The following is a 72,089-nucleotide window of genomic DNA, read 5'->3' as shown; positions in this document are numbered from 1 at the left end:
TTGGACTCATGCATCTTTATAATAACCATTCATGCACAACATGCCATGACCTAGTAGTATAAATTAGGTCAAAAATCTTGCATAAACTAGGATCCAACTAAGGTCTAGGACTAATATACTTGATACTTACAATTCTAGTAAGTTGCTTAGCTACAATAGGAAATGCCAATACTATAATTAGAGTAAAGCTTCAAGCTTTGTTATAATTGAAATAGGGTATAAAACTCTAAAAATAAATTAAAACATTCTAATTATACTTCAACATGTTGTTGAATATCAAACAATATTCCAAAAACCCTAAAGAGCCAAAAATCCAAAGTTATAAATTATAAAGCTTAAAAACTTTATAAAATTTGGCTATAAACTTCCTAATATCAAATTTTATTAATCAAATTATGGATTATACCAATGAACTAGAAATATAAATTACAAGTATTAATCATAAATTATTTGTTGAAAACAAGATTTTTAAATAAATCAAATTGCTTAATAAACATTTTATAAAAATGAATGTTTTTATATAAAATATAGGAGGGAAGTTTATAAAGTTTAAAATTTAGGAGAGAGGAGGCCAAAATGCATGCAAAAACCGGCCATCACCTCTCCCCATGCCCTCTCTCTTCCCCAAAACACAATCATTAAGCTTAAACCCTTACTCCACCTCTTCCCTCTTCACTCTCTCACTTCACTCTCTTCTTCCTCTCTCTAAACTCACGAAAATCCTCTCATTTCTCTGCAAAATTTCGATATTGTGAAGCCCTTGAAGTGTTCTTACTTCTCTCAAGGTCAAAACCAAGGTAAACAACAACATCTTCTTCCATAGTTTCATGGTTAAACCTCTTTTTCTTCTTAGTCTTCTCTACTTTTCGGATTCTATGCCTTTCCATGGCTAGAAATCTTTATTCTCCCCTTGTGGTTTGTAGATTCTCACCATAACACAATGCATGTGTTAGAGATGGTGAAAATCCGGGATCAAACCCATGCAAGGAGTGGAAAAGATGCACATATGATCATGTGACATCAAAACCTAATATTTCATGTTCTTCTCCATTTCTTTTGTGTTCATGCATGAACAAAAGCATTTAAACCATTTCTAGTACATCTTGGATGCTCATTCATTCCATGCATGTGTTAGAAATCAGGCCTTACCAAAGACATGCATGATGTTCTTGTTGAAATACCCTAATAATGCACACAAGCAAACATGCAATCTACCAGATTACTTTGTTCGACTTTGAACAGTCATAACTCAGTCATTTCTTAACCAAATCATGATATTCTTTTTGTATTGGTTAGTTCCACGAGTTAACTTTCAAACCCAACTGGTCTCACTGTAAAATATTAAATATCCGATTTTTAGCAGATTTTACAAAAAGGTTGCGCATACAGCTCTTTTTCTGTGATCACTATTTTTATCTTGCTTAAACAATGGCCTTAAACCCAACCATAAATCTGAGGAAAAATACCTTAGCAACTTAACATATCTAGTGAATTATGGTTGAAATTTCGTGGCTTAAAACCTCACTGAATGGGCTACACAAATTCATGAACTTCAGCCACATTTACACTTCATGCATTATTGCATGCAACTTTTCTTAAATTGTTTGAAATCATTACCCTCATTTCTCTTCTGAATACATTTTTTTACATTTTTCCTTTTGAAAGCCCTTGCATGCATGAGATAATCTGGAAAATTTCAAGAGCTTTTGTTATTTCTTTGATTTATTAGAATTATTGCTAAAACCAAGGGCATAAATCATATAAAATACTTACAGAGGTCAATAAATCCTAAATAAATTCATGGATGATCCTTATGGGGAATAATGACCCCTCACCAAATTTCAGCAATTTTTGTTACTGTTTCGTATGATTTCTAATTTTCTTTTATTTAGGACATGATAAATTACAAAACCACTTTATAGGATGTGAAAATTGTATCTAACAATTTTCGCATACCTTACCTGTGATGGGTGACTCCAGAAAATAATTTCAAGATTTTCCATCATGTTTTACTATTTTTCCCAATTTTTGGTAATTATAATGGTCTAAAAATGGGAGAAATAGTTCTGATTATCCAAAATTCATGAAAATTTACCAGGATATAATATTATAGAGTAGGAGGTTACATAAAAATTTTGAATATTTTTCTCTACTGTAAACTATTTTTCTCTTATTTTCTAAAGTTAATTGCACTAAAATACACTTAAATATACATAAATACCCAAAACCAGTTTATACATTATGAAAACCACTTTTGATATTTTCCCAGGATATTTATACTGTAAATGATGTTACAAAAATTTATGGTGATTTATTTTAACTGTTTAATATTATTTCTTTAATTAATGACTATTTAAAGGAATAAAGCAAGGAAAAATAGAAATACCCACTGAAAAATATCTTTTATATTTTTCCCAGCCTATTTATGTATAATAACAATTAAATAAAAAGTTTGGGTAATTTTGGAAACTGTTTTCTATTTATTTCAATTTTTATTGAAATAAATGCTCAAAAATCATAAAATATAATTAAACAGCTTGGAAATCCATTTTTATAATTTTCCCAGCTTAGTATTGTGTAATAACAGTTAAATAAAAAGTTTGAGAATTTTTATCGCTCGAATGCTATTTTCGTGAATTTATGTTGTAATAAGGACTTAAAAATTTGGAAAGTTTATATTCCAAGGTTGTAATTAATCGCCCGATATATAGAATTTCATTACTTCAGAAAAAGTGTAACTAATTGATATAAAATCCAATACTAAAACATAAATTGGAATTTCCCTATATGTAGAGTTTAGTATATTAGCATTAGATATCGACGTGGAAACTCACTAGTGCGTGTGTTTGATGTCGTAGGATCCCGGTAGTAAGACGTTGGTGCATCCCGAAGTACCGCTTGTGTCTACACAAAACATCGTGAGTATTCACGCACTCCCCTATTTTCGGTTTTTATGTTTTGGGGTGGAAAAGCATGTCCAGAAAAACTACTGTTTGCATGTTGTATTTAAATTGAATTGTATCAAACATGATTGCTATTGTATTGCTATGTTTCTTTATGTATGTCTATGCAACACGGAACATGAGAACTTATCGTACTAAGGCCCTTCCCTTATCTCTAACCATTAACTCTTTGAGCCAATGGTCATTATGGATAGCGCTATTAGGAATTGACAACTCCTCACTCGCCCGAATCGCTGGAGTGCATGATACCATATTCATCTATGGAACGATAAGCATAGATCTCGATAGGGCTTCAGTCATAGGTTTGGTTGAGACTCATTGTTTGCTCATACACATACAAACTCGTTTCTCGTTATAGCAATAAACTTGTATTCATTAATAGCAATCAACTTGTTTATCATTGAAGCAATGTACTTGTATTTACGAAAAGCCTTATTGTACGCTCGATTTTTATAAACTTGTGATACTCACCAACTATTTTCATAGTTGACGCTCGTTTTACATGCTTTTTCAAGAAGTAATTAGTAAGTGGATGTAAAGATTCATCATCATAGAGCATGCTGCATCGTGTTGAAGCTATTATGAAGCTATATTTTGAACAATGTTATTTTGAAAAACTTGTATTTTGTTTCTTTTGAAGCTATGGGTTGTAAACTTTTAAATACTGCTATGGTGATGTATCTTTATCTTTTGCATTGAAACCGTTATCGCTGTCATACCTTGCGTTTCCGCTTTAGCGGGGTGTGACAACTAATCAGAATATCAGAGTATCAATCCCAGAAAAGCTCGTAAATGCAGAAACCGAAGAGTGTGTGTGTGACATGCTGCTACCGCGCCGGCTCCTTTCCCCTAGCTGAGGAGGTACGTGAAACCAAAACTGAAACCGTAAGCACAAAGCTTAGTGAGCTCCCCCATAATACCCCATACCATGCAAGCATTTAACAAACAACATGCAATTAGGAGATACGGGCCACGCCCACACTCGTGAAGATACGGGCCCCGCCCACACTTCGCTTTCTGAGAGATACGGGCCCCGCCCACACTTCGCTATCTGGGAGATACGGGACTATCCCACACTCCATTCTCGGAGAGATACGGGCCTCGCCCACACTCAACCGCCAACTCATATCATACAAGTATCGCACAGACAACAAGTGTAAACAATTCTATCATACTGGCATATATCATAATCAACTCAACTAAGAGATACGGGCTCGGCCCACACTCTAATACTAACGTCTCGTTTATACGGGCCGGCCTTGGTGCCTTAGACCTGTTACTACTGGAAGGAAACTCACCTCGAAATAGCTGCTGGTCTGTGTGGGAATTGATCACCTACTACTGCTGCTGCTGCTTCGGAAACTCCCCGGCTGTAATTCCCACAATATACTTAATCATACACTGCTAACTGTCCTTTGGGTAAAAAGACCATTTTTCCCTGGTCTAGCCCTAAGTCAATTCGAAGTCAACTTTTAGTTGACCCGACTCGCCGAGTGGATCTCCACTCGCCGAGTCCCTGTCCAGACAATTGTCCTGGGTCCCTGATTCTACTCGTCGAGTTGGGCTATGACTCGACGAGTTCATCTTCTAAACTGACATTCAACTCCTTTATCCTACTCGCCGAGTTGTATGAACAACTCGTCGAGTTCATCTTCATCCGAAGAACACATATGCTAAGACTCGCCGAGTTGTATGAACAACTCGCCGAGTCTGTTCTTGATCTATGAAGATTGCCTTGGACTCGCCGAGTCAGGGCATTGACTCGCCGAGTCCTAACATGGGTGAGTTCAGCTCCCAACTCACCGAGTCACCCCCCTGTGACTCACGGCTCAACTCGACACATCATGAAGGGACCAAATCGGTGACTCACGACCAGACTCACCGAGTCACCTATACGACTCGCCGAGTCGCTGCCATGCATCCACCAAATACACCGATTTGCTCGATTTCAGTCCATACCATTCATAGATCTGGACTTCTAGGACACAAATCACACGTAAAGTTTCCAACTTTACGTGTGGATATTCACCAATATGGATTTTAGGGCTCAAAATGCCTTAAAAGGGTAGATCTAGGGCTAACAAGCAACATGGGGCCATAAAGCTAACAGATCTGAGCTCCTGGAGCTCAATCTTGCCTAGATCCAGAGGCCAAACATCTTAATACGACATATAAGGCACATACGAGCTTGGGGACTTGACCAAGAAAGACCCAAATGAGGTTTTAAGCATAGAATCATGGGGAAAACGGGTTATACCTCAAAGGAACTGCTGGAAGAACACAATAGTTGCTTGGTTGGCTTTCCTTCTTCTGGATCTACTTCTTTCCTCCTTCAAAACCTTCAAAAACACCCACAAAAGTCTCAAACTCTCAAGGAATGGCTTAGGACGAGGTATACAGGGCTCTAAGGATGAATGGGGGCTGGCTTGGGGCAGTTAAGTCGTTTAAATAGGGTGCCAACCCCTGAAACTTAGGGTTTCATCCAACAGCGGCGACTCGCCGAGTCTAGGATATGGACTCGCCGAGTCGCCAACTTAAAACGTGACCTGGATCGCGTCTCTACTCGGCGAGTCGGACCCATGACTCGCCGAGTCCAAGGCTAAAATGGGAAATGTTCGAATAAGATTTACATACCAGAAACCAGGTGCTACACCATGATATCTCCTCTTAACCTTCTACGAATCAGGGTACTCAAACTATGTTCCATCTTCTCATTCCATCTCACATCATGGCATTCGAACCATGACATCACCTCTTAACCTGCTACTCATCATGGTACTCAAACAATGTTCCATCTTCTCAATCCTGCTACTTAAATCCTCCGGATTAGCCTTCTAGATCCCCGCGGTCATCTCATTACAAATCATACGGTGAATCTCATCATCGCTAACACCGCTGCTCTCTGGTGTGTGGTGTACCAACCACGATGCCTCTGAAACACAACACAAAGATACCAAAGACTCATTCGAATAAACTCGCACTCGACCACCTAAACCTACTTGTTCCTTGGTACCCTAAGGATTCTTACTTGGACTACCCATTGATCCGGTGTGTCCAGTAGTGTAACACCGTGAAACACAACACAAAGATACCAAAGACTCAGATACGCCCGAAGGTACATCCGAATCCCTCAAACCAAGGCTCTGATACCAACTTGTAACACCGTGAAATTCGAAAACAAATTTTCATTTTTAAAACATACTTTTAATCAATAAGTAATACAAAACATGAGGTGTCCACTGTTATTACATCAAAACATTTCCCAAGATCTCATAACATAAACTTCATAAGTGTGTACGAATCATGTCGGCACCTTCCCGCGATCATCACTGGTACCTGAAACACATACACAAACACTGTAAGCATAAATGCTTAGTGAGTTCACTAAAATACCACATACAACACATATGCCTTTCCAGGCCATAACTCCATAGGATCTTCCGATCCAAATGTCTCAGGGGATTTCGATCCCATAACTCTGTTGACCTTCCGATCCATGTCATCCTGACCTTCCGTTCCACATCATCATAATCATATCATAACATATCACATATACAACATGCATCACATATTCATCATACACATAAGACCTTCCGGTCACACATAATTACCCCATCGCGTAGGGCATAGTGAGAAAACACACCTCGAAGATATCGGATAAACGCTCGTTCCGACCTAGCTTCCTCCTACAACATAATACATCTCTAATTATTACTCCCTCGCCTTAGTTTGACTAATACCCTTAAATCAACATAAGCAACTCTGGTCAACAGTCAACCCTTGACCCAACTCGTCGAGTCATGCACCGACACGGTGAGTTCAGACGTGAACTCCAATTCCTTCAATCTGATCTGACTCACCGAGTCACTCACCCAACATGGCTGGTCACCAACTGACATGAGTCACGGATCAACCCGGTCCGACTCGTCGAGTCTACTTATAGACTCGGCGAGTCCGTTCCATACTCAAATAAAAATGACCTTCTGAGGTCATATTTGTTCCTTTAATCCATAGATCTGCCATTCCCAAGCTCAATAACCACGTAAATTCTGAACCTTGACACTCATGAAACGTCCATATGACTCTATTTGATGAAATATATTATAAAATTTCATTCTAGGTTCATTTCCTCCATGGAATAACATAAAGCATGATTGATAAAGCTCTCTGGACCACTAAAGGTCAAGATCCAGAGTCTAACACTCAAAGGGACAACTTATATATCATTACAAGCAAATAAAGGGGGTTGGGAAAACCCTAGATTCATGGTAATTAACAATTACACGAGATTAAGCACATATTGGTACCTCTATCAGCTCCATCTGACCAAAAGATAGTAGATCTAAGCTCCTCAATACTCCTAGCATGCCCTCCTTCCTTCGCTATTGCTAAAACACTCAAGAAATGATGAATTAGCCTTCCTCTTGCTCCACAAACCATCTCTTTGCCCTCTAGGGTTTGTCAGGGGTGAAGTGGCCGCAAAAACAGCCATAAGGGCCCTTAAATAGGGCTCAGGCCCTGAGATTTAGGGTTTCACATAACAACGCGGACTCGTCGAGTCCACCCATCGACTTATCGAGTCCCTTCATTAATCCAGTCAACCAATCACGATCCTACTCGACGAGTCTAGGCATCGACTCGTCGAGTCCTTCCTCATGACTTCAAAAGAAGTAATCAAATTAACATGCCTGGAAATCCGGATGTTACAGAGTGCATCTATGTGACTCATCGAGTCCCCTCGTTTCCTCTTAAATTTCATGCAAATCCAACTTAAGTCATCGAGTTGTCTTATTAACTTGTCGATTTACTCATGTCCAAACTCGTCGGGGGAAAACCCTAGCAGACTCGTCGTGTCAGCTTATCGACTCAGCGAGTCCATTCGGTCTATGTTCTCATTCATACGTTTTATGGCGGATCTACAACCCTAAACTCTAGATGTAGCCCACAAGGATGAGATACCACGTAAAGCCACAATATTTACGTCCATGCAAGGCACTTAGGGCTTTTTTAAATGCCAAAACAAGTTCAATTTGGAGTCTTAAGCACAAAAGCTCTGTTATAGCTTGATAAAGCTGGGACCTTTGGACTCTAGGGACCTCACAAGGTCCAGATCTTAAGTCTCAATCATTTGGTAAGCTCAACACACTCAAAATCTTTAGAAAGGATGAAAATAGCCCTAACACTCCATAATCATGAGATCTAATCAACATAATGAGAAAGGTGGGGACTTTTTACCTTCAACAAAATTTATGGATGAAATAACACGAGATCTAATAGTCGCTTCTCGTTCCTTACTGTGATTCTTCTCTCTTCTCTTCCAAAAGATCACAAAATGCCCAAGATTAACTCTCTTTTCTCTCTTAGCTCACTCTAGACGGTTAGGGTTTCACTCAGTGGAGTAAGATGGTTGGTGAGGTGTAAATGAGGGCTTAAGGTCCTTTAATAGGACCCAACCCTAGAGATTTAGCGTTTCCACTGTAACACCCGTTTATTTATAAGTTAAATAAATAAGTTAATGAACGAATGGTAGCCTAAAATAAATAATTATATATCCAGAGTGTTGGGTTCGAGGAGTTAGTTGCCACATTTTTTAGAAGTTGGGGGTTAAAAGCGTGAGTTTGGGACTCATTTTATAAATATTTATAAAGACAGGGGCTCCGTAGTAATTAATTGAATTTAATTTAAAAGGAAATGAGGTGGAGGGGCTGATTATGTCATAATTAAGATATTGGGGGCTGTTTGATAATTTATGGGACATAAATTGTAAGGGATCTCCATGGATTGGGTTGAAAGTGTAAATTTTGGATCATATATGGAAATAATTTTATAGAGGGGGACTGTTTTTGTCATTATGGCAATAAGATTACATGATAGCGAGTATATAAGCTAAGTATCGGTTACCTAAACCCTAACCCTAACTCTTCTAACAACCGCTACCCTTATACCCCCTTTCCACCTCAAGCGCCACCAGTTATCGTACCGCCACCATCGGACATCGTGAACAGCTAGAAGAGTAACACCGAATTTGGAGCCTTGGACGCGGATGCATGGGTGAGGAACGTCGGATGCCGGTGGTTCGTTCCTTATTGTGCTCCATCGCCGCCATTCTTCTCCCACCTTTTCTCTGACCACCGAAGCCTCACCACAACGCTGTTACATTTTCTGAAGTCGCGCCGCTGTCGTTCTTGTTGAAGACCATCTCGTTGTCGGGCATTATTCTATTGTGGCTAGTGCTATTTCTTGACTGCCTTACACCACCACGAAAAGTGGCTGTGACCGGAGTACATAACAGGTCGATCTCGCGAGCACTTGGTGATTTATGGACGCAAGCTGTTGGGCAGGAATCAAGGAGACTCGCCACCACCGTGAAGTGATGGTTGTTATCGCAAATGCTGCCTATCACAATCGATCTCACACCACTGCTGCCGTTAGGGTGCTGCCGCCGTCGCCACCCACCATAGGTGGGTGTTGGGTTCGTTTTCTGAGCAAAGGTTGCTGGTTGGCGTGTGTGTGCTTGATTGGAAACCACAAGAAATCACCGCCACCACCGTGAGGTGGTGGCTGCCGCCATGAACCAACGTAGATGTGTGTGTTTAGTAGGTGTGTGCATTCCTATTTGAGTTTTAAGCATTGTAAAGTGTATTGCAAAATGTAATAATGAAAGGAAATTAAAAACCACCACCTTAGGGTGGTGGCTGCCGCCACCTGTTTCTGTATCGGTTAGCGGTGTGTCTTGCCTCGTCAAGTGTGATTCGTTTGGGGTGCTTGAAACCCTAATGGGCCTTGTTAGGCTAATGGGCCCAATGTAGCCAAATGGGCTTAGTGAAAACCCTAATGAGTCTAATGGACTCTAATTGACCCAATAAAACCCTAATGGGCTTAATGACATTCTAGTGGGCCTAGTAGGCCCAATAAAGCCCTAATGGACCTAAAAGCCCAACAAATTAATAAAGGAACTAATATTTGATTGGAAAAACCGTAATGCAAATAAAACCCTAATTTGTGGAAATTGATTGGGACACACACGAGAATTAATTATTAAATCTTAAATAATAATTAATAATCATTGGCAAACTAGCGTAAGGCATAATGGACTTAATGAGTTAAGTCCTTAGTGGGTTAAGAAAGAAACATTGAACCTTAATCATCATTTCATGTGAAAACATTAATTTGGGATTATGGGCTTGGACTTGTTGGGACCCACATTTGGGCCATTGGAATGGAATTGTGTGATTAAGCCCAATCACACCATATGACTTATTTAGAAGAATGGACTTAATGGATTAAGTCCTTAAAGGAATAATTCCTTAATGGGTTAAGTAGGAAACTTAACCCTAATCGGCATTTTATGTGAAACCCTAACTTCACTTGGGTTTATTGTTGGGCCTTTTTATTGGGCCTTGATGATTGGATTATTAATGGGCCATCCAAGAATAATTATATGGGCTAAAATAATTTAATGGGCCTAGGGTAAGTCCCATGTAAAGGGTTGGGCCCAATTTGGAAAATTAGGCCATAAATGGGCTATAGCTTGGGCCTTAATGATTATATGATATTGGACCATTAGACTGTTAAAGGTTAGACTGGACTTTTGGTTGGGCCTTAGAATGAGATCATGTATAGGCTTAGGCCCAATTTGGAAAATTAGGCCATGTGTTGGGCTTCGATTCCTAGTCGACTTTGGGCCTATGGATTGGGCCTTGGGCTTGAATAAGCCAAGCTAGGGGTAATGTAGTAATTACCCAAAGAATGTACTTATGGTTATGTATTGGGACCCAATTATTAATTGGTTGTTATTTTGGTGTTGACAGTTCGGGAATCTGTCAGCCAGCAGCTGGGGTCGAGTCTTCGGGACTTCAACAAGTGTGGGATTGTGTCTTCGGGACTTCAGCAGTGTGAGGTGAGTTACCTTCCAATAGCGGTGGGTCTAAGGCCACAATGCCGGCCTACCAATAGGAGATGTATGATAGATGATTGTCTTTATGATATCATCTAGGTTTGCGACTACCTGATATGTTATATGCTAGCATGATATGTTGTATGTGATAGTAGTAGAGTTCGGTTGTTAGGACCGAAGGGTAGTCAGACACCCTAGATACGTCTGGCAGTATGTGATGATATGTTGCATGCTGGCTTGTTATGTTTTATGCGACAGAGGTAGTAGGAAGGGACTAGTCCCCAAGGTTCGATTGTTAGGACCGAAGGGTAGTTCAGACATCCCAGATATGTCTGATAATATGTTTATGTTATGTTATATGTGATAGTAGTAGTAGGGGTGAAATAGTCGTCGAGGTTCGGTTGTTAGGACCGAAGGGTAGTCGGCGCCCCAGAATGGCTCGACATGGGTAGTCAGCACCCCAAAATGGCTTGACGTGGGTAGTCAGCACCCTAGAATGGCTTGACACGGGTAGGTCGGCACCCCAGAAAGGCTGTACCGGGTAGGTGGGGCACCCCAGAAATGCCTGGCAGTATGTATGTTATGTGATTGTGTGGTATATGGTATGATGGGGGAACTCACTAAGCTTTGTGCTTACGGTTTTCAATTTTTGTTTCAGGTACTTCGTGTTTAAAGGAAAGGAGCCGGCTTGATCGCAGCGCATCACACTATGGTTTTCCGCACAAGAGATCTTGGGGATCACACTAAGATATTGTTTTATGATAACATGTTTGATTATTTCTACTTTGGTTTTGACATGACATAATATTACAGATGTTTTATTACACTGTTGGTTTTAAAATGACGTAATTAAAAATGAAATTTTTGGCCTGTATTTTTGGGATGTTACAAGTTGGTATCAGAGCCTTGGTTTGAGGGATTCGCACATACTCTCGAGTGTGTCTGAACTCAAACTAATGGCTTGGTATGAAAATTTTCAAAAGTAAAACCATTTTATAAAAATGAGTTTGAAAAGAATCTGAAAAGAGAAAGGAACTTTGAGAAGAACAAAGTGTGTGATACGTGCAATCAGCCGAGCTCAAGTAAGTTTTCCCCAAGATACCCATACCTGTTATGATATGTTATGTTATGATATGATTATGAGAATTGCATGCTAGCTTAGGGCTAAGGATCTAGGAGGATGCCTTATATGCCTATTGTATGTGCTTGTAGACTAGCATGCTAGTATTGACCAGTCAGTGATAGGATAGCCTGTTTAGGTTATGCCTGATTGTATGAGCCTTTGAATTCATGTACAGATTCTTGATTAGAGGATAGAATGATCTTATTGGAATATGATGGTTAGATTTCCCATTATCTGAATGTTGCTTGCTCTGTGCTTTGTGGGACTCTTAGTAATGTGAGTTAACTGTTAAGTGAATATGCTAGGTCACATGGGACACAGGCTGGATAATCTCAGAGTGCGAGACTTGATCCTATTGCGCAACTCTTGTTTGAGTCCAACCGTTCTAGGGATGCGTCTTTTACTCGAAGGATTATCTGATCTCTGTTGCATGTGGCTATATTGATGAGGTAGCTAGTTGACATTATTGGGAATCTTTCAGTAGCTGAGGACTGGGTGAGTTCGGGAACCTAGGGAAGCCTAGGATATATTTCAGTGAGTTAGTAGTGAGGCTCAGTTAGACTTGGGTGTACATGTTGAGGAAGTGACTCGGAGGATCCGGGAGGATTGCTAAGGAAAGTATGGATAGGTGTGGAAGGTAGTATTGGGCCCGTATTACTGAAAGCACAGGGTCCATACTCGAATCAGTGAGAGTCTCGGAGAATCTAAGAAGCTTCAGGGAAGAGTTTGTGACCAAGTTTGGGGAAAAAGGATGTTCCAGTTGTTGAAGCTTAGCCATTGACAAAGCGAGCTAGTGAGTGTGACAGGGTGTCAGACCCTGAAGGATATGATTTCCAAGAGTTGTAGATGCGAGGCCGATTTGGAGCACCCCGGAAAGAGAGGGTTATGCCATGTGTGTATAGTAGAGGGTCCCGGGAAGAGACCCATGACTTCTGATCATCAGGTGAAAGGCCAATAGGGCCGGAGATGGTGCAACAGGTATGAGAAAGTGCACGAGGGAGTTTCTCACTCCAAGGATTTAGGCTGCTACAGGGTAGCGGGGTTGGTCATGTCAGCAGAAGGGAATCAGTATTTCTCCAGATGTTGCAGGTATTGCTATTAGGTGGATGTTTGGAACACATATCGCTTTGGAATTGTGAGTGAGTTTGGATAAGTCAGATCTCGCGTTGGTTTTCTGCTAGTGTTTGGATTACCAAGGATCATATATGCCATCCTGCATGCCGAAAGGTCCTTGATGAACCCAAAGAGGGACGCATCTTGCGGAGTGGGTTCCGCGCACACTGTTATCATTTTGGAGCTTTGTCAGGATCTATGCAGGAGTATTATTTTAAGGATACTCGATCAGGGTTGGAGTGATTGTTCTCCAATGAAGTTAGCGTTTGGGGATTCTATCATTGTCCAGGTATGGTTGGTAATTTTCTATGGATGAAACTTGGAGTTCAAGGCACTAACATTGCTAGGACAGAGCAGGTGACATGAAAATGGTAGCGTCAGTTGCAGGTATTAGATGCATAAGTGGTTGGTCATCGCATGACCAAGAGAATTGTACTCTTGCGTGGGCTATGTTCGGTTAGAGTTCAGCGGTGCTGCGAGATTGGAAGTGGGAATAAGGATTCGTCAGTCAGAGTAAAGATTAAGGTCTTCACTTGACAGCATGGGAGATGGATTGAGGTGTTAGATTGGACTAGATTTCAAGAGTACTCCTCTAGATTTCAGAGGATGGGCGATCTTAAGGGTTGATTGGTGATGAATCACTATCACTGGTAAGTACAGGTTGACATCAAGGGGATATTAGGAAGCGAGAAGGGTTGGAAATCCTTCAATTCTTGCGTGCAGTGAAGACTTAGTCGAATCTAAGTGGGGGAGAGACTTTTTATAAAGTTATCCAAATGTGGGTTCTGGTTGTGCGGGGTGCAATCTCTTGGGCACCTTGTCAACCAGAAGGATATTCTAGTTGATTCGGACAAGATTGAGGCCGTGATGTAGTGGGAGGTTCCGAGGTCTCCAACTGAGATTCGGAATTCCCTGGGTATAGCGGGTTATTACCAGAGATTTATACTGGACTTCTCCGAGATTGAGGTTCCTTTGACCCGACTGACCAAGAAGCCGGTGACCTTTCGTTGGGGGCCTGAGCAGTAGATAGCCTTCGAGACATCCAGACGGTGGTTGTGCCAGGCACTGATTCTCACCCTGCAAGAGGGCGTAGATGATTTCATGGTTTAGTGTGACATGTTGATCACGGGCATGGGTACGGTACTGATACAGTGGGTCACATGATAGCAGGTTTCGGGAACCATGTCAGAGTTCCTGTTAGGACTCTAGTTTAGTGATGTGTTAGGTCGACTGCATGTCCGACCCGATATGGAAAGTGTTGTAAGACTACCTGGGTAGCCGTAGCATTCACTAGTAGTCAGATGGTATGGAAAGTGTTGTAAGACTACGAGGGTAGTCGTAGCATTCACTAGTAGTCAGATGGTATGGAAAGTGTTGTAAGACTACGGGGGTAGCTGTAGCATTCACTAGTAGTTAGATAGTATGGGAGATGTTGTAAGACTACGGGGGTAGCCGTAGCATTCACTAGCAGTCAGATGGTATGGAAAGTGTTGTAAGACTACGGGGGTAGCTGTAGCATTCACTAGTAGTTAGATAGTATGGAAAGTGTTGTAAGACTGCGGGGGTAGCCGTAGCATTCACTAGCGGTTAGATAATGATAGAGTGTTGTGAGACTGCGGGGGTAGCCACAACATTCACTAGGTTAGTAGATAGTGTGAGCGCGTTGTTAGGACGCAGAAGCAATGGTATTACCCACCAGTTCGGGTGCAGCCATGACGATATGGAAATCCACATATTGGATTTCGGTATTACCCACATGGATTAGATCTGGTTGAGCAAGTGATAAGACTGTAGAAACGCCACTACAGTTATGAGATCAGGGAAGTAATGGACTGCTTAAGGGCGTTTGTGATGTAAGGCTACCGTTGGTTAGGTAGCAATCACTTTTAGTCTTGGATTGGATGATGACAGGATGCGATGCATGGACCCGATCGGTTAGATCAGGAGGTTGTTAGAGCCACAGTGGCATGATAACTAGTCACTACTAGTTTCAGAGAAGGATCACGTTCAGAAGTCGTGCAAGACGATTAAGTAGGAGTCTTTTGGCTCCACAGCCGGGCAGAAACCGGATATTTCAGATGATTGGCAAGAGAATTGAGACCCAAGAGGTCTTAGTAGCTTTTGGGAAGCAATCGTGTGGCAGCATACTGCTTCAGGCAGTTCACTGTTCGGGCAGTTTCAGTGTCTGGGAAGTATTAGTATTTGCGTTTGGGGTTGCAAGTTCGGACGAAATAACAGGTTGTTTGGGGTATGCCAAGTCACTCGCAGCGGAATTAGTTAAGCTTTGGTTGAGTCTAAGTGCTAGGCAAGGATAATTGGGTATGTGACCCTGTTTTACAGTGGGAACCGTGATTGATCAGAAGTTGAGTAGTCAGTTGGGAGATAAACAGATTGGAATCAACGATAATGATTATGTATTAGTGGTCTGTCAGGGAATCAGACTATCTCAAGGCAACAGATTTTAGACGAAGTGGATGTAATCTTGTGGTGAGGAATTCGTTCACCTGTGGATTTTAGGGCTTTATGAGGATGGGTCATGGCTACCCTGCGAAGGCTGGGGCGTGCCCAGGCAGGTGACCATGCTACTAGAGTGGTTGGACGAGTAAGGAATGGTAAGGAATGATTTCGAGGATGAAATCCAATTTAAGTGGGGGAGAGTTGTAACACCCGTTTATTTATAAGTTAAATAAATAAGTTAATGAACGAATGGTAGCATGAAATAAATAAGTATATATGCAGAGTGTTGGGTTCGAGGAGTTAGTTGCCACATTTTTAGAAGTCGGGGGTTAAAAGCGTGAGTTTGGGATTCATTTTATAAATATTTATAAAGACAGGGGCTCCGTAGTAATTAATTGAATTTAATTTAAAAGGAAATGAGGTGGAGGGGCTGATTATGTCATAATTAAGATATTAGGGGCTGTTTGATAATTTATGGGACATAAATTGTAAGGGATCTCCATGGATTGGGTTGAAAGTGTAAATTTTGGAACATAAATGGAAATAATTTTATAGAGGGGGACTGTTTTTGCCATTATGGCAATAAGATTACATGATAGCGGGTATATAAGCAAAGTATCGGTTACCTAAACCCTAACCCTAACTCTTCTAACAGCCGCCACCCTTATACCCCCGTTTCTACTTCAAGCCCCGCCAGTTATCATACCGCCACTATCGGACATCGTGAACAGCTAGAAGAGGAACACCGAAGTTGGAGCCGTGGACGCAGATGCATAGGTGAGGAACGTCGGATGCCGGTGGTTCGTTCCTTATTGTGCTCTATCGCCGCTATTCTTTTCCTACCTTTTCTCCGACCACCGAAGCCTCACCACGATGCTGTTACATTTTTTGAAGTCGCGCCACTGTCGTTCTTGTTGAAGACCATCTTGCCGTCGGGCGTAATTCTATTGTGGCTAGTGCTATTTCCTGACTGCCTTACACCACCACGAAAAGTGGCTGTGACCGGAGTACATAACAGTTCAATCTCGCGACCACTTGGTGATTTATGGACGCAAGCTGTTGGGCAGGAATCAAGGAGACTCGCCACCACCGTGAAGTGATGGCTGTTATCGCAAATGCTGCCTATCACCATCGATCTCATGCCACTGCTGCCGCCGTCGCCACCCACCATAGGTGGGTGTTGGGTCTGTTTTCTGAGCAAAGGTTGCTGGTTGGTGTGTGTGTGCTTGACTGGAAACTACAAGAAATCACCGCCACCACCGTGAGGTGGTGGCTGCCGCCATAAACCGCCGTGGATATGTGTGTTTAGTAGGTGTCTGCATTCATATTTGAGTTTTAAGCATTGTAAAGTGCATTGCCGTGTCGGGTGGCGGTGTGTCTTGCCTCGTCAAGTGTGATTCATTTGGGGTGCTTGAAACCCTAATGGGCCTTGTTAGGCTAATGGGCCCAATGTAGCCAAATGGGCTTAGTGAAAACCCTAATGAGTCTAATGGACTCTAATTGACCCAATAAAACCCTAGTGGGCTTAATGACATTCTAGTGGGCTTAGTAGGCCCAATAAATCCCTAATGGACCTAAAAGCCCAACAAATTAATAAAGGGACTAATATTTGATTGGGAAAACCGTAATGCAAATAAAACCCTAATTTGTGGAAATTGCTTGGGACAAACATGAGAATTAATTTTTAAATCTTAAATAATAATTAATAATCATTGGCAAACTAGCGTAAGGCATAATGGACTTAATGAATTAAGTCCTTAATGGGTTAAGAAAGAAACATTGAACCTTAATCATCATTTCATGTGAAAACTCTAATTTGGGATTATAGGCTTGGACTTTTTGGGACCCACATTTGGGCCATTGGAATGGAACTGTGTGATTAAGCCCAATCACACCATATGACTTATTTAGAAGAATGTACCTAATGGATTAAGTCCTTAAAGGAAGAATTCCTTAATGGGTTAAGTAGGAAACTTAACCCTAATCAGCATTTTATGTGAAACCCTAACTTCACTTGGGTTTATTGTTGGGCCTAATTTGGAAAATTAAGCCATAAATGGGCTATAGCTTGGGCCTTAATGATTATATGATATTGGACCATTAGACTGTCAATGGTTAGACTGGACTTTTGGTTGGGTCTTAGAATGAGATCATGTATAGGCCTCGGCCCAATTTGGAAAATTGGGCCATGTGTTGGGCTTCGATTCCTAGTCGACTTTGGGCCTATGGATTGGGCCTTGGGCTTGAATAAGCCAAGCTAGGGGTAATGTAGTAATTACCCAAAGAATGTACTTATGGTTATGTATTGGGACCTAATTATTAATTGGGTGTTATTTTGGTGTTGACAGTTCGAGAATCTGTCAGCTAGCAGCTGGGGTCGAGTCTGTGGGACTTCAGCAAGTGTGGGATTGTGTCTTCGGGACTTCAGCAGTGTGAGGTGAGTTACCTTACAGTAGCGGTGGGTCTAAGGCCACAATGCCGGCCCACCAGTAGGAGATGTATGATAGATGATTGTCTTTGTGATATCATATAGGTTTGCTACTACCTGATATGTTATATGCTAGCATGATATGTTGTATGTAATAGTAGTAGAGTTCGGTTGTTAGGACCGAAGGATAGTCAGACACCACAGATACTTGTGACAGTATGTGATGATATGTTGCATGCTGGCTTGTTATGTTTTATGCGACAGAGGTAGTAGGAGGGGACTAGTCCCCGAGGTTCGGTTGTTAGGACCGAAGGGTAGTTCAGACATCCCAGATATGTCTGATATTATGTTTATGTTATGTTATATGTGATAGTAGTAGTAGGGGTGAAATAGTCACCGAGGTTCGGTTGTTAGGACCGAAAAGTAGTCAGCGCCCCAGAATGGCTCGACATGGGTAGTCAGCACCCCAGAATGGCTTGACGTGGGTAGTCAGCACCCCAGAATGGCTTGACACGGGTAGGTTGGCACCCCATAAAGGCCGTACTGGGTAGGTCGGGCACCCCAGAAATGCCTGGCAGTATGTATGTTATGTGATTGTGTGGTATATGGTATGATGGGAGAACTCACTAAGCTTTGTGCTTACGGTTTTTCAGTTTTGGTTTCAGGTACTTTGTGTTTAAAGGAAAGGAGCCAGCTTGATCACAACGCATCACACTATGGTTTTCCGCACAAGAGATCTTGGGGATTACACTCTGATATTGTTTTATGATAACATGTTTTATTATTTCTACTTTGGTTTTGACATGACATAATATTACATATGTTTTATTACACTGTTGGTTTTAAAATGACGTAATTAAAAATGAAATTTTTGGCCTGTATTTTTGGGATGTTATATCCACTCACAAAACCAACTCACCGAGTTGTTTGTAAAACCCCGTAGCCAATTCATCTCTACTCGACGAGTTAAGGCATCCAACTCATCGAGTTGCTCAGTAATTCTCATAAATATGTAAATATTATACCTGGGAGTTGGGACGTTACAATCCCCCCCCCCCCCCACTAGAATCTGACTTCGCCCTCGAAGTCATGCTTCTGAAACAACTCTGGGTACTGATTACGCATCTCGGACTCCGGCTCCCAAGTCCACTCGGATCCCCTGTGGTGCTCCTACTGCACCTTAACCAGCCGCACCTCCTTGTTCCTCAAGGTCTTAACCTTTCTATCCAAAATTGCTATTGGTCTCTCAATGTAATTCATGATCGCATCTACCTAAATGTCCTCTAAAGATACCACCATCGTCTCATCGGCTACACATTTCCTCAACTAAGACACGTGGAAGGTGTTGTGAATCTGGCCCAACTCTACAAGTAGCTCCAACCGATAAGCTACGTTCCCCACTCTGGTAGTTAGTCTGAAAGGACCGATACATCTTGGACCAACCTTTCCCCGCTTCTTGATTCGGATCACCCCTTTCCACATGGATACCTTCACGAGGACAAAATCTCCAACCTGGAACTCTAGCTTGGATCGTCGTCAGTCAGCGTAGCTCTTTTAGCGACTCTAGGGCGTTAGCAACCTCTGTCTGACCTGCTAAATCTGGTCAGTCGTCTTGATCTCTAACTCTATGCCACCCATCACTCTCTGCCATACCTCTCCCCAACAGATGGGATTCTGATACCTCCTCCCATATACGAGCTCAAAAGGAGGCATACCAATACTAGAATGGTGGTTGTTGTTGTAAGAAAACTCAACCAAGTGCAAATAAGTGTCCCAACTTCCTCCGAAGTCCATAACACATGCACACAACATGTCCTCAAGTATCTAAATTGTCCCCTCGCTCTGACCGTCTAACTGTGAGTGGTATACGGTACTGAAGTACAACCGGGTACCCAAATCCACATGAACCTTCTTATAGAGCCTGGAAGTAAAGCATACATCTCGATCTGACACTATCGATGTCGGCAATCAATCACGTACTACCACATCTCGCAAATAAATCATGCCCAATTTCTCTGCATAAGAGTTCTCACTGATAGCCAAAAAGTGAGCACTCTTTGTCAACCGGTCCACAATCACTCATATCGCATCGACACCTCACGCGGTTCTTGGTAACGATGTGATAAAATTCTAGAGGCGGTAATGGGCCATATGGACACTGGTTCTCTGCCTTAACCCGACGACAGGTCAAGCACCTATCGACTACCCATGCCCCATCCCTATTCATATAGGGCCACCAGTAATCTCTCTTTAGATCTAAATACATCTTAGTGGCTCCCGGGAGGATCAATAATCTTGATCTATGTGCCTCCTCCATCAGTATGCAATGAGCTCCACCTGTACAGGGCACCCAAATCCGCCCATGAAAAGTCATGAGCCCCCGACTATCTGTCTCAAACTCGGAAACCTGTTCGATCTCCATCTCCCTCTTGCGGTTCTCCGGTCTCATAGCCTCCATCTGGTCCTCTCGAACGGTGTCTAAAACTGGATTCATCACTTTCATCCTCACACACATGTCTCAGATCAGAGCACTCGCTGCTCTATGGCTCAGGGCATCGACTACCACGTTATCTTGGCCTGGATGATACAAGATCTTGCAGTTGTAGTCTTTCAATACATCAAACCACCTCCTCTGTCTCATATTCAGGTTGGGCTGATCCATGAGGTACTTCAGGCTCTTGTGGTCCGTATATATGGTACACTGCCCCCCAGGCAAAAGTAACGCCTTTCCGGGTCAATCTGGTGAGAGGAACAAAAATCTTGGAAGAATATCTGATAAACCTCCGATAGTAGCCAGCCAATCCCAGAAAACTTCTGATCTCGGACGGGGATCTTGGCACCTATCATCTCATAACTGCCTCAATATTGGCCTGGTCCACCAATATTCGATTCTGATTAACGAGGTGTCCCAGAAACTGGACCTCTCATAAGGGTGGTATACTAATACTGGAATGGTGACTGTTGTTGTATGATAACTCAAACAAGGGCAAATAAGTTTCCAACTTCCTCCGAAGTCCATAACACATCTATTCAACATGTCCTCAAGCATCTGAATCGTCCGCTCGCTCTGCCCATCTATCTGTGGGTGGTATGCGGTACTGAAGTGCAACTGAGTACCCAACTCCTCATAAATGTTCTTCCAGATCCTGGAAGTAAAGCGCACATTTTGATCTGACACTATTGATGTGGCACTGCATGTCGTGCTACCACCTCTCTCACATAAATCTCGACCAATTTCTCTGCAGAAGAGTTCTCACTGATAGCCAAAAAGTGAGCACTCTTCGTCAACCGGTCCACAATCAGCCATATCGCATCGACACCTCGCGCGGTTCTCAGTAACTTGGTGATAAAATCCATAGAAATATGTTCCCACTTCCACTGGGGAATCTCTAGAGGCTGTAAAAGGCCATGTGCACACTAGTGCTCCGCTTTAACCTGACGACAAGTCAAGCACCCTCGACTACCCATGCCCCATCTCTGTTCATATAGGGCCACCAATAATCTCTCTTCAGATCTAAATACATCTTAGTGGCTCCTAGGTGGATCGAGAATCTCGATCTTTGTGCCTCCTCCATCAATATGCAATGAGATCCACCTGTATAGGGCACCCAAATCCTCCCATGAAAAGTCATAATCCCCTGACTATCCATCTGAAATTCAGAAACCTGACGATCACCCTCTCCCTCTTGCGGTTCTCCAGTCTTACAGCCTTCACCTGGGCCTCTCGAATGGTGTCTAAGACTGGATTCATCACTTTCATCCTCACACACACGTCTTAGATTGGAGCACTCGCTGCTCTATGGCTTAGGGCATCGAGTACCATGTTATCCTTGCCCGAATGATACAAGATCTCACAGTTGTAGTCTTTCACTACATCAAACCACCTCCTCTGTCTCATATTTAGGTTGGGATGATCCATGAGGTACTTCAGGGTCTTGTGGTCCGTATAAATGGTACACTAGACTCCATACATATCGTGACGTTAGATCTTGAGGGCGAACACCACCACCTTAGCTCCAAATCATGGGTGAGATATCACGTCTCGTGAGGCTTCAAATGCCTCGATGCATATGCTATTACATGCCCCCTTTGCATCAACATTGTACCCATCCCAAATATAGATGCATCACAACAAACCACAAAGTCCTCTACTCCCTTGAGAAGAGCTAACACTGGAGCTTCGCATAATCTCTGCCGACGAGTCTCAAATGAGGCCTGTTGCTCGGGCCCCCAGGAAAAAGTAACGCCTTTCCAGGTCAATCTGGTGAGAGGAACGAAAATCTTGGAGAAATATATGATAAACCCCCATAGTAGCTAGCCAATCCCATAAAACTCCTGATCTCGAACGGGGATTTTGGCACCTCCCATCTCATAACTGCCTCAATCTTGGCTGGGTCCACCAATATCCCATTCTGATTAACGAGGTGTCCCAGGAATTGGACCTCTCGTAACTAGAAAACACACTTGGAGAATTTGGCATAAAGCCTCTCCGTCCGCAATACTCCAAGAATCTCTATAAGATGATGATCATGCTACTCTCTGGATGTCGAGTACACCAAAATATCATCAGTGAACACGATCACCGATTGATCCAACATAGGCCTACACACCCGATTCATGAGGTCCATGAATGTTGCCGATGCGTTGGTGAGTCCAAAAGGCCTCACCACAAACTTGTAGTGTCCATAACGATTCCTAAAGGCCATCTTCTGGATATCCTCCTCGCAAACTGTCATTTGATGATATCTAGATGTCAAGGAAATCTTGGATAACCAAGACGCCCCTTGCAACTCATCGAATAAATCGTCGATCCTTGATAGTGGATAACTGTTCTTGACCGTCAGCTTGTTTAACATTCAATAATCGATGCAAATCCGGTCTGAACCATCATTTTTCTTGCGAAAACGTATCGGAGGTCCCCACGTAAGCTACTCGGTCTGATGAAACCCTTCCCCCGCAGCTCCTAAAGCTGAGAGGATAACTCCTGCATCTCTGGCGGTGTAAGGCGATAAGGTACCATGGTAATAGGCGTCGCTCCCGGAACCAAATCAATCCGGAACTCCACCTTCATCTCGGGAGGCACACCCGACAACTCCTCAGGAAAAACATCCGAAAAGTTGCACCCTATCGGAACCTCGACGATAGAACTCAGCCTCTTTGTAGCAACCTACGTATCCATCACATACGCCAAAAAGCCTATACAACCCAGCAATAAACTCTGTCTTGCTCTAGCAGCAGAGTAGAAGGCTTATCAAGATCTGGTACCCTCGCCATACACCATAAGCACTCTCGTACTGGGGTCTCATATAGTCACCATCTGAGGCTCGCAATCGACCACAACTCTAAACCAATTCAACTAATCCAAGCCCACTATGACACTTATATCAGCCATCACGATTGGTACCAGATCTATCGGGAACTCAACACCAAAGATCTATAGTACACATCCCCGTAATACATCAGTAGCAAAAGCCACATGGTCTTTAGCTATAGAAACCCTGAGAGGTTGACTCAACGCCTCACATCGGATACTGATGTGACGACTAAAATCTAAAGACATGAAGGATCAACTCACACCCAAGTCAAATAACACCAAAGCAGGTACAAAACTCCCAAGAAACGTACCTATGTACAACAAAGTACAAGTACAACAAATCTAAAATTTATATAAATAAGGAAATACGTACCAACCACGACATCAGGTGCTGCACAAACGTCCTCCGCTGTCACCTGAAAAGCTCTCCTACAAGCCCTCGGTGTCTCAACCTTCTTTGGCCGACTCTCAGTAACATGTAAAGCAGTAGGTGCGGAACCCTGAGCTGATCCCTGAATGACCTACGGGCACTCGGCCTTCCGATGGCCGGTCTGGTTGTAGTGAAAGCAAACTGCTAACCCCGTGGGGCAATCCTTCGCCATGTGCCCCTTCTTGCCACATTTGTAGCAAATCCCTGCCCGATACGATCCCTCATTAATCTTGCCGCCCTTGCCACAAGTGCGTCCCTTCTGGCTCCCAACTCTCGTATCAGTAGGCTTATCCCACTTCATCGCCGACTGCGACTGCACTGGTCTGGTCCCTAACCCGGGACTCCTCCTCCTATCCAGTCTGTAACTCTAGCTCCATCTCTCTCCGCCTGGCATTGTTCTGAATCTCATCCAATGTCCGGTATGATGAGTTCGTCGCGAAATCCCAAATATATCTCCTCAAGATACTCAAATACCAACTCACAGGTACCTTCTCAGTGGACACGTGCTTAGGGCAGAACAACGCACTCTCGTGGAACATCCTCGTAATCTCAGTCACTGAATCTGTCTTTAGCTTAAGAGACAGAAAATCCTATGCCAAACTTTCCCTCTCCATCGGTGGAACATATTAATCTCGAAACAACTGTGTAAACCTCTCCCACGTCACTACAACATGGTCAGCAGGAGTAAAACTGGTAGTCACAAACTTCCACTAGTCATTCGCTTCCAAGCGAAGCTGATTCAGCGCAAACCGAACTCTCAAATGTTATGGGCATGAACACATATAAAAGCATCCCTAAATGTCAGAGATCCATCTCATGGAAAAAATCAGATCTTGTGTCCCGTCAGACTCTTATGGCTTTGTGTTGCTGAACTCTCGGAACAAGAACGAGTCACCTCCCTATGGGCTAATAGCAGCGACAGTTGCGGTGGCTACAGCAGCAGCCGCCTCAGTAACAAAAACATATCGCTTGAAAAATGTCTCAATCAAGGTGGTCTTAATATACCCAAACATTTTTGGTATCGCGTCTTAAATGGCTGCGGCCACCTCCTCATGAATCATCATGTGGATCTCCTCATCGCTTGTCCCACTGCTCTCGGGGTTGTGCCGTGTACCCACCATGATGTCTCTGAAACACAACACAAAAATCATCAGAGACTCATTCGAGCATACTCACACTCGATTCCAGTGTCCCTACATGCTCCTTAGCATCCTAAGGATTCTTACTTGGGTTGCCTACAGATCTAGTGCTTTTAGTAGTACGGGTCCAATACTACCTTCCATAACAACCTGTAGTCACCCGAAGTCCTCCTCCTAGGATCCCAATTCATAAGTACTCTATCTCTCACAAATAACAGGCTAATCTCTTAGTAGATCCTCATAGGCTCATCTAGATATCTCTCCTAGATTATCCAATGACTCAGAACTCTTTCTATGTGATTCCTGCTATATACTCTTACTAATCATATACTCAAGGAAAATAACAGATAGTAACAACTCCTAGGCTAAGGCACCATAAATCAGGAAACTCTAGCCCTAAATATGAAATACCTAGCCTATCCTCTAGCATGCATCCCTAACATCTCATAAATATCTAATAACACAATTAAGTAAGGATATTTTGGGAAATCACCGTTTGGGCTCTGGCCGATTGCACACACTGCTCCAAGTCGTTTTTCTCTTAAAACTATTTCTCATTTTAGAAATATTGTTTCTTTTGAAAATATTTCTCAAATCCTCAGTTTGTCCAGGTACACTCGAAGGTACATCCGAATCCCTCAAACCAAGGCTCTGATACCATCTTGTAACATTGTAAATTTCTGAACGAAATTTTTATTTAAAAATCACATTAATCTCATTAACGTAAATCACAAAATCCCCAAAACATCAATTTATCAAAACACATGTCGAAAATAATAAAATCTAGGATCCTCAAACATAACTCCATCTCGTGTGTACCATCAAGCCGACGCCTTTCCGTAATCCTGAGAAGTACCTGAAACACACAACACATAACATGCTAAGCATGAAGCTAAATGAGTTCCCCAAAATACCACACACATCTTATTAGCATCTCATGGCTATACTCGAATAAGACCCTCCAATCAATGTGTCTCTCTTGGACCTTCTGGTCCCACAACTCGGGTGGACCCTCTGGTCCTAAGTTAGTAAGCTCAGAATAATACAAAAGATAAATCACAAAGACATAATGTAGGATATCACAATACTCAATATAAGCATATAAGACCCTCTGGTCACACAAAGATTACCACTCTAGGTAAGTATAGTGAAAAGAATCACCTTGTAAGCAAGCAAATAAACCTCGTAAACGAATCATCGATCTAGCCTGAGCTTAACACATATGATAATCATCTATAATTAACACTCCAATCATAACTCTAAATAAACCAAATGCTATTTCCTCTCTCTAACTCTTGGGATGGGTCAAAGACCATTTTACCCCTTCATGGTCCCACAAATCCCTGTCTTAACCAAACCCAAAAATCAGCAAAAGTCAATACTCGAGTCAACAGTCCATGTTGACCTGATTCATCGAGTGCATCTATGTGACTTATAGAGTCCCCTCGTTTCCTTTGAAATGTCGCGAAAATCCAACTTAACTCGTCGAGTTGTCTCATCAACACGCCGAGTTACTCATGTCTAGACTCATTGGGGAAAAACCCTAGCCGACTCATCGAGTTAGCTCACCGAATCGACAAGTCCATTCAGTCTATGTTCTCATTCAAACCTTTTAATGCATACCTAAAACCCCAAATTCTAGATCTAACCTCCCAAGGCTGAGATACCATGTAAAGCCACAATCTTTACGTCCATTCATGGCACTTAGGGATTTGAAATGCCAAAACAAGTTCTATTTGGAGTCTTAAGCGCAAAAGCTCTTCTATAAATAGATAAAGCTGATACCTTTTGACTCTAGGGATGTCACAAGGTCTAGATCTGATGTCTAAATCATTTGGCAAGCTCAACACACTCAAAATCTTTAGAAATGATGGAAATAGCCCTAAAACTACATAATCATGAGATCTAATCAGCATAATGAAAAAGGTGGAGACTTTTTACCTTCAACAGAAGTTATGGATGAAATAACACTAAATCCAAGAGTGCCTTCTCGTTACTTAGGTGTTGTTTGTTTTTTCTGAGGCAAAATGTCTGCAGTCTGCGGACCACATCTGTAGACCTCTGCAGTAGAAGAGGTGGACCAAACGTCTGCAGTCTGAAAAAAGAAGATTGTTTGTTTTTTTAACATCTGCGGGCTATTAAAATAAACTGAAATCTAAATAAACTGATTTTTTAAAACTTCAAAGCGAATTTTTTATATATTTTTACGACTTTCTTATAAATATATAACGAATCTAGATCAACTTTTATGTATTATTATATAAAAAATAAAAATAAAAATGGTATTAATTCATATACATATTTGATAAAAACCAACAACTTTGATTGTAAAGTTATAACTAAACATAATAATTAGTGATCAAAGAATTTGATATATAAATAGATGGAAATAAACTTCGATTTTTTCAAATAAATCTATTAAAAACGTACGATAAATATTTTCTCGAGAAATTGATGATACTTTATTAAATAAAGTTTTACAAAATTTTGGCAAAAAAATATAAGAATATATTATGATTTTTTTTTCATATTTATATAAATAACTTCAACGACTATTATTATAATAAATTTTTATTTATAAATTTGTTTAAAATATCATGTTTGTATCGTCAAATGTTTTTTTTTTTAAGTTTTGTAATTTTTTTTTCATATTGTTTATCATTAATAAAGTTGGAAAAAATATAAATTAAAAAAAAAACTTAAAAAAAATAAAGATATATATGTTTTTTTAAGCTAGAAGATGTCTGAAGATGTTAGAAGACTCTGGTCCACATCTGCGCCAAGAAGAGGGCGCGCAGACATTTTTAGGTTTGCAGTCTTCAAAAAAACAAACAGTCTGCGAAGACTAATGTCTGCGCGGCGCAGACAGAAGACATCTCGCAGATCTGCAGACAAAAAACAAACACTACCTTACTGTGATTCTTCTCTCTTCTCTTCCAAAAGATCCCAAAATGCTCAAGATTAACTCTCTTTCTCTCTTAGCTCACTCTAGACGGTTAGGGTTTCACTCAGGGGAGTCAGGTGGATAGTGAGGTGGAAATGAGGGCTTAAAGTCGTTTAAATAGGACCCAACCACAGAGATTTAAGGTTTCCACTCACAACACCAACTCGTTAAGTTTGTCTCTCCGACTCACCAAGTTGGTTGTAAAACCTACATGGTCAATTCGTCTCTACTCGATGAGTTGAGGCATCCAACTCGTCGAGTTGCTTAGTCATTCTCATAAATATATAAATATTATACTTGAGAGTCGGGATGTTACACTTCAACTCCAGTGGATTGAGCTTTTGGTAAAATGAATATGGAATTAAGTTAATTCTGGCTCTTGAATCTGTTAGTACATTTGTCTTTGTAAATTTGCCAAATTTGTAATGAAGAGTGAAGCTCCTCAGATCCCTCATCTTAGTTGGAATGTATTGCATAATAGCACGTAAGCACTACTCATTAAGTACTATTGTAGAGATCTTCTCCAACTATTTACGATTGCTAATAAGATCTTTCAATAATTTTGCATATTTGGGTATCTTAGCAATAGATTTAATGAATGGAATTTTAATCGAGAGCCCCTTCACTTGTTCCAAAAATCTCTTATGCTCCTGATCCAGTAGGTCTTGCTTGGCTTGAGATGGTTACGAAAATGACGGCTTGTAAGGCTTAACAAAATAAGTTTTAGAACTTCTGTTCAATGGCCATGTCATGACATCTTGGTCACCTTGTCGTGGTTGTTGGGCATACTCATTTTTCTATTTCTTCCGTACTCATTAGAATTTTTGCTCGAGACTTGATTTGGTTGTTGTTAAGAGTACTAAGGGCTCTAACTTCTCTCATTCTTCAATGGATATATCTAACACATTTTCTTTTGCATTCGTCTGAGTATTGCTCGACAATGTTCCCTGTAATCTCTCGTGTAAAAACCTTGATAATTGACCTACTTCAGTGGGTATAACTAACACAATTTTCATGGTTGTAATGTTAGCCATGTCTTTTATATCGTTTTCAGTCTCGCTCTTAGATTCGATTTCCGATTCGTAACGACTCTCCTTATCCAGTTTCTTGATTGGAGAGATAACATCGAAAGAAAAGCCCTAATTTTGTGGTTCACTTGCTTCTCCTTCGGTGTCGATTTTTGTCTCAATTAAATATACCATCTTTTTTGCTTCCTTTTTCTTGTGAAATTTGGATTCCGGATCGTCCAAAGGTGGCACAATCTTGAAGGAGGACCATTTTGGTCATGAAATACTAAAACAAAACAAGAAAACATACATAAAATGGATAAAATGTAATACCACTGAAAAATGAAAAAATACAGTTTCCACATTATGGCAAGGTAGTGGCCACACCGTGGGTACTGTATTCATAGAAAACGAAAAAGTTAACTTTTTGTGAGTTCCTATCCCACAAAAAGGATCATTCAACTTAGGGCAATAATTTTCAGTAACAAAATAAGTTGTTCCCTGACAATGATGCCAAAAACTTGATGTGTTTTAAATTCACTAAAAGCTTTAAATTTATAATCCTATAAAATTTTATCAACTAAAACAGAATTATGCAATGTACCTACTTGCATAGTAGTATAATAAAGCATGTTAGGAGTTGAACATAGGGAACGGAAATTTTAAACATAAAATAAATGCTATTTATTAAACTGGAAGAAATAGCTTTAAGTGGGTAGGGGTGGGGGGGGGGGTTTACTGAGTTTACAAGAGCAGTAACTTAAATCAAGCAAATAGCTATCAAGTAACTACTAGAACTATTAACCTTAACAAGAAAATAGAAAAACGATTTTGATTCAATATTTAAGAGTACTTTTGTTTAGTTTTGAATCCGTTTTTTTTCTTATGGGTGATCTCTAATGGATTAAATATGTTGGTTACCAAATTATTAATTTATTGGTTATCATGTTCCGATTCCTCGTATTTAGCAATTCATTAGCTACTATGCAATGACCTAGCACAAGTTGGACACTAAATTGATTTTAAGGATATTTGGACTATGAATGATAAATCTAAGGATTACTTATCTATAATCAAGACAAGTAATATAAGCACATGTTATGAAATAATAATGCTTTCTAACACAATCAATGTTACTAAAATTTACCACCCAACTCTAGGATGTATTCCATCACTAGATCTAGCAATCCAATGTTCATAAACAACTAGATATCAAGTTTATCCAATAAAGATAAAAATTTAACACGCAAGGATTATCGATCTAACAAACACAAGTTAAACCAACATAAATAAATCCATAAATAACAAAATCAGCTCTAGTATTTGGATTCATGATCACCAAACAAAACTAAAGGGTTATTAGCCTATAATTATACTAGAAACACAAGTAAAAGCGAATTTAACTAGATTAGACATTATGTAAACTAGAAAACCAAATTAATGTATTATGTTAATTGCATAAATCACTTCAAAACTTAATCTCTAAATTTTCTCCAGCATTCCAAGGGTTTATCATAAGTTCTTGATCGTTCTTAGTCTCTGGAAATCGCAACCTATGTCGCATGTACCAAACTTTGACTTAAAAATTAATATAAATAGTTTCCTAAAGTTAGGCGCAACATCATGGTGAACAAACATCCACGTTGTGAGAGACAGTTTTACACCGTAAGCACCAAGCCTCTTTGCTGATTCATCGGGAAGGTTCTATTCTCTACGTCATGGAACAATGGAGGCCACGATGTGACATCTTCAGTTTACATATTTTCTACTCATCGATTCCTCTTGATTTATACTTTAACCCTGTAATTTTCTAACTTTGTCCTTCTGGTAATTTTCCTTTGAGAATGTTCCTTTTGGCTACATAATAGATTTGACACTTTATAAGCACCAAATATCTTAATAATTAACCAAAATGAAGCTAAATGTACTTAAGTATTGTACTTAATATATGAATAAATATAGCAATATCATGTTGTCTTAACTCATGTTTTAATTTGAATCAATCGGACAAATGTCTATATAGTAAATTTGATATGTCTAGATAATGAGTAATTATTTTCCTATATATGGATGATTAATTTGTTTATTTGAAATATTAGTTTTAAGATTTATAAAGCCTTACTAATTTCACCAGCTAAAACACAAATATGCATTATACATAGTCGCATAATAGTGAAGTAAAGGTAGGAAGCTATCGAACTCAGGAAACGGGAAAATTAATATGAAAATACTGCTACTAATTAAGCTAAAAAAAATAAAGTAAATTCCAGCTTGGGGGGGGGGGGTATATGATTTTGAAAGTTCAGAATAAGTTTTAACTAAAATTACTTAAACTAAACAAACAAAACAAAAAAACAATTTTAAGTCAAGATTAAGAGTAGTTTTGTTTAGCTTTGAACCAAATTATAAAATTACTAGTGATCTTGTTCTGATTTCATAGTGTTTGATCAATTGATGAACTGCTATTACAATTGTCATGCAAAAAGTTGGTTACTAAATTGATTTTAAAGTGATTTGGACTATGAATGACAAGATCTAATGATTTGCTTTTCTATGATCAAGACAATCAATTCGAGCACATAATATAATAATTAATGCTCTCTAACACATTTAAACTTACTAACTGTTACCACCTAACCCTAGGATTTGTTCTATCTCTAAATTTAGCAATTGAATGATCATAAATGAACAAATATCAAGTTCATACAATAAGAGTGATCATCTAAATAAACACAACTTGCTAAAAAGTGATAAAAATTAGAACTTTAACATGTTAGGATATTGATCTATCAAACACAAGTAAAACAAACACAATTAAATCCATAAAACTCAAAATCAACACATAGTATTATGTTTAATCTAAACTAAATGAAAGTTAGGGTATTTACCCCATAACTAAATCTGAAAAATGCATAAACATCAAATAAAATAGAATAGACTAGAAAACCAAATGAATAATGATGTTTTTCACTCTAGATCTCTTCAAGCTTTGATCTCCAACTAATTCATGGCCTTCTAGGGGTTTCTTAAAAGTTTTTTGTCGCTTTTAGTTCTAGAAAATCGCATCCTTCTATAGCACTCCATTAAAATTTGACCTAAAACTCGTTTAAATATGTTGCCTTAAATTAGACACCAAGTCGTGGCATAATGCTCGTCATGACGTGGGAGACATTTTCTTTACATATGCTCCAAGTTTCCATGTAGATCATCGCAGAAGGTTCTATGCTCAACACGTCACCACGTAATGGCAAGGGTACTTCCACGACATGGCATATACTTTTCTGCACGCTTTCTTCTCTTTATTTCCTCCTGATGATTGCTTTTAATCTCCAAGTCTCTAGCTATCCAATTTTTCTCTTTTTCTTTTAAAAATGTCATTTTTTGGATATAAAATAAATTTCACACAATATGTACCAAATATCTTTATAAATAACCAAAATATGGCTAAATATATTAAAATATTGCTAAGAATATATGGCTAATTTTAGCAATATTAATGATATGTTGATCTTTGGAATATATTAAAGTCAAAGTTCATATCACTAATAAATGTTTATCATTCCAATTCTTCATGAAGGATATAAGGGAGGTGGAAGTGATTCTTGGATAAATTATAAAGTGTGAACACAAAATGAATGTCTATTAAATAATCTCGGTTCTTAAAAAATTCTATTGTTCACATTTTTCTCTAGTTAGTACTCCTATGGATCCAGTTATGAAACTTATACCCAATACTGGTCAAGTAATTTCGTAAATCAAAAATTCAAAATCATATGATATTTTATGAATGCCATGACTTGCACAAGTCCTGAAATTGCCTTCGTTGTGGGAAAATAAGTATGTTCAATAACAACCATAATACTAATGACTGACAAGTAATAAAGCGGCTGCTTAAATATCTCAAGTCAACCGAATATTATGGCTTGTCATATGTAGGATTTCCATATATATATATATATATATATATATATATATATATATATATATATATATATATATATATATATATATATATATATATATATCAGAGAGATATTTAAATGAAAGGTGAATTACCAATATTAAAGATCATTCATCCATGAGTGGTTGGGTGTTTATTCTTAGAGGAGGAACGCTCTTGTAGGCCTCAAAGAAGCAAACTTGATCGCCAATTCAATAATAGAATATGAATTTGTAGCTAAGGAATGAGATTTATGTGGTTTCATTTTGTCCAAAACCTATTTAACCAATTTTTGTACATTATTATAGTACAAAACGTTGGCTAAAATATGGGATTTGTGTCGCTTATTCGATAAGAGTTAGACATCAGAGGCGTGATGTAAAGTTGAACACTTATATGAGATTGTTTGCGATCTATATCTCATGTTCAACATGATATCTGTAGCATACGCATACGTTGATGAGGGCAGTGAAATGTTGTTAGACGTTCAGTACTGTCTATATCAATCTAATATAAGTCTTGTGCAAGTGGGATTAAAAGATCTAATATGCTCAAGATTCATATTAGAATGATATTACTAATTAACATATGATACTAATGGTCACACTAACAACAACTTGATACAATTGATTATTTATTAGAAATTAATTTTATTAAATATTCATAAACTTTTATAATAAATTGGGAAAATATTTATTTCATGGAAATAATTATTTTACAATACAAGTAACACAGTATTTCATAAGGTATGATTTAATAATCCATGCACACCTTTTTTGGACTAGTTGAATACTTTTGTCTTTTACCTAAAGATAAAGTTTATATTTTATAAAACTTTGGTTTATAAAAATTAATCTCTTTCTCTATTCTTTAATTGAACAGTTTGGCTTCTTACTAGGGTAAGAAGTCATGGGTATTTTTTATTAAAATAAGCAAAAGAATGCATGAGTTGTAAAGCATGGGAAACAAGTAGGCTTAGGTGCATGGAGAGCTTAATGGGTTAAGGACTTGTGGGTAAAATTTTGGCTTTGTAAAGGCTTGAAAAGGCTTTCATTTTAGCCTTAGAAAAACCATAAAAACCTCCATCTTTCTCTCTAGAATTGTTCTTGACAAAAGGCATAAAGAGTTCTTACGTGGTGTATGCTCTCTTGAAGATAAAACTTGGGTTTTATTCTTCAAGCTTAAGAGTTGATCAAAGAACTAGCATTGTTGGGGTGCAAAGTTATTCATGATTGACTTTGTAAATGTTTGACATTTGTAAAACCCACTTGAATATGGAGTATTTGCCTTTTGACACATGTGTTAATGAGAGTGAGAGAGAGACATGTAAACACCTTTATATAAGGTGGGTTTGTCCACTTGTAGAGGTATGCTTGAGAGATGTAGTCATAGTGATTAGTGAGTGAGATATTTATGAAGCTCTAGACTAGATCCCTTTTTGTACTCATTTAGTATGATCAAATATATATTTTAGCACCAAAATCATCATGTTCAATTGTACAAACTTAAATTCCGCATGCCAAACCACGTGCTTTGTCACAACAATTGGTATCAGAGCGGGTCAAGATCATGTTGATATTTAAAAAACGATTCTCGGTTTGGCAATTTTTGTCGCAATTTGATCAATTTTGGTGAGTCTCTCTCTATGATCTCTCGTAATATTTGAATTCATGCGTTGCGTTTTTGTTTTGTGATCATTTGACTTGTTGGATCAATTTTTTTTTGAAAAACCCCATTGTTGATCCAATTTTTTTTATGATCAATCATATTCGTTTCGTGCATAATTGTTGTTGATTAAACACATATTTTCTTTGATTTAGCCCAATTTGAATTACATTTGCCCAAATCAATTTAAATTCAAGAATTACTGTTCATGAAACCCAAACCAATTTTAAGATTCATTGAACTTTTTAATGGCATGTTTAATCTCGATTATGCCCTTCATGTTTGTGACTGGGATGCCGAGGATCAAACAAGGTGTGAAAACCATGCGAATCACGTGGTGCACCCAATGCTACTATTACCTAATCAATGTGCCGGTTAGCCACACATACTCCATTGATCTATGATAAACATCGAGCCACCCTTCACTACCAATGTCAACCCCAAATTAGTGTGCCGGTTAACCACACACACTCCACTAATGTTTGACAAGGGTATGTACTGTAATTCCATGGATTAGCATACAATTTCACATTTTTCCTAAAGTAACTATGATTTGGGAATTTGTAAAAGCATTTAGTTACTTTGTACTTCATTATACTTATAATGGAAGGTTTCGTCCTATCCTACCTGTTTGGCTAACGACCCTTCACTAGTCACGAGTGCGGTCGGTAAGAGTGGATACCCATTAAATCGCCATTTTATAGGCAATTTCCTTAAACACCCCTTATAGACCAGCTTCGTGAATGAGGCCTACTAACAGTAAGACTAATTTTTTACTCATACATATATACAATATTAGACTTTTAATGTTAGAAATAGTATAAGAGTGTATTTTATACTTTTAAAATACTAGGTGGTCTAATTTAATAAATTATACTTTTAATTTAGTTAAATGTAAACCAAAACTTTATGAAATTATTAACTCTCTTTTAATTATACATTTAATTAACTTAATAAGACCATAAGGATGTAATTTGAACTTTTCAAAAATACTAGGGTTTTAGAATTTAATATTTCAAAATTAAACTTTTAATTAAATTTTAAATTCGAAAACTTAAGGGCAAGTTTTGAAACTTTTCAAAACATTATGGTTTAACTATTTAAATTTCAAAACCTAAAACTATTAAGTTCAAATTTAAAACAATAAAACCTTAAGGGTGTAAGTTGAAACTCTTTCAAACTTTATCAAGAACATTCTAGATCAACAATTCAAATAAGGCAACTAACAATTAATTGGTCGTTATCTAATTTCGACTTAGTCCAATTATATGCAAGATAATTTACCAAATAACTTAAATAATTAAACAATATCTTATAAGGCAACAAATATTTGATTAATTGGTAATTTTCTTCTATTTTGGTAGGGATACTTACCCAAAATCAATAAAAGTCGGATTTTATCAATTAAAAAACGTTTTTGGTAATAATCCTAAGCCAAGACAACAAGAAAATCGCGAAAATCAGCTGGCAGACTCGCTGACTCGTCTAGTCTGCAATGGGCTCGTCGAGTACCTAGTGAACTCGGCGAGTTCAGTCATGGAATCGGCGAGTCCGGCCGCAAAAAGTCAAAAAATTTGATTTTCAACCAATATTCGATCAAATAAGCATCCAATTCATTACAAAAACAACCCCAGGCTCTGATACCACTTATGAGTTTTGAGCACTACATCATTCCTATGGTGTACATGCAAACCCTAATGCTTCGGATCTAGTTTGTCAAATAAACATGCAATTGAATTATCCGAAGCTATAAACCCTAGATCTAATAAACAACAATTAAAATTAGGGTTAGATCATACCTTTGATTGTTATGTAGCAATAACAATCTATTTCTCCTTGTAATTGGCTTCAGAAAGCTTAGTGCCTCAAGTGTTGCACCTCTAATGGAGTCACAAACACCACTAGCAATAAGGATGAAGGAGGAGAAGAGAGGATGCACCAAAAAAACATCTAGAAACCCTAAGGAATCATTTGGTCAAGTTTTCGGTGCCCAAGGGGTCCTTAAATATGTGAGGCTATTAGGGTTTTGAACTTAGGAAACGCTAATCTGACTACTTAGGCTCTAAGAAGTCCATGGACTCCCTCCTTAGAGGCCTTGGACGATTTCTTATGGGTTTTTCCCATAGAATTCGTCCACTCCATCCTCTATGGAGTCCATTAGCCCAATATTTAACTATTACACAATTGACAATTCTAATCCCCTTTATTTAATTAATGTCTCTTAGCCACAAAATTAATTATCAATTAATTTTTGACTAATATTAATTAAACAATATGATTTCTCCTTTAATATATTATTCTTATATTATATTAATAAATCATAATTAATCTCCCATCTCCTTAATTCTTCCTACAAGTTGCTATGGTGAAGGCAACCCAAAAGGTCTATGCTCATAATCAGGTCAAGTACAAACCAAAATAGTTATGGACTTAGACACTAATCCAATAATATTATTAGTTTTTGGAAATAATTTTTGAACAAAAACTCAACAATCCAATGAAACCTCAAAGGATCATCACCTGTTATCTTGCTACCCATTGAGTCTTGTATCAATCTCACACTAAAATCTCCATTTTTGGATGTCTTCCACATCCATGAGTCAGAAAAATCTGAACGTTGTACACTAGCCACCAAGCTATTTAGGGCAGTTAACTGTCTTAATTCCTCACAATTTCATGCTTCCCTCTACCGGCACCAAGTTCCAATAGAGCAGGAGCCATTAATCCTATCATTAATTTTACAATTTTTTTGAAGCTCAATCATATATAGCTTTGAGAAAACATCTTTAAGCACCATATTATTGAACCACACAACCTTCCAAAAGTAAGTTTTATCTCCAGCCCCTAAGTTTTCTTTCAAAACAGTTATTAATGGAAATGCTCCAATTCTTCAACTCCAAACTAGTCTTAACAGTTGATAACCAAATACCCAAAAACCCTTGTTTTGCTAATGGTTTGACATCAACTCCAGATAAGCGATGCATATAGGTAATACAAAAAATCCAAATACTATCAGATTCACATTTAGACACCATAACCATTTAGTAAGAAGAACAACATTCATCATTTTAAGGCAACCAATGCCAAGTCCACCTTTACATTTAGGGTGGACTAAGGTACTCTAAGCAACTCAATGAATATCTTTAATGTTGTCTTCAACGCCCCAAAGAAACCTTCTCCGAATGCTTTCCAATTTGTCAATGGCCTTCACCGGAGCTCTAAATAGCAAGAAGTACAAAGTGGGAGACTACCAAGTACAGACTTGGCACTAGTGAGCCTTTCAACTGGATAACTTTGTATCGAATTTATCAACAAATTTGCAGCAAGGTTTATATTGGCTCCGATGGAAAGCACAAGATAAATAAAATGGAAGCTTGTAGACTCACAACAAAGTATGCTATCAAGGTGATCCACCTCGATATTATAATTATTAACAATAAAACCGAAAACTTTGCTTTTTTGGAGATAATATGCTTTGTATATTTACTTCTCTATGATTATGACTATGATTGATATAATAAAAATTACCTTTCTTGATTGTGGTTTAATACATTATATATCTTATAGAAAATATAGTTGCCTATTGATTTACAACACTAACTCTATATTCAGATATCCAATAAATAATCGAATAACTTACTAAAATGTTTTTGAAATTAAATTTGGCATTAAATATTTGTTGTTGGAAAGGGAAACGGTGCTTGGGCTTCTCCTGTTCCACCGACAACAAACGCCGACAATGGGCCAACGAAAGGATTTGGCAGATTGCTGTCTGTTGTTCCTTTAAAGCCCATTATTTTCATTTCTCTGGGGTCCAATTAGCCCAATACTAGCTTTAGTCATATGTCATATGTGTACATTTACTTAGTTGTCACACATTACATCGTTTTAATTGTGGTGTTTAACATAGGCCTACTACATTATGATAATTAAATGAATCACTCTAAATGAGTTGATCTATTTGAGTACACAAACAAGCTTAAAATATTTAGTAGGTCGAGCCTGAGTTACTAAAAGTTACGATTACGAACTCTGATCAAGCTTCTAAAGTTATGTGTTTGCATCAATATCAGCATGGAATTTTATTTAGCTGAATTCGAATTTAAGTTACTTTCTTGAATATAGTTTTACATATGTTTTTAAGCTTTCTACTCAAACTCGTTTTGTAAAACATAGTTTTGATTAATGTTTTTGAGTTATACAAGTCCGTGAATGAAACTTAAATCTCTTTTGAGTTGAGCCATATTGGACATACGGATTTTCATCATATTTTTAAAGAAAATGTCACCATAAATCGTGATAATGTCACCATTAATCTTCCACCAAAATACTTGATAGAAAATGTATAGGGGGTTATCACTCAATATTATAGACTGATCTAATACACGATAAGTTATATATATATATATATATATATATATATATATATATATATATATATATATATATATATATATATATATATATATATATATATTACACAATTTCTAAAAATATAAAAAAAAACATTAAGATATATTAGATTATATCAAAAGCATTTCGTAAAACGATTCTGAAAAATGATTAAGATTTGTTAGGATTAATTTTCCTTGAAGTTTATTGATAACAATCAAATCTATTTTGAAGTTATATCGTTAATACCCCCTATCAAGTTGATCAATGGTGGGCCAACATGAAGCATGGTTCGAAAACGTTCAAACAATGGTCTCGAAAGACTTTAGGTGAAAATGTTAGCGGGTTGAAGATGTGTAGGAATAAACTTGGTATTGAGCTGGCTAGAGGCAACAAGTTCGCGAACAAAATGGTAGTCAATGTTGATGTGTTTAGTCTGCTTGTGAGAGATAGGGTTATGACTAAGAAATAAAATGGTTTTGTTATCACGGAGAAGAGTGGGAACTGTGGATAGCAAGGAATGAAGTTCACGTAATAAGTGTGTCACCTAAATGATTTTGGAGGCAGTGTTTGCCATGGCACGATACTCGGATTCACAGCTTGAACGGGAAACAATAGGTTACTTTTTAGCACTCCAATAAACTAGATTCTCGCTAAGAAAAATACAGTAACATATGTAGACCGGCGAGTTTCAATACATCGTGCCTAATCGGCATTAGAATACCCAACAACGGATGAGGTTTGAGGTCTTTTACAGTGAAGCCCATAAGAAATAGTACCTTTAACATATCGCAAAATTTGTTTGACAGCTTGAAAATGATCAGTTGTTGGTGTTTGAAGAAATTGACTCACTTGATTTACAACAAAAGAGAGATTAGATTGTGTGATTTTCAGGTATTAGAGAGCACCAACAAGTGATCAATATGGAGAAGATACGAGTATAGAGTGTCATGAGCAACCAAATAATCTTTAATGTATAAGGTGTGGTTATGGGTTTGGAATCTAAAAGACCAACATGAGTGAGAATGCCATGAGCATATTTGTCTTGTGTGAGGAAAAGACCATGATCGGTATAAGTTACTTCCAAGCCAAGAAAGTAGTTTAGTTTTCCAAGATCCTTAGTTGCAAATTCATTGTTTATACGAGTAATGAATTTGCTAGTAAGATGAGTGTCATTACCGGTAAGGATGATGTCGTCCACATAAACAAGGAGGTAGAGTTACCTAGTGTCTCGTTTGAAAACAAACAAAAATGTGTCATCCCGGTTGCACAAGAAACCAAGATCAAGTAAAAAAGCACTGAGGCGTTGAAACCACGCGCTCAAGGCTTGCTTAAGACCATATAGAGCCTTTTTAAGGCGACATACATAAATCCAAGGGGTTGTTCCATGAAGATTGTATCGGAGATATGACCATTTAGAAAGACATTTTTGACATCGAGTTGATGAAGATGCCATTTTTGCATAACCACGAAAGAAAGAACAATCCAAATAGTAGACGCCTTCACCATAGGACTAAAAGTGTGAGAGTAGTTAAGACTGGGAACTCGAGTGAAACCTTTAGCCACCAGATGTGATTTATTGCGATCAATGGTACCATAGGAATGAAATTTCATCCGGAAGATCCATTTAAAACCAACAACATTAGATGAGGTCAGACGAGGGACAAGTTCCAAAGTATCATTTTTGCGTAATGCATCCATTTTCTCTTCCATAGCCATAAACCAGTGTGGATGTTTAGCAGCGGAGTTAAAACCTTTTAAAATAGTGGTTGTTAGAAGAGTATGAAAAGAGGTGTGGTACCGAGAGAAGCAAAATTGGTGACATTTTTTCATTTAAAAATACCTGCCTTTCCTCGAGTAATCACGGAGTGAGTAGGTTGTAGCGGTTGTTTTTATGGTTGTGGTGATGGAGATGTCGTGTGGTGGTGCACTGGTGGAGGTGAGGCAGGGGGAGTCGTTTGTTGCGGCATTTCCTATTGCGGTGGGTCTGCCGAGACAACAGTAGGAACAGTGTTTGAAGTGGCACAAAGGCAACATGTTTTGGATGATGAGTGAGAATGATGATGAAGTGTGGTGGGGTTAGGTGTGACATGTTCGGTAGTAGTGAATGATGGCAACTCATCATCGAAGGAAGTGAAGAGTAGTTTGTCAAGTTCTGAATCCGAGATAGTGCCCTTAAATGGAAAAAGCGTCTCATCAGAAGTAGCACGATGGGTTGTATAGATGTGGTTGGTGATAGGATCAAGGTAACGATAGCCTTTATAAGTAGTATTATACCCGATAAAATAGATGGAGTATAGGGAGGAGCCAACTTATGAGGTGAATAATCTCATAAATAAGGGAAAACTCTACAACCAAACATCCCAAATAATATTATAATTAAGTACCATGAAGTAGAGGACCTCGAAAGGACTCTTATTGTTAAGAAACTTTGTAGGAAGCTGATTAATGATGTAGACAGCCAATGTGAAAACATCCAACCAAAAGGATGCCAGAGCATGTGCATTAAAAAACATGGCAATACCAGTTTCGGTAATGTGTCGATGTTTGCGTTCAACCCTTCACTACTAGAAAAACAGCCTTTTACGACGCTCATTGCGCGTCGTGAAAGGCTCAGACGACGCACAAATGCGCGTCAAGGAAGGCCCTGTCATAAAGAGAGACGACACGCTTTTGCGCGTCGTCTATAGACGACGCGCATTTACGACGCTCATTTACGACGCGCAATTACGACGCTCATTTACGACGCGCAATGCGTATCAAGGAAGGCCCTGTCATAAAGGAATACGACACGCATTCGCGTGTCGTAACCTTACGACGCGCATGTTAATGACACGCAATGCGTATCAAGAAAGCCCCTGTCAAGAAAGGCCATGTCATAAATGAAGATGACACACATTTTTGCGTATCGTAAATTTAAATGTTTAAAAAAAATTATATATTTATTAGTTTTTAATAATAGAAATAAAATATCATATACAAAAAATACAATACATTGCATAATATAAAATAAAATTTCTTACTCAAAAAATAAAATAAATTGCACAAGTTATAATGTCATACAAAGAATCATTCAAATGTTAAACAAAAATAATACATTGCTAACATGGGTTATACATTCCTATAAAACTAACAAATAATCATACAACTCTGTTTCTTACTGGAAAGGAATGCCAAACATGATTACAAGTCTCCCTTAATCTTGATTACTCACCTAGCTACTTAAGTAGAATGTTGTTGTTAAGAAGGTTACCTAGCAACAGAGAAAAACATAACACCTCATGAATTGAGAAGGTACGTTGATATCTGGTGCAAAACAGCTAACATCATGATTGGATGAAAAGGTGACAACTATTAATCCAAGTACCTGTGTATGTTAAGGTTTGAAGTTAATACAAATACAAATAATAATAATGTGAACCTCGTATGACAATTTAAAAAGAAATCAATACCAATTTATGTATCTCTGACTTCCCATTCTCCCAGGGAATAATTATCTTGATGTTTATTAAACTAATATCCCACATCATTCTCTTCCGACCTGACAACATGTATCTACAAAACAAAACAAGAGAAAATACATATGTGTAGTTTAAATACAATGTTGCTTGCTACTAATCCCATTTCTAGACCCTAAAGGAAATAATATTATTCCAGCAGTAAGATCATAGGAGAAGACATACTCGGCTTTCGATGTTAGACGTGACTTCATGTCTTTTATCCCATTAAGCGAGTTTAGGACTTGTAACATGAAACCAGTTTCTCAAAAACCTCATAAGTTAATCATATAGAATCTATTAGTTGCGTTTCATATTAATGGAATAATGAATTCAATATCTACAGCTAAAGAATACATCTACTTTGAGACATGTAACACTTAAAAAATCATGCAAGTACTTCAAAACATGTAAACTAGAATAACACTCACCCTTCCTTCATGAGATTGAAAGGAAGCCAACACAGTATATAACTCCACAAAATTAACAAGATAGGTTGGATCACATGTCATTTCAATCGGCTCAAGCAAAACCTAAAAACAAAGTTAAGGGTCATTGTCATTATCAGAAGTTTACAACACAAGATATTTATAAAAAAAAAATGCAAGTTGGGTACCTCCCAAATCATGCACTACATTGTGTCTTCAAGGCAGCATCTTCATACCCTGAGGTAAACATTATAAAGCTTATTTTTTTTACCCTTTTCACATAAATAAATTTGTGTGAGGAGAGTAACATAAAAACTACTTACTCTTTAAATACTTATCATGCTCATCAGCTTCAAATTGCTCATTGTTGAAATACTTCACAGTCTAAAGGAGAAAAAATAAGTTGTAAGATAAAGAAAAAATAACGAAAGGTAATTGTAAAGAAGCAAAAATATGTTGTTACCCTTAAAATCTAAACAAAGATTGGGGAGAACTATCCAAGCTTAGACGTGATCAAGTGCATCCTACCAAGAAGCTAAAAAAATATATAAACAAATTGTTAGAACAAAGACAATCGATCACCTAGTCCACTTATCAAGAAGATGAAATACTAAAATAACACCAAAATTTAGAAAAAACTGGAAATCAAAGCACTTACACATCACTAAATATGAATATGATGGAATGGAATCACAAAAGTATGGAATGGAATCATGGATTCTTGTAACATGATAATGAAAAAGGGAAATGTGCATGTCCTTCAGGGTTTAAAGGCGATGGTGTGAAAACTTGTGAAGGTAAATAAATTTTATATTTTTGAAATAATGAAATGGTGGAAGGGTTTTAGAAGGGTAATTTGGTAATTAAGATGAATTATTGAACACAGATGTTGATGAATGTAAAGTGAAGAAAGCATGTCATTGTCCAGAATGCAGTTGCAAGAATACTAGGTTCATGGAGACATTTGCTAATGTGGCTGAGAAAACTGTGTTGGTTGACTTTGACCAGGGGGCATGCATTGTCCCCGTGGACGAAATTGCCCTTACTGAGGTGGAACCAAAAATCGAAACTGCGGCAAAGTGAAACCATCAATATTCACCTATAAACATCTATTGAACAATCTATCAAGATTCAAGATCCAATTAATCATTAATCACCTCTTCCAGAGCATCAATGGCGGCTGGAACAAAATCCTTCAACTCCTACTTCCACAACAAAGGGAAAAAACATGTAATTTACTCTATATTTGATTAAAAGAATTTGAAAAACTCTTATAACCATATCTATTTACTCTATATTTGATTACAGAAAACTTGCCATCAGTAACAAAAAATGTAATTTCCTGTTTTGATAACAATAACAAGAACAAAAAATGTAATTTCCTTTGATATTTTAGCCTCTCCATAGGCCATAAAAATAGAAATAAACTCAAGTATACGACCTGTATCGTCCTTTGAAGGCCATGTTCTAATAACTTTTCCTGTTTTGATAACAATAACAAGAACATATACAGTCTTTAGGACAGATCTGACTTTGAGATCTAGAATTCTTTGGTGTTGGATCGATAAATGCACATCTCAAAACATCCAATGTTGGTTCAGTGTCCGATTCTAGGAGATGATAGAGATTCTTACAATTCGATCTCTTAGTGGCTCCACAAGGATATCACATAGTTGATTTGGTTCCTGTAAACACATTAAACATTTATTATTATCTAATAATAATTTAAAAAAAAAGTGTTTATTAGATGATAGACATACCACATCAAGAGGCTCAATGAGTGTTGTTTCCAACCTGGACTCTGAAACACTAGGTCTATATAGGTTTTCAATGAATGGCTCCCTTAGATCCCAGAAAATTATCTTAGTTCCTGTAAAATGTTAAAAATTATCATGGAAGAAAGTTAAACTCAGATCTTGGATATAACTAATACCTGACCATGATATGACAGATTTTGAAAAATGTTCTCACCTGTGAACTCACAAATCCGGTCAATGGCTGCATTAATATCTTTCCTACTTCCATCAAAGCTTTCTTTTCTCAAGTTGTCAACAACATGCTTTGAATATACTTGAAGTGCATTATCAATGCCTCAGAACAGGCTGTTCATTTCTCCAGATCTCATAGGAATCTTTAGAGCAAAAAATTGGTCAACAGTCTGAAAGAAGATAAAAACAAAGGTATGTTATTAATGTATTATAGTGAATGGAAATGGATGCTTAAGAGTAGATATAATAAAGAGCAAAGAAATAAGAACCTCTTCTATAATGCGATAGACTTCAACAATCGAACTCCCATGTCGTTGCTGCATCGAAATGGGTCTGAAATATTAAAATAAAAAACATAATTAACCAAGAAAAAAACAAAAAATCATTAGTGGCAAGAAAACCAATTCAATTAATTACCTCCTGTTGAATAGCTCACTCAACCCAACCCAAAATTCTGCTTAGTTGTGAATTGACCCAACGCAACACCAGTGTTCCGGATATGGATTCAATCTAATATTAAAAAAAAATAGATATACAGTAAAAATAAAAATAAAAACTTCCAAATAGATGATCATGATGTGAGCATGTTACAAAGTCTAATCATAATAAATTAATAATAATCCTGACACACACACACATGTATAGAATATGATATAAGTATTTATATCATTGTAACCTGAAAGTATTAATTTTGACACGAAACACATGTATAAGGGATACGTAATGGGCCAATGACCATTGGGCTAGGTTGCAACAGAAACCAACACTTAACTAAGGGATACATGAAGAAAGCACCTGTTGAAGCTTTATCCATACTATTTGTTTGCAAGCTTCATGATGCAGAACAAGTCAATGAGGTACCATAATAGAAAGGGTAATCAACTTTCTAAAAAAACAAGTAAAAAGCACAACCTGCCCCGAAACACGACTGTGGTCATCCATTGATCTGTTGGAGATATGGGATCTTTCCTGAGAAAAGGCAATTTAACAAAAAAAAAAGTCATCTACATGAAATATTAATTCTAGTCATCTTTAAAATGTAGTGAAATGAGTACTGATAATTGAAATCTTTTAGAGTAAAAGTGATGAGCATATTCAATGATAATTGAAATCTTTTAAAGTGTAGTGATGAGTATTGAACAAATACGAACTCCATTATTTTATTTTATTTTTTTTATCTTTTTTTTAGGCAGACTCCATTCTGGGGTCATAGTTCCTTGATAAATTCGATGGATAAACATGTGTTCCCAGGGATAATAATAACCTCGCCATGAGAAGATCTAACCTTTTCCTGAATAGATGCTCCTTTCTTTTTTATTCTGAATAAAGATTTATAAATAAAGTTAATTGTTTACAACTCCAAGAGTCTCCACTTAATGAAACACTTACTAAGATTATGCAGAACAAGAGTTTTATGACAGTTTTATGTTTTTATGGTTTTATTACAGTTAATTGTTTACAACTCTAAGAGTCTCCACTGTATAAAGATCTAACCTTTTCCTGAACAGATGCCCCTTTCATTCAGTTCTGTTTTAGTAGTTTTATTATAGTTTTATGGTTTTATGGTTTTGTGATTTGATCTTACCTATAATTGTAGCTGCTTCACAAAACCAAGATTGTCTTTGAAGAACTCAACACTTTGATCATAGGAAGCAAGCATGCCCACGTTCAATGTCATTTCCCTAACTACAATTTTATGATGAATGTAATACTAAAAATCAGAAATCAGCATACTAATTTCATAAATTGAACCCATAATTGCGTTTTGAAACTACTGGATTGCAGAAATAAACTCGTTCCAGGTACCGATTTGGAACTATCTTGACTCCATACCGATTTACAATCCGGGAATCGTTTGGAATGATTTCGTACCCCGATTGGGTACGAATCCATTTGGTACGGGGTTCGTAGCCATCTGAGCGAATTTGAAACTATGGGAAAAACCCTAACTAACCACAAATTAATCGGTTTTTACTGAAAAAAAGGCAGAAATCGAGAGAGTTGGAGTTTACCTGTATAGGCGCTTGGTATGGTACCACCGATCCACCATCTTCTTCTACCACCAGTGTTAGTAACCGGTACATCGAGAAAGCATCGATACAGTAGAACCGTAGCCGATGGGGAAGAAAACTGATGAATTGATGAAGGAGGTGTAATAGGTATTTGATATAAGAGACGGTAAGGGCAACATAATTTTTGATGGGAACTATGTGTGGTCGCGAAGGGGCTGAAATCAATCAGACACAAGAACACCACCACATCTTCCCCTTCGTTGCTCTCTTTTTCAGGGTCCAAGTAGATCATTCTCACTGGCGATGATGGAGGAGAGAATAGTGGTGGTTCGAGAATAGTGGTGGTCTGAAGATTCGATGACGGTGTGTTTGTGGAGACAAGGGATAAGAAGGTGGGGGTTTAAAAAATTGATCCATAATTTTAGTGTGAGGGTCGATTTGGAAGAAATCTCAAACCCTTAACCTTAAACATGATGTGAAGCAATTGATCCATAATTTGAGGCTAGTAGAGGAAATGAGAGGTGGAGACGAGGGAGAAGAAGGTGGGGGTTTAAAAAATTTGGGGATTTCATTTTCCCTCCGAGACGCGCGTTTCTTAAAAAAAATATAAAGCGACATTCACAGACGACGCACAAGCGTCTTCCGTGTTTTTAATATTTTTATATGAGACACTAATTTAAAGGCACTCGGTAATACGCGACCTAAATCCTTAAAATTATTGAAGAGATGACACTTTTTTAATGTCGCTCTCTAATGTGTAACATAAATCAAAGAGCGTCGTGTTTTGCACATCGTAAAAGGGTCTTTTTCTTGTAGTGCTTTCATTTTGTTGTGGAGTGTACAGACAAGAAATCTGGTGGTTTGTTCCGTTTGCAACAAAACTTTGACTAACACGATGATTGATAAATTCCATACCCCCGTCACTATAAAACATTTTGACTTTGCAAGAAATTGTGTTTGCACAAATGTCAAGAAATTGATGAGAATTTGAGAAATTCTGATTTGCGTTTTGTTGGATAGAACCAAGTGAAGCTGGGAAAGTCATCAAAAAAGGGTGCATAATATAGATGTCCATCTGAATAAGATCAACGACATGCAAGGAGTGTTTGAAGTTATCATCAAAAGATAATCGTTTATTTTTTGAAAGTTGACAAGAAGAACAAATGCCTAGGTGAGGTAAAATAGATGTAATAGATAAAGAACCCAAATTTTCTAATAAAGTGACATTATCAAAAGCTACATGACCTAATCTATTATCCCAAAGTTGAAATGAGGTGCTAGTCCTCTTATTTTTCAAAGCAGCTTAAAACGCCTTATTACTTGCTCAAGAATGTAAAGTCCTCCTTCACATCTACCCCTTGCTATTATATCCTTGGTTCTTCGATTCTGAATGGAAAAATAGTTATTAGAAAGAATAACATCCACAAGAGAATCATTAGTTAATTTACTGATGGAAAGGAGATTCTTCGTAATATGAGGCACCACAAGAACATCTAAAAGCGCAAGATCGTTAGAAATAGATGAGTTACCAATACCTGAGATATGTAAAGCATTATTGTTTCCAACAACAACTTTTTCCTGACTAGTATAGGTAGATGAGCTGCCCAAGTTTGATGAATATTGGTTATGTGGGCTAAAGCACCAGAGTCCACATACCAATCTCGGTTTATAGTGCACTTTGATTGAAATGCGTGGACCAGATTTGCATTGATGGAAGGACCAGGTTTGGTATAAGAGACGAGATTGGGGCATTTCGAAGCATAGTGATCATTGGTGTGACATAATTGACTGAAGAAAGAATCACATGTATTTTTCACTAAATTTTGATATCATTAAAGTGAGCCAAAGATGCTTTAAATACAAAGAAAAACAACGAGAATAACAAATTAAAGCTAGTAAACATGGATAACACTAAAATAAATGAGAATATGCTATTTATTACGTTTATCATGTGTGCAAATCCTCACTTGACTTGGCCCAATGAGCTTTATTTGAAGTTTTTTATTCTTCAACTAGGATAACAAAAAAACCAAAACTTCATCAAACCCTCCCTCAAACTAGACTAGCTGATATGTCTTGTTTGCCTTTGATTGAGCATACACCAAGTCTTTCTTTTAATCCTTGGAACACATCATGATGCAAAGGCTTAGTGAGAATGTCTGCAACTTGCTATCTGGTTTCAACATACTCCAGACCAACCACTCCTTTACTCACCATATCTCTTAGAAACCTCTCTCCAATATGTTTGCACCCATGGAAAACTAGATTTTTGGATAACTAAATGGCAGCTGTAATATCACATTTTATCACTGTAGTTCTTGTTTTTTCTATAATTTTATCACTGTAGTTCTTCTAGAATTTCCCGAATCAACATCACTTCGCAGGCACAAGCTGTTGTTGCTACATATTCAACATTTGTAGAGGATAATGCAATAATGCTTTGCTTCTTTGATGACCATGACACTGCAGCTCTGTCCAAGAATACTACATAACCAGATGTGCTTTTCTTGTTAGTGAGGTAACCTGCAAATTCACTATCTGTGTAGACCACCATCTTTCCTTTTCCACCCATTTTGTACCAAATTCCATAATCCAATGACCCTTGTATGTATCTCATCACCCTTTTTGCTGCTGCAAGATGAGTTTCTGTTGGTTTTTCCATAAATCTACTTATCAAGCTCACCACAAAACTGTATATATAGACTAGTGGTAGTGATGTACAAAAAAAATAACAATCAGTTATTTGAAAACCATTTCATCTACTGCATCACATTCATCATGAGTTAATCTACTTTCTGGAACTATTGGATTGACAACAGCATCACAATCCAACATCTTGAAGTGAGTCAACATGTTAATTGCATACTTCTTTTGTGAAATATGGATGCCTGTTGAGCTTTGTACAACTTCTATTCCCCGAAAGTACCTCATTTTTCGCAAACCTATCATCTCAAACTCAGCCTTCATTAATATCGTGAAATCTTCCATCATCTATGCATCATTTCCTGTTAACAGCATGTCATCAAAATAAATATTTACAAATAGAACCTTGTCCCTTCCTTGTTCTCTAATAAACAAGGTATGCTCTATTTTACTTCTCACGAACCCTTCATCAATGAGATAAGCTTCTACACGGTTGTACCAATCCCCAAGGGCTTGCTTAAGCCTATATAAGGCCGTTTTGAGTTTATACACTTTGTGTTCTTTGTCCTTCAACACATATCCCTCTGGTTGCTACACATACAGATTTTCTTGCAATGTTCCATGAAGGAACACGAACATAACATCCATTTGGTAAATGCTCCAACCTTTTTGGGCAACCAAATCAAGCATCAATCAGATGGTGTCCTTTCTTGCCACTAGAGCATACACACCATTTAATCTTTTCCAAAATCCTGGCCATATCCCCTTGCTACCAATCTCGCCTTTTGTTTTTCTATTTCACCTTTCTCATTTATCTTAGTTTTGAAAACCCACTCCACACCAATACATGCCGATCCCTCTGGTAAGTCTACTAGGCATCATGTGTCATTCTTCTCAATTATTTCCATTTCACGATCCATGCCCATCTTCCATTTAGTTTCTTTGACTGCATCTTCAAAGCGAATGGGATCAGTGTAGGGTATCTCCATGATGTTTACTTCTTCTTCCTCCTCAAAATTTAGATCATCACCTGTCATATAGTCTTGTAGATAGCTAGGAGCTCTACGTTCTCTTCTCTCCCTGGCTAGTGTAATGTTGGGAACATGTTTATTTATTGGTGAGTTTGTCTCAGGCATGTCATGTATCTCTACACCATCTTCATCAATGAGGATGTAATCTTCATCAATGAAGTCATAGTTTCCCCATGACATTTCTTCATCTTCAGTTTGCACTTTTGTTCCTTGATTCCAATCCCAACCTTTATTTTTTCAAAAACTACATCTTTACTTGTGACCACCTTCATTGTTTTAGACTTATTAAACGATAGGCCTTTGATTCTTCACTTACACATGTCAAAACACAAAAAAAGCTTTTATTGTCTAGTTTGGTTCTCTTCTCCTTAGGAACATACACATGAGTCAAACATCCCTAAACTCTAAAATGTTCGACTGTTGGTTTCAGGCCGCTCCAAGTTATTTGTGGGGTTACATCTGTGAGAGCTTTAGTATTACTCCTGTTCAGAACATAAAAACTCCAACTCACTGTTTTAGCCCATAACATCTTAGGCATGTTCTTACCAAAGAGTAATGTGACCAACATGTTGACCATTGTTCTATTCTTTCTTTCTGCAACTCCATTCTATTGGGGAGTGAAACTTGTGGTCAGCTGTCTTTTGATTCCATGTTGTTTGCAGAATCTCTTGAAGTCAGTTGAGAGGTACTCCCCTCCTCTATCAGTTTGAAGAGCTTTAACTTTCTTTCCTGTCTTTGTCTCTACTTTACTTTTGAACTTCCTAAAGAATTCAAAAGATTTTGCCTTTACTATGAACAGATACACCTAACCCTTGCGATTGAAATTGTCTGAAGCTCAAGAAATACTTCTTGTCATTATGTGATGCAGGTGTTATCGGTTCACAGATGTCGGAGTGTACCAGATCCAATATTTCTTATACACGCCATGAAATTGATTTTGAAATGACTTCTTTGGTCTTTTTTCCAATCATACAATCCCCATATATAGAAGTATCAACATTGAAATTGGGTGAGTCACGTACATCCTTTTTGTTGTAGAGTTTTCATGCTAGTCTTGCTGATCTTCCCTAAAGGTTCATGTCATAGTTTTTCAATATCATCATCACTATAGTACAAGCATCCATCTGTCTTTTTCTCTTGAATCTTATTTGTGTCCTCACTGGGAGGATATATTCGATTGGTGCTCATGCTGGACTGAAACACTAATACTTTATCTGGATGAAAGACTTTGCAAATATCAACTTGGAATAAGAAGGATAGACCTTTTTGTTGAGAAGATTATTCTTGAGTTCCGATACAAAGTAGATATCTTTTATTACATAGGTTGCTCCATTCAAGACCATCTTCATGTTCCATTTTCCTTCCAAATTTATGCATGCATTATTTCCAAGCTTAACAATACTTGAGAAACTTTGATCTAAATCGACAAACCTTCCTTTGTTACATACATGTGATTTGAACATCTAGAGTCCAGAAACCAAAACAGCTCTTTGCTTTCATCCTTCTCTTGAGCCATAAACATGTTTTCTTCATCTTCACCTCCAACAGTCATTCATATAATTAATTCGGTTTCATCGATTCCAATATAGTTGGCTTCCTTTGCGTTTGGGAATTTATAAGAATAATGCCCAAATTTGTGACATGTATACCATTCAACTGTTTCTTTGTTAACAAACTATCTTTTTCTTCCACTTCCTCTTCCTCTATAGCTAGTACGACCTCTGTCACGTCCCCTTGTTTTTAAGCCGTCATCGGCATCCATCTTCAAAGCTTGCTCCTCTTCCTTTTCATTCTTTTTAAACTTCTATTCATGAACAATTAGAGTAATTTGTAGCTCTTCTATAGAAATTTGATCAAAATCCTTTGATTCTTCAATCGATACCACTATATACATGTACTTCTCTGTCAAAGTTTGAAGATTTTTTTCAACAATATTGACATTTGTCACTGATTCTCCATTACTCCTCATCTGGTTGGATATTGATAAAACCCTACCAAAGTATTCTGGTAAGGTTTCATTTGCCTTCATCTCTAGAACCTCGATGTCCCTTCTTAGCTTTTATAACATTGATTTATTCACTTTAGCGTTTCCTGTAAATCTCTTTTGGATCAATTCCCATATCGCCCTTGAGGTTCTTCGATCTAGTATCGCTCAAATGTAACCATATCGATATCTTGGTACAAGTAGTGATTAACTTGTAAGTCTTTTATTCGTAATTCTTCCAATTTTTTTCACCTTCACTTTGAGCAACACCCACCATTGTTTCTTTAATTCATGTATCAATTAAGTTCCATATTTGTTTTGAACGCATCAAGTTATCCATCATTTCACCTCAATGTTTGTAATGACCATCGGAAATTCGCACTTTCAAATTATCGTCATTCCTCTTGCTTCACTCTTTTGATTAGAATTTTGCTCTGATACCACAATGAAGAAAGAATCACATGTATTCTCACTAAATTCCGATATCATTAAGGTGAGCCAAATAGGCTTTAAATACAAAGAAAACCAATGAAAATAACAAATTAAAGCTAGTAAATAGGGATAACACTAAATAAACGGAAATAGCTATTGAATAGGTTAATCACGTACACAAATCCTCACTTGACTTGGTCCAATCAGCTTTATTTGAAATCTTTTATTCTTCAAATAGGATAATGAAAAATCAAAACTGCATCACTGATAGTGTGGGGGACAGTGACCACGACCTCTATAGCCCGAATAACCTCCTCTAGATTGAGAGCCACATCCACAAGGGCTATAAGAAGAAGATCCACATGATTTAGGAGTGGATGCATTAGCAATGAATGCAACAGGTGTAGCACCAACAATGGTGTAAATGGAAGTCATGAAAAGTTCATGACTTTCAGCATAAGACAACCGGTTGCAAAATGATGGGATGGGTTTGACAGTCCGTTGCGAAGTGGAGAAAGTCTCAAAAGTAGTTCCAAGTCCACAAAGAGACCAATGCATTTTGGTAGACTCCTCAACGGGATGTCCAACAGCAGAAAGCTGATCACATATAATTTTAAGCTTTTTTTTTCTTTCCAAATTCAGAAATAGAGGAGCTACCTTTGTGAAGTTGACGCAGGGAGTCACATAGAGATTGGACACACTCCATTGAATCATGACTATAGGCTTACTCGAGTGCTTTTCATATCGCAAGAGAGGTGGAGAGATTGAGGGTTTCGGCCATAGCTTCTTTGGTCAAGGAGGATTGAATGATCAGTAACACTCGTTGATCAACATCAATCCATGATTGATGGGCGGAATTAGAGACAGACTTGTTGTCGACTTCATGGATCGATGATGGACAGAGGTTGGTTCCATCAACATGGGTTAAAAGGTTTTGAAAAGACAACAAGGGCCGAATCTGATTTCGCCACAAGAGGTACTTTGTGGATGTGAGTTTAATGATGAGCAGATGTAGAATGGTTGCAAGAGGCAATTCAGTAGCTGAGGAGGGGGCCATCGGATCAGAAGGAAAAAGCATAATAAGAGAAGAGACAAATGGTTAGGGTTAGAACCTGTCTGATACGATGTCGGGATTAATTTTCCTTGAAGTTTATTAATAACAATCAAATACATATATAGATACATTACAAAAACTATCCTAAGATAGATGAAATTAAATGATGCAACATAATCTAATCTATTTTTAAGTTATATCGCTAATATTATCATATAATATAAGTCAAAACAATCTCAATATCTCATGGTTTTAAGTAGTAATTGAAGTGAACAGAGTGAGTGGCGAATTTATGGCTATTCTGATGAATTGGGATAGATATGGAGGGTCGATTAATGGCAAAGGAACTTTACACCAAGGTTGCTCATATCAAACCGATATGAAGTTTTTGGTTGAGATGATAAATATTAATCACAACACCATTTTGGATTTTACTAAACAAAAACATGTTGTGTGGTGGTTCATGGATAATCTTTATATATTTACTATCTAGATAATCTAGAAAGGAAATGTTTTTTTTTTATTGTATTGTTTTTATATCTTGTTCTTGGTTTTTGAATACCTGCTTAAAAAATGTCATGTGATTTGATGTATTTGTTTCTTTTTGCAAGCTTGCTCTTTGTTAATCTAACATGATAATATGTGAGTGGTTAATAAAATAAATTAGTTAATTAATTTTTTTGTTAATAACGAGAAAAAAATAACACCATTTGTCCTTCATATATTACACTTTAAATATTGTTTAGACAGAATTACATAAATGGTGCATATTATTTCTAGATTCAAAATTTTAGTCTCAAAATCTCTATGGTTTATTAGATTCAAAATTGTAGAGTGGGAATCATCTCTGTGATTTGATTTTCAATTGTTCAAAAAGTTTTTGAATCAACTTTTTGGTTCAAAAGTTTCTGCGCTTTTTGAAATTGAAAAATTCTTTTAGATCTAAGATTGTGATTAGATTCTGCATTTGGATTGTTGAATCGAGTGGTTTACTGAAATTTCTGATTCATTTTCGATAATCGTTTTTCAAATTCTTGTTGTTAATTCAAAAATCTCGAAAAACTTCATCAGTTCATCAATGGCGAATTTCAATATCAATTCAATGACTTCATTTTCTCATCTACTTGGATCATCAACCAAAATTCCTATGTTAATTCCTGAATACTATGATCAGTGGGCTGATCGTATGCATGATTATCTCAACGGGATTGATGAAGAGTTTCGGACTTGCATCAATGGATCAGTTTAACCACCAGCAAATGTTCAAAATTTAGGTTCATCTGGAACTACTTCTACTGTCGGAGATCAAGAAGAAAGACTAGAGAACAAAGAAAAAAAATGCATGAGAGAGTTGAGAGGTGCTTTGCCACCTGTTGTTTACAACTACATTCGTGGTTGTAAAACAGCTAAGGAGATTTGGAATACTCTTAAAGATAAGTATCAAGGAAGTGAAAAGACAAAGATTAATTTTGTAAAGAATGTTTGGTTGAACTGAAGGAGTTTAGACAGAAGGAAACAAAATCAATTGAAAGCTATTACGATCGTCTGAATGAGATGATCTACAGGTGCAATCGCTACGGAATAATAAGGTCCTTAATGGAGTATAATCTTACTTTTGTGATGGGACTGAGGAAGGAGTGGAGAAGTGTAAGCATGATGATAAAAAATCACCAGAGCTTCGATTGTTCGTCTTTGAATGATGTTTACAATCAGCTAAAGACACATGAAAGTGAAGTTTCTGAAATAGCTGAAGATCGAAGATGAGTCTTGGAGGACCACTGGCGTTAGTTTCGAAGGTGTCTAAAGTGGAGGCTGCTGAAAAAGAAAATTCGGATGAAGAAGGTTTTTTGTTGAATTCTGATGATGAAGCTGTAGCTTTTTACTCGAATAATCGAGTTAAAAAGTTTTTCAAAATCCGTTTAATACTAAAGGGAAGAAGAGTGAGTTGAAAGGAAACTCTACGAAGTCTAGTGAAGAAGAGAAGAAGAAGTTTGAAAAATCTTAGAAGAAGGATGAAAAGATGAAGGAGTTTAAAGGTGAAAAGAAGTTGAAAGGGGATTCTGGCATCGACTGTCATTACTGCAATAGTTCGAATCATTTTGCAGTTGACTGTATGCTTCGTAAGAAAGAAGAAAAGAAGAAGAAAAACAAGGACGAAGCGTACTATGTGGAAAAATTGGAGGAAGTTCGTGAGAAGACAAAAGGTTTTTCTCTAATGGCAAGAAGGGAGAGTGAAGATGAAGAAAGTGGCATGTATCGGATCTGGTCATCCGGTTATGATGATTAAGAGATGAGGCATCCGATTCATGGTGCCATGTTCGCAAGTTTTGAGGAGGAAGAAGAGGAAGAGATAATTGGACGTTGTTTTGTTACGAAGACAAGTGACAAATCTCCGATGACAACCAAGGTACATTCAATACTTTAATCTTTTAATATTCCTTTACATGCATATGATTCTGAAATAATTGCATTTGATGATACTGTTGCTTATATGAGGCTATTGTTGTGTTTGCTAGTAACGAGGCAAAGAAACTTAATAATCAATTGCTTGAGACATGAAAGTTGTTAGACACGAAACATAGCCGAGTAGAGTATCTAGAATTGCAGTTACAAAATGTCAATAAAGATAGGGATAATCTAGACAAAGATGTCAGGTTGTTATTGACACAATGAAACATTTACTATAATTCAGCTAAACGTTTATATGCAAATTTAATTGCTTTACATCATTCTTCTGAGATTAGCAAAGAACAACATCATAAGTTGCTACCTTTCCTTGCATTCGAAAGAGAAAAAGTTGATGTCATGTCATATGATTGTGAACATACAATAGTTGATTTTGACAAAGTACCAGATGATAGGTTTGCATATGACATTGTTAAGATAGATGAGTTTTTAAATGTAGATGAATTGGTAAATATTGTTAATGAAAGTTTAACAAAAGATGAACAAGTGAAAATATTGAAACAAACTGAACATTCGAAACTTGATTCCCAAAACAATTTTGCTGATGTCGATGAGAATTCATATATTGTTAGTGAAATCAGTGAAATTGAAGAAGAAGAAAGTATTGATTGTTCTCAGTTATCGATCATTAATATCACATCTAAGGTCAAAGGTAAACAAATTGTTAATGATTCGATGGTTGAGGATTACATTGGAAAACCCTCTACTTCAATTTTTTTTGACTTTGATGATGTGGAATTCCGACACAGTCAGACTGATAGTAGTGATGATGAGGAGGATGAAGATATCGCTTCGAATGTTTGTAAGGAAGATAAGAAAGTTTTAAATGAAACTTTAATTCCAAGAGTTGTTGTTGAACAAGTGTATGGAGACACTGAAATTTTTGACAAAGGAGCACATTTTTTGGAAACTAACACAGTTGTATATCCAAATTTTACATGCACTGATAATGTAGTGTTTCCAAATCAAGTCTTCGTCACCACTGGAAATTCAGAGAAGATAAAGCAAGAATTCAACAAATTGGTCGAAGAGGACAACAAACGTTCAACAGACGAAGGATTCTATGCAAATCAGAATATCGTTGAAAACAACCTCACTAAAAATTCGTATTTTTTCAAAAACAGAAACCAAAACAAAAATAGGTTGTTAAATCTGAAAAGGAAAATGAAGTTGTTACAAAAGAAGTTATTAATTCAACTCCAATTGTGAAACTTAATTCAAAAGAATTCAAAGAGCTTGTTGATAAGTTTTTAAAAAATCATAAAGTTTCAAAGAGAAAAGCACGAAAGGTAATTTTCTAGCAAGTTGTGTTTAAGGAAAAATTTTCTGTAACCAAATCCAAAGTTTCAGATACGAAAAATAGTGTTTCAAAATCCAACTCAACATATATTGCAAAGTCAACGAGTGTTCAACAGACATTATTCAAAGAAAAACCACGAAACACATATTTTCATCAACCAATGAATGTAATAGACACTTTTCCAATTAATCAAAAGGTTGAATATGTTCGAAAATCTGAAAACATTCGAAAGTATAAGATTTCACAAAACATTGTGAATGATCGAAAACTTAACGATGTTTGAAAATCATCGAATAGTCAACCACCTTTGCACGAAGCTTTCAAATCATCCACAAAATTTACTCCAAAAAATCCAAAATTTCAAAATCTTTCAATCACAAAACCAACAAAGGTTTCAAGAACAAAAGGAAAATCTGAAGTTCATCCAGTTAATCATTGGCTTGACGGACAAGGAATAATGTTTCAGTCTGGAAAGTTTTCTCAAGGTCAAATATAATAAGCCTATGAAAAATATTTGAATACGTCCATAACTGGCAGTTTATCTTCTCAAGATTCGAATACTCCAATTCAGAGATGGAAACCATTCAACAAAGTAAAAAAAATTGAGAAGCCCGAGGTGCAATCTAGTGAAAATCCAAAACTATCGAAAAATTACATTTCAATATCTTTAGAAAATGATGTTGATTTAATTGACAAGATCAAAACATAAGTTTGAACTTGGGATTTCAATTCTACAATTCATTCTTTGTTTCAAGCTAATAACCAAGGACCCAAAAAGCCTTGGGTACCTTAATTTTTTCAATAATTGCAGGTACTTTGTGACGAGCAATACGATAAAAAATGGTACATTGATAGTGGTTGCTCTTGTCACATGACTGGAAAGAAGGAGAACTTGAGAGATTTTCGAAGCTTGAAGAATGCTGGAGTGGTTAAATTTGGAAACAATCAAAAGTGTCAAGTCAAAGGATATGGGAAAATAACGAATGGTCAATTTAAATGAATCGGGTTGCTTATGTAGAAGGTCTTCAACATAACTTGATAAGTGTATCACAACTTGTGGTAGGCACTGGTAATCAAGTACTTTTCAACAAAGATGGAAGTATTATTTCGAATGTCAACACAAACAAAGTTTTGCTTAAATCTAAATGAAAAGGTGACATGTTTACATTAGATATCAATCCAATTATGGGTAAACCAGCTGTATGTCTACTTTCAAAAGATACATCAGATGTAAGCTGGATTTGGCATCGATGACTTTTACATCTCAACTTTCGAAATATCAACAAACTTGTTGTGCAAGATTTGGTAAGAGGTTTACCTGTAATTAAATTTGATAATGATTCTTTATATGCAGCTTGTGAAGTTGGAAAACAACATAAGAAAGGTCATCCAATCACAATTGATTCGAAGATTATTGAACCTCTGGAGCTTTTACACATTGATTTATGTAGACCATCAACTGTATCCACTCTTAACAAGAAACGGTACATTTTAGTAATTGTTGACGATTTTTCAAGATTCACGTGGGTTTATTTTCTCAGGATTAAATCCGAAGTTGCACAAATCATGATTGACTTTATCAAGAAAATGGAAACGACGCTGAAGAAGATGGTTCGAAAGATAAAGAGTGATCATGGAACTGAATTTAAGAACAATATTCTTGATTTGTTTTTGGTGGATAAAGGAAGTTCGCATAATCTTTTATCTCCATATACACCACAACAAAATGGTGTTGTTGAAAGAAGAAATAGATGTCTATGCGAAGCTGCAAGAACAATGATGGCATATGCGAATCTTCCACAATACCTTTGGGCTGAAGCTATATCCACTGAATGTTTTACTCAAAACAAATCTTTTATTCAGCGTCGATTTAATATCACTCCATATGCAATAATCAATAATAGAAAACCTAATGTGAAATTTTTCCATGTTTTCAGATGCAGGTGATTTATTATGAATCTTAAGGACAACCTTTCGAAATTTCAAGAAAAAGCTGATGAAGGGATTTTCGTTGGATATTCGCATAATTCAGTCACCTATCGAGTGCTAAACAAATGAACACGAAAAGTGGAAGAGACATTCAATATTACATTTGATGATTATTATATCAAACAAACTGAAAAACATTTTGAAAATCATCATATTTTGAAAGAAATTCCTAACGAATCTGAACCTTTACAACCATTGGATATTAATTACGATTTGATTTTTGGAATTTCAGATCAGGGTGTTGATGTTAAAGTTAATGCCAATGACAATCACATTCTTGAATCAACAAAGTTCAATGATCGTTCAACATCACATCATCAACCAATGGAAGAAAGTATGCATATTAATCAAGTGGAGGGGGAACACTTGGATTCGAACACTATTGTTGAGGGGGAACATTATTTCGAGGGGGAGAATGAGAGAGTGAATGTTGATGTTGAGGGGGAGCAAATTGAAAAACAATGAAGATTTTTATGATCTTAATGATGCATGTTCAATTGCGGGTTCAGAACATAATGATTTATATGAAGATGCACCTTTGGAATTTGATTCAGCTTATCCACCAATGGAAAAATGGACAAAAGATCATCCGAAGGAGCAAATAATTGGTAATCCACAAGAGGGAGTCTTAACAAGAGCTCAAATTTGTGCGAAGAATGAGGTATTAAATATTCATCAAGAATTTTGCATGTTCAATGTCTTTATCTGTAAAATTGAACCAAAAACAGTTAATATTGCAATGGAACACTCAGATTGGGTTTTTGCAATGCAATCTGAGTTGTCTGAATTTGAATAAAATAAGATTTGGAGATTAATTCCTAAGCCAATTGATGTTTCGATTGTCGGGTTAACGAATTTTCAAAAATAAAACCGATAAAGATGGAAACATTGTTAGAAACAAATCCAGGCTTGTTGTTAAATAATATTCTCAACAAGAAGGAATAGATTACGAAGAAACTTTTGCCCCTGTTGCAAGACTCGAGGCTGTTCGTATATTTTTGGATTATGAAACTCATAAAGACTTTGATGTTTTTCAAATGGATGTGAAGTGTGCATTTTTAAATGGAGAGCTTGAAGAAATTGTTTATGTTGAACAAACCCCAGGTTTTATTAACGAAGAATATCCTGATCATGTTTATATCTTAGATAAGGCAGTTTATGGATTGAAACAAGCACAACAAGCATGGTATGCAACACTAACATCATTTTTAAAACAATCTAAATTTAAACAAGGATCAGTTGATCCCACATTATTTCGAAAGAAAGTTGGGAATCATCTAATGCTTGTTCAAATTTATGTTGATGATATTATTTTTGTCTCAACTGACCTTGCCTTGTCAAGTGGATTTGAAAATTTGATGAAAAGCAAGTTTGAGATGTGCATGATGGAAAAAATCAATAATTTTCTTGGGTTGAATATTCATCAAAACAGAGAAGGAATTTTTATTAATCAAGTAAAATACATGAAGAATTTTCTAGAGAAGTTTGGATTGACGAATAGCACAAAATTATGAAATCTGATGGCAACTGGCATAAAGCTGACACCTTCATTAGATAAACCTACAGTCGATCTAACTTTTTACAGAAGCATGATAGGTTTGTTACTTTATCTTTCTGCTAGTAGACCTGACACTATGTTTTCTATATGTAATTATGCTAGGTACCATTCAAATCCATGAGAACCACTTCTCACTGCTGTAAAAAATATATTTCATTATCTTAAAGGAACGATTTTGTTAGGATTGTGGTATCCTTTGAAAACTGGGCTCTTTGTTCAAACTTATTTGGATGCAGACTTGGGAGGTTGTAGTCTTGATAGGAAAAGCACAAGTGATGGTTGTCAATTACTTTATGGCAAATTAGTGAGCTGGCAGTTGAAGAAGCAAACATGTGTCTCAATTTCAACTGCTGAAGCAGAATATGTAGCTGCTGCTGCTTGTACTTCACAAATCATTTGGATTCAAAGCCAATTACAGGATTATGCAATTAATATGAAAAAGATTCCATTATATTGTGATTCTCAAAGTGCTATAAGAATTTGTCATAATCCTGTGCAGCATTCGAAGACTAAACATATTGCTTTTCATTATCATTTTATCAAGGATCATGTGGAAGATGGAAATATTGAAGTACATTTTGTGAAAACAACACATCAGTTAGCTGATATTTTCACAAAACCTTTAGATGAAAAATCTTTTGTAAGAATTTTGGAAGGACTTGGAATGATAGATGGAAATTCTATTCCATGCGAAAAAGGAGACTGATGGTCAGAAAAAATTGGTTCAGAGACACATCATCAAAGAAAAAGGTTACTGTTCATAGTCAACTCTTCGAATCCTTCGAATTCGTATAATGGTAATTTTTTTAGTGCTTTAAATTTCGTATGTTTTTAATAAATACATTTTTTTATTTTCGAAAAATCAAAAATACCAAAATGATTTTTTTTACAAAGATTCAAAAACAACAAAAATATTTTTGTTCTTTCTTTCTTTTTAGTTGTTTGTTGCAGAGTTGCATACTCAATCTCTTGGAGTAGTGCTTGCAGTTCTAGGGTTAGGTATTGTTCACATACATTGAACTAGTTAATATGTCCCTAGAAGCATCCTGCAACATATTGACTAAAGCCTCTAATTGACTCAATGTTCAAAAGCCTTAATGAAATTTTCATACGAAGATTTCTTCCCAATTAGGCTTGAATTCACATTAGTCTTCTGAGCTACCTGACTCTTCTCACATGAGTTAAGAGTTTACTTTTTGGTCCAACATAACAGAGGTACATGTTCTTTCTTATACCAATCTTTTTCATCTCAAAATTCTTACACTATCACACACGAAGACATATGTCCAAGAGGTTTCCTGATCAAACCAATTGAAACCTAGATATATCACAAATATGTGTTTATGATCAGACATCATGAAACCGTGAAGAAAGTGAAACCAAATCAATCAACCTTTAAGGAATTGACGGGGAACTATGTTCCAGGCTTTAACGAAACATTTGTTTTTGTACCTTCATTCGAAACTCCAAATCATATTCATTTCTTATGAGTGGTCTTGATCAAACATTCAAAACCCATGATGTTTGTTACCCAATAAGATCCAGAATACAAATTTTTTCTTGAATATGATTTCATTGTGAGTTTTATCAGAAATTCCATGTTACTTAAAAGTTTTTCAAAGCAAACTTGTCACTGACTACACTGGTCAAACAAGTAATTTCTGTTACACTTACTCACCTTATGTTTAGGTTGATATGTAACGACATTCATTAAACCACCTCAAAAGCCTTTTAAAAGAAGCCCTAGGATACGTATTTACAAGTATTCGATTGTAATTCACGGAAAAATACACAAGCTATTGATTATTTCTCTTGATAATTAACAAAGTAATCTTTTCCCGGGGTTTTAACAGCCTTCGTGTCAATTTTTTTTGACATCACTGACTATCCAATTTTTTTTGTTGCTTCTCATCTATATTCTTTGAAACACTACACACACGAAATCCTTGAGGTTCTGAGTAACACCAACTCAGGCTGATGATTTCAAAAATCTAGCAAATGACTTTACTTTGAAACCCTAATGTAAAAGAGCCAAACTTCCATCCGAAGTTTTCTGACGGTTACTATTCCATTGGGGCAAATAATCGAGCTTGTTTGAGGGGACGGTTTGTATTCTGTGTAGGTTTTGAGGAGATGTGACAGTTACTTTATCACACATGGTTACTTTTTCATCATCATGATGCGGTTTTCTCGGTGACACGTCATAGTTCACTAAATGCTCCTCCCGCTTTGATTTCAAAATCAAGAGTTACATATGAAAGGGGATTCAAGTGTTCTTTATCAGTTTATGCTTTCCAATTCCCAAATACTCTCTGATAAAAATCCAGCTCTCAAACCTTAACAACGGCGACTACTGCTAATCCTGATGCAACTCTTTCTCACACCACATATGATGTTACCTCATTGCCAATTTTGAAGATTCAGGGTACAAATTACCAAGTCGAGGAGAATGTTTCTCAATATCCTGAAGAACTTAAGATGCTAGTCGTTGCTCTGAAAAGCTCCGTACTGTCAAAAGCCATGTTCAACTCATTTTTCGTTTCTCTTTCATGGCTCTCTCAAGCTGGATCAACAGCTACTTATTCGAAAGCTTTGGATGCAGTTACGTTCAGTCTGGTGACTGATTAAAAGGTTAGACTCTCAAAGAAGCTTTTCTGTCAGATTCTCGATATCCATAATTCCCCACCATATGTCAATTTTACCTTTCCACAAATTGTACATTTGTTTAATGAAACGGGTCATCAACCTTAACTATCAAAGATAAGTGATTTCAAGAAGTCGGGTCTTACAAGTGTTTGGAATTTTTTGTTTGGCATTTTCCTAAGGTGTTTAATTGGAAGAACCGTTGGTTCGGACAAGGGGATAATGGAGGTTTATGCCATGGTAGCAGGCTTATATTATGATCTTCAACTCAATTACTCTACTTAGTTATGGAAAGAATTCTTGAAGAGTACTGAAAACACGAATGCTCTTCATGGCATTTCGTATGCCCGATACTGGAGCTTGATTTTACAATATTTCTATGAGAAGGAGGCGATTCTGGTTCCCACAGATGAAGAAAAAGTTGTTTTCCATGTGTATAGTTGTCCGAAGGATGCAACTAATGATACTGAAGAGTTTTTAATTGTTGCTCGTATTCCAGATGCCATGCTTAAACGAGTTGATCCTACCAACACAGTTTTAGTGACTTACTTGCAAACAATCGATACCCTATTGAAACTGGAATTCTTTTGGAAATAGAAGGAGAGAAGAAGTCCAAACGTTAGAAGAAGACTGCTGCTGGTTCTTCTGAGAAACAAGTCAAGGAGTCTAAATCTATGAAGATTCAAAAGAAGTTACCGATTAAAGAAGCAGAGCCAACAAAAAGTGAAGTTTTAGTTGCTGATACACCATCAACTCAAAAAGAAATCATTCATTTGAAGACTAGTGTTTTTCACAAAATAATGAAATCCAAACATAAGAGCCGATCTCCACTCACGAATGTTGTCCGAAAACCACAGGTTACTCATCAAGGACTTCTATTTCATGAGATTCCTAAACCTGCTTCACCGTCTTCAAAGAAACAAAGGGCAATTGATATGGCCAAACAAATTTCTAAGAAGAAGAAGAAAAGCAAAATGATCATCTCTTCTGAGTCTACTGCTGATGAAGATGAAACAATTCCAGAAACTCCAAAATCTGATATTTACAAAAAATCTTCTACTCCTGCACCAGAAGATGTTATACCACCCAACGATTCAGTTGCCAAGTCAGTTTCTGAGGAGGCACGAACTTCTGACATTCTTGTAAATGTATCTAATACGGATGCAAATGTCATCATGGGTGAGGATGCTTCGCATAAAGCTGACCAAGGTAAAACTTAGGATGTTACCTCAGAAATTGTTTTTTTGTTTTCCTCCACAACTCACACCTATCATTCCTATTACTTCCACCACTGATTCTCCTACCTTCGAAAACATTATCAAACAACCAATAACATCTCTTTCTTCTTGACAATCCACTAATCCACCCACCACAACTTCACCAATTCAAGATTCTATTTTTATGGAAACTGAGCATGAATCACAATTCAAGATTCTATTTTTATGGAAACTGAGCATGAATCAGAAGGTTTTGGAGGGATGTTTGAAAATTTGGAGTTTGATGAAGAAGAAACTGATTTCCCAGATCACATGCTAATTACCATGAAGTAGTTCAATATATTGAATACAAAGCTGAATTCAATTCTTCAATCACAGGAAGATCTTGGGGGAGGAAACTCAGTGACCAGTTTAGAAGTTGATGGTCTGTTAAAACTGCTTGTAGGGAGGTTTACTTCAAATGTTTCGGGAATGATGAAAGATTATGAGTCTTGTCTCTTAGAGAAAATTGATATTTGCGATCATAGCAATGAGGGTAAATTCTCAGAAGTCTACTTTTGAAGGTGATTTGAAAGAGTGAAAATTGGTGGCAAAGGAACGTCATGTCTTATTTGTTCAAGATGTTAAGAAGGTGAGAGAAGATGTGAATTTTAAGCTTCAAGATCTTCACCAAGACATGGAAAAAGAGATTGCAGTTGTTCGCACTAAATTTGCATCTCTCAATCAGAAGGTGGATATCATTTGTGATGTTGTAACAAAGTTTGCCAAGTTGTATGAAAGCTTGAGTCCTCAAATAGCTCAACTTTCTACAACTGAAAACAAGAATTTTATGGAAGTTTTCACACTGTTAAAGGAGCTTAAAGCCTTATCATCAACACCAAATTTGTCTTCTCTGCTATCTTCAGAAGATCTTATCAAGAAGTTTTCTCAATTCGAAGCCTTACTTCTCCAACAATTGGCTCCTCTTTCCCGTATATCCAGCCTTCTTCCCACAACAAATGCCCCACTTGCTAGTACAGGGGTGCAAGGGGGAGAAAGGAAAAGTGAAGGTTCGAAAGTTGGAGGTGATGATGAGAAAGTGGTGGGAAAAGTATTTCCTTCACAGATTCCAACAACAAAACCATTTATAGCAACTGTTGGTCCTGTTTCTTCGACAATAGTAACAACTGTGCCAATCACAAGACCAATTTCGAAAGGAATTGTGATTGATAAATCTGCTAATATTGGTGGGAGTGATTCGAAGGCAAAAGGAGTGATAGAAGAATCAGCTTCGAAGGCAAGAGGAAAATCAATTATGATAGAAAAATCTAAGGAAGAAAAGAAGGCAGAGGCTGAGGCGGAACTAGAAAGGATGAGACTGGTTCAAAGTAAAATGACTCAAAGGGAAAGTGATCCTCCCGGCATGAACAAAGGTGATCCATCAAAGCATTACAATTATGAAACAATTGAAACCAAGGTTTCATTTAATCACATGTATTCGTTCGAAAAGAAGCCAAAATAGAGTTACATTGTCACGAATACTAATGCAAGCCAGTTGGATTTTCCAATTAATGAAATGATGTTCATCATGCCCCAGTTTAAAGCCGAAATCAAGTTCAAGGAGAAGGATGAAGGAACTCACATGAAAATCAGGTTTCATGCAGTTCTTGCGAAAGCTGCTGAAGAAGTGTGGTCATTGACAAAGATAAAGAAGGTTATCAGCATAAAGAAGGATGTGGTTTTCGAAAACACAATCCAAATATGAAGTATGTGGTGACTAGGGGGAATGAGAATGTTTGTGAGTTTACAATTGCTGACTTTCCTTTAATGAACTTGTATGATCTTATACAAGTTGCATTATTGTTGAAGGAAAGATCTTTTTCGTATCTTCAGAAAACGGATCCAGATGAGTACATGCTGGGAGTTACCTACATCAAGATTTTTATTGAAAATTATTGTGAATGCGTAGCATTAATTGATGTGGAGTTGGCTACAGCTAAAGGACTGGAAATTACAGCACCCATGGCTCCTTCAAAGACACAAGCAAAATTAAAGAAGTATGCTGATGGTGAAATATGCTTAAAGCCATTTGGTTTAGTCTTCTCTGGGAAGGACATGTCTGGGAAATCAAAACGTTTTTTATTCCAGGTGAGTGAGGTAGAAAGGTACTTAACTTCGCAATATACAAACTTAATTGTTCGTATGAATCATTGTAAGAAGAATAATAATGGAGATAAAAAGAAACTGAAGAAGATTGTCTCATGGTACACGGAGATACGAAGAGTAATGTTGTACTCCATTCAACTGCTTACGAACTGATGTCTTCAACTCTGATTACAAAGGGGGAGAATGTAAGGGTAGTTTTGTTGTAATGAGTCGAAGCTTATTTTGTACTCTTCGTATGGTCTGTAATGTATTTTATTAGGTCTCTTTTGATTCAAAGCTTAAGTGTTTTAGCCTTAGTATATTTTTTGTACGCTTTATGTATTCTATAAATAGGATCATTTACTAGAGTTAGATAACTTGAACAATGTTGTCTATTCTCTCTGTAAAACTCTAAAACTTAATTGAGCTGAAGTGAAAATCTTATTCACATCGTGTGTTCAGTTACCAGTTCATTCTTAAACATATACTCTTATACATTTTATACTCGATTCTTTGATTCATCAATTGGTATCAGAGCAGGTCTTCAAGATCAAGGTGATTTTTGAAGAACGATTCTTGGTCTGGCAACTTTTTTCGCAATTTGAGCAATTTTGGTGAGTCTCTCTCTATGATCTCTCTTAATCTCATTGAATTGTGCGTTGCATTTTTTATTTGTGATCGTTTGACTCATTGGATCAAAATTTTCTTGAAAAACCCCATTGTTGATCCATTATTTATTTTAAAAGATCAAATCCAATAAAAAATAATTATGTACTGTTCATGTCCGATTTATTCGAAGCCCAAATCTAAATTTAAGCCCAAATTAGTTTGAATCCTGTTACTGTTCATGATTTGTTTGAGCCCAAATCCATTAACAAATAGATTTCCAGTCGTATTCATCTTTTCATCGATTCTTATTTCGTAGATCTCGTCTTATTTCATCAATCTGGTCGATCGATTTGGATGTGTTTGAGGATATAAATCTTGTGAATCGATTTTTAGTTGATATATTGTATCTCAAAGTCGATAATGACCAAGAATGTATCGATTCAATTTTTCTGTTTGAAGAAAAAAAACGATCATGAAATCTCAAATTCTTGTCAAAAGCTTGTTTAGATCAAGTCTTTAAACTTGTTTTGATTCGAAATTTGCTGTTAGAATCATCGATTTTGTGTTTATAGTTCTTTGACTTTGAAAAGCCAAAATGCGAAATCTTCAAATATGATATTATGAGGTTGATTTAGAAAACTGGATACTGAAATAGTTCAATACAAGTTGGGTTGCGGCTATAGATGATGGAAATCAAGTCTAATTTGGCGGATAAGTTCGAAAAAGCATGGATTCGAATTTTTGATGTCGATAACTATTTATACGTTTTTGATTGATTCTTAAAAGCTATTTCGAAATTGTTTGTCACAACTAGAAATTTTGGTGCGTTGTAACTACAACTCTTATAACAACTATGAGTCAATAACATGAAAACATGCATGATGCTTATCCTATAACAACAAAACTTCGTCAAATACTTCATTCTAACGCTACAAATGGTCAACAAAGAATTGGAAGCCTTTGAAATCCCGATTTAAGTCCATTTTGGACTAGGATTTCTTTATTGGGCCTAATGGACTAATAAACTTCCAATTCATCCATCTTGAATCTAGAACTCTATAATGGGCCCTAATTGGACCCATATACATGAAACTTAATACTTTTGGGCCTTAGGAGCCCAAAATACACTAGGTTAACTTTAATGGGCCTTAATGGGTCACAACCAAGTTAATTTATCCCTAATAAGACATAAAAATTATACTATGATTTATTTGGGCCAAAAATCACCTAACTTAACCATAAAATGGGCTTAAGCATTCAAGGCCCAATTTTCTTTTCTTCCCATCTCCATTCTCGGCCCAAACCAGAAAAGAAAGGAAGGGTTGAATTTTCCTATGCCACCTCATTTTTACATATTGGATCTCCATCCAAAGGTCTCATATTTCCATGCCACTATCCCATCACCTTTTCTCTTCCTCTCTCTCTTTTGCTCTCGGCTGAACACAACACACACACCTCACCAAAAATTCTCTCTAAACCACTCTCAAGATCATCTTCTTCTTCATCCAAAAATCTCGAAATTTGCTTGTGTTTCAAGAGGTTTTCATCAAGTAATTCATCATCTAAGGTAAGTTGATGACTAATACATGATCTAGCTACTTCATTTCATCAAAATGTCTTCTAAATCTATTCCAACTTGTGATATTGCACCTTAGAAGCCACTAAACTCGAGATCTACCAAGAAGACTTGCTAGGATCGAAATTTTCTTCTTTTCTCTCTTCAAAACCGAAACTACAACTCAAGGTGAGCTTCATACCCCTCTCTTTTCGTTTTTCATATGTTTTATGGGTGAGAATACAAGAAAATGTGTAGATCTATGTGTATATGTATGCTATGTGTGATTTTATGCATGTATGTGTGTGATTTTATGTGTTTTTGTGACAAAAACATAACCAAAAGGGATGTTAACTCTAGATCTATGACTTGAGAAAGGAAACAAACATAATATAACTTATTTTACACTAAACGAGTCAAGAAAAATAGCTTACAAGATTATGAGGAACATATTCTTACATAAAACCCAGTTTAGGGCTTAAATTGTCAAAAATATAAAACTTGGGTTAAAAACTGTCAAGTCACGATTTCTTGTGGGTCAAAAGAGTCAAAACAGTTTGTATAAGCATTTTTCTGAATATTAGAACTTCCAAAGGACTTGAAATGCAAAAATGTAGCTTAATGGGCTAAATTTGGGGTTTTCGGCCCAATAAGCCCATTATTGCGAAATTTTGAAGTTTAAAGGGGTTGAAATGTAGCATTCTGCAAAACAAGGGATAAGAAGTGTAATAAAACTATTTCAAAGGTCAAAAAGGCTTTTCAATTTCAAAAAGGACCAAAAATGTAAACGTTTTAGATTTTGGGGTAAAACTATAAAAGTAACAAAAAATGGGGTCTAACCGAGAAATACCATTCTGGAAGGGCTAAAGCTGTTAACAAAACTAATTTTGTGTTAAAACTCTCTTTTCAACAAGTTTATGATACAAAAGTGTCAAGAAAATGTTTTAAGGACTAAAAATGAAATTCTTTAGATAAAGGACTAAAAGTGTTATTTTTATAAAAAAAAAAAGGTAGTGAAAAGGTCAAAATCACACTTTTAAACAAATTAATTCATTAAGACAAAATACAAGATACCCGACTAGCGACAAAACGGAAAAACGAATACACCTTCAATACCAAATATCGTTATAAACGAATTGATTCAGTCTCGAATCAATGCAAAACAACAATTGTTAAATCAAAACTCTTCAATAGATACGTGATGACTACAATGAGTAAATCTACAAACTTTGGGCTTATGAGTTTCAAATCATGCTTGTTGGGCCTTGCAAGCCTACCAACATGATCTTTGGGCCCAAAGGGATAACGCTTATATGTTATTAGGCCTTCAATGACCCAATATTTTATAAAAGGAATTTCAATAGCTTTTATGTGCTAGTGGGGCAAAGTGTCCCGTTAGAAAATATTGTAAGGTCACAGTAAACACATGCGAGTTGGACCATCGTGTCTTTCGCATCCACGACAGCCTAAGGTACTTACGATAGTAGTGGGACATAATGCTCCCCTTCTCTTATTTCGTTAAGGCTTACGTGAAATCAAAGTAGACAAAATTAGGACGATATAAAATGTGGATTAATCAATATTCATTCGTTAAGACAATACAAAAATCAGTAATCACGAATATATTTCAACAATCGGAAAACATCGGGTTTTCCGGGGAATTCAATACTACTCGTTCGAAATTTGATAACTATAATACAAAATACCCTTTATATATATGTTTTTGAAATCACTCATGCATCAACTTATGGATCTTCACACTTTGATAAACAAACCTCTTTTTAGAAAATATCGGATTTTCTGGGTTTTACAAACTACACAAATCATTTTATCATAACATTGCTTATGAACTCACCAACATTTCATATGTTGACGTTTTTTCAAAATAACTAGTATTCTCAGATAACAGGTAAGCGGAAGAGTAATATGAACTAATGTTAGATGTTATGTTGTTAAAAGCACTCAAACAATTTATGTTAGGAATGTGTAATGTTAAAACAATGTACTTGATGTGAACAATTCCAGTTGGAATATATTGATGCATGGTGACGTTTATGTTATGATTCATGTATATTCATTGTGATGATATTCAATTAACGTCACGTAAGCCCTCGGATGTTTCCGCCGTCTGTTTTGGGGGTGTGACATTGTTTGGGTTTATGGTTGATATTGATGATCAAAATCACGTTTTCAATTTCGATTTTGATGCCATGAGTGTATTTGTTCACGAATACTGGGATGAAGATCGTGGCTTGCTAGTTTAACATGTGAAATTCATCTGATTTCGTTTTAGGTTGAAATGAGAAAAGCGATGTAGTATTGAAGTATGAATTTCGATTAATGTTAGTTGAATAGTTTTGTATTTAATGGTGTTATAGTCGAAGAGTTTGGTAATGGGGAACGAAGGGTTAAAAACGGGACTATGATTCGTATGAAGGTTTGGAATTGGAGTTTTGAGAGTCGATTGGGTGTTGAGTTTGTATACAGGATCGATTTTGAATGAAGGATAAAGATTTGTAAAAATGAAGATGGGGTTTTGATTTAAACGAAGGGTGTATAAGGATGAGTGTACGAAGGATTTTTTGGGATTAACATTCAAAGGGTAGTTTGGACATTCATATGAAGGGGTATTTGGGAAAGAAAAAGAAATTCAATACGAAGAAGTTCTTGTTCATAAGTGAGGCTTTCTATGCTTCGTATGAATTGAAAGAAAATGGAAAGTTTCGAATTTGACCCCTGAACCTTCG

The sequence above is a fragment of the Lactuca saligna genome, chromosome 3 (genome assembly GCF_052625555.1).
Source record: "Lactuca saligna cultivar CGN05327 chromosome 3, ASM5262555v1, whole genome shotgun sequence".
Classification (NCBI taxonomy): domain Eukaryota; kingdom Viridiplantae; phylum Streptophyta; class Magnoliopsida; order Asterales; family Asteraceae; genus Lactuca; species Lactuca saligna.
Note: the sequence above shows the minus strand (reverse complement) of the source record.